Here is a 56944-nt window from a genome sequence, read left to right as displayed (position 1 = left end):
AGCTGTTCTTGCTTTAAATCTGCTTTCTGCAGCTTTTGCCTCTTTAAATCTGAACCTTTCTCTCTGCCCTCAGTCTTAACATTATCTTTTCCAGGTTCCTGTCCTTCCTTTGACTAGGAGGTCTTCCTGTTTTTCCCTTGGATTTTGGGGTCTTTTCTTTAGCTTGGGAGTGGCTATCTGTCCCCTTTGCTCCAGTCTCTGCAGGCATTTTCAAAACCAACTGAACTCAAACAACTTCCAAAATCAAACTGCTGTTTCTCTTCTTCTGTGTGTATGTCTGTGGGAGGGACCTGCCTCTCTGGACACCTGTTACTAGAAAACATCTCAATTCTTCTACTCTTGTTTACAGTCATACAAACCTCATTAGAAATGCAAGCACCTTTTAAAGTAAAACTAAAATTCAATTTGACCTTTCTTAACACAAATACAGAAATACAAATCAAACTTAATCTTTAAAGCTAAAATGCATTCCTAACACCTACAAATACCAATATAACTATCTCTATTTCCTAACACTGGTTTCTCGCCACATGTGGATTCTGCCTATATGCTATCCTTTAATGTATGCACGCTGACAGTGTCTGAGCTAGTGTGAGATTGAGTGATGGTGCTTCATGATCATCAGTCTCTTGTTCCTCTTGGACTTCAAGTTCCTGCAGACCTGCCTGGCCAGGTCACAGGTTTTGGTATTTGAAAGAAGAAAGGCACAAGGGTAGGGTTGTGGTGAGAGGAGGGGTGGGGGAGAGCAAGGCATGCACGTCCTGTAACTTGTGAATCAGAATTGTGCGATGAGGAGCAATGCGAGAAAGTGAATAAGATAGCTAGATAATTAGGTACATACTGTCATCTTTAATTTTATAAACATTTGTTCATTCATGAGATGTGAGCATCGCTGGCTAGGCCAGCATTTATTGTCCATCCTTTATTGACGTTGAGAAGGTGATGGTGAGCTGCCTTCTTGAACCTCTGCAGTCCATGTGGTTTAGTACACCTACAGTGCTGTTAGGGAGGGAGTTGCAGGAATTTGACCCAGCAACAATGAAGGGATGGTAACATAGTTCCAAGTCACGATGATGTGTGGCTTGGCAAGAACTTAGAGATAGTGGCTTTCCCATATATCTGCTGCCCTTGTCTTTTAGGTGGTAGAGGTTATAGGTTTGGGAGGTGTTGATTAGTTGCAGTGTATCTTGTAGATGGTACATACTGCTGCCACTGTGCATCTGTGGTGGTGGGAGTGAATGTTTAAGGTGATGGATGGGGTGCCAGTCAAGCGGATTGCTTTGTCCTGGTTGGTATCAGGCTTCTTGAGTGTCGTTGAAGCTGCACTCATCCAGGCAAGTGGGGAGTATTCCATCACGCTCCTGACTTTTGCCTTGTAAATGGTGGATAGACTTTGGGAGTCAGGAGGTGAGTTACTCACCGCAGAATTCCTAGCTCCTGACTGGCTCTTGTAGCCACAGTATTTATACTGTTGGTCCAATTCAGTTTCTGGTCAATGGTAACCTCCAGGGTGGCTGCCCCATAGATGGTAAGCTTGGTCTCCTCCATCAGGGTGAGAAATGAAACTCTGCTCCTGTCAACCAAATGTGCATCACTTTTTCTTGCAAGTGCGAGTGAAGTGTGACAATGTCAAAACAATCCCACAACCAACGGATCAGATCAAAGCTTTGCAGTCCTGCCACAGCCAGCCATAAATAGTGGTGGACAATTAAACAACTAATGGAAGGAGGATGCTCCACAAACATCTCCATCCTCAATTCTAGAGGAGCTCAGCACATCAGTGCAAAATACAAGACTGAAACATTTGCATCCATCTTCAGTCAGAAGTGCTGAGTGGATGATCCATCTCAGCCTCCTTCTGAGATCCCCAACATCACAGATGCCAGTCTTCAGCCAATTTGATTCACTCTACCTGGCATCGAGAAATGACTGAAGGCACTGGACACAGTTAAGGCTATGGCCCCAGACAACATCATTACTCAGGACTTACTCCAGAACAAACTGTGTCCTTAGCTAAGCTGTTCCAGTGCAGCTTTAGAATATTGTCCAGATATGACCTGTCCACAAAAGGCAGGACAAATACAATCCAATTACCAACCCTTCAGTTCACTCTCAATCATTAGCAAAATGATGGAAGATGTCGATCTTAGTACAGGCAAGCGGCACTCCTTCAGCAACAACCTGCTCAAGTACGCTCGGTTTGGGTTCCAAAAGGGTCACCTGACTCCAGGCATAATATGAACAAAAACTCCAGAGGTGAGATAAGGGTGACTGTCTTTGACATCAAGGCAGCATTTGACTATGTGTGGTATCAAGGATCCCTGGCAAATTTGAAGTCAGTGGGAATCAGGAGGAAAACTCTCCACTGGTTGGAGTCATCCAGAGCACAAAGGAAGATGGTTGTGGTTGTTGAAGGTCAATCACCTCAGTTCCTGGACATCACTGCGGAAGCTCCTCGGGGTAGTATCCTCGGCCCAACCATCTTCAGCTGCTTCATCAGTGACCTTCCCTCCATTATATGATTGGAAGTGGGGATGTTCGCTGATGATTGCACAATGTTCAGTACTATTTGCAACTCCCCAAATATTGAAGCAATCTGTTCCCGCACAGCAAGACCTGAACATTTAGACTTGGACTGATAAGTGACAAACAACATTTGCGCCACAGAAAGGCTGAGTAACAGCTATCTCCAAAAGGAAGAATCTAACCATCTTCCCTTGATGTTCATTGCATTACTATCAATGAATCCCCCATCATCAACATTCTGGGGGCTTTTCTTTGAGCAGAAACTTAACTGGAACAGCCACATAAATTCTGTGGCTATAAGAGATGGTCGGAGGCTGGGAATTCTGCAACAAGTAACTCACCTCCTAGGCCTGCCCACCACCTACAAGGCACAAGTCAGGAGTGTGATGGAATACTCTCCACTTCCCTGGGTTAGTGCAGCTCCAACAACAATCAAGAAGCTTGACATCATCCAGGATAAAGCTGCCTGCTTAATTGACACCTTATCCACCACCTTAAACATTCACTCCCTCCACCACCAGCACACAGTAGCAGCAGTGTGTACCATCTACTGCAGCAACTTGACAAGCCTCCTTTGATAGCACCTCCCAAACCCGTGACCTCTACCATCTTGAAGAACATGGGCAGCAGATACATTGGAACACCACCACCTACAAGTTTCCCTCCAAACCATACATTATCCTGGAGCTACATTGCTGTTCCTTAAGCCACTGGGTCAAAATCCTGGAACTCCCTTTTGAACAGTACTGTAGGTGCACTACACAAGTTGGACTGCAGTGGTTTAAGAAGGCACTTCACCACCATCTTCTCAAGGGTAGTTAGGGATGGGCAAGAAATGATGCTCACAGCCGAGAAATGGATAAGAAAAAAGCATGTGTGGCATAATCTACTTGGATGATATGCTATCATAATTGAATAGCTGGCAGTGTATGCAAATTGTAAGGCATGGGTGTGAGGCTTGCAACAGTGGTACGTGTGGTGTGATCAGATGAAGATACAATGTGAACTATGTGCTATGGTTGATAGAGAATGTCGGTCAATGAGTGAAGGGGCGTGGTGAATGGAGCAGTTTGTGAGCTAATGATTTATTTGTAAGGCAATGGCATTTGAAGATGTATTCACTGATCTTGACCACTCCTGTGAGCTCATTGAACTTCTTGCAGCATGGTATTCAGGTCCTTGGAGAGTTGACATTGACCGTAACAGCTATTTGTCTGTGAGGAAGGTCTCCTGACCCTCTGTAGATGAGGATCCCTTCCCTCCTATCCATCTCCTTCACCAAGGCCTCCAGTGCTGTGCCAAGGAACTTTGGTGCATGTTTTCTACCCTATTCACTTTTCTTGCAGGTGAGACACTCTTCCTTAGCCACTTCCAGCTCCTAATGCAGCCAGAATGCACCTCCCCTTTAAGAGGCACAGGTGGTGTTTCAGTAGAGCAGGCTTGCTTTAAGTGTTACTAACATCATACGAACTTGGGTCTCCTACTAAGGCAAGAGCAACTCAGCGGCATGTTTAGTGCTGGGATACTTGCTACTACTATTTTACTATAAAGGAAAAACGTCTTTCCTTTCCACAATATCCAGGCCCGTGACAAATTTGCACACCTCAATTAAATTTCTCCCCAGCCTCCTGTTTCGAAGAAAAACAACTCCAGCCTATCCAATCTTTCTCCTTAGCTAAAATATGACCAAAACTGTACACAGTACTCTAGCTATGACCTAATTAGTATTTTATACAGTTCTAGCATACCCCCCTTCTTTTATACTCTTATGATTTGGTAAAAATAAGTATCCCATATGCCTTTTTAACCACATTATCCATCTGTCCTGCCACCTTGAGGGATCTGTGGACATAATCTCCAAGGTTCTTGTTTGCTCATATGAATTCTTATGGATTTGACAACTTCTCTTGAGAAAGTTGTGGGAGCTTTATGTCAGATCTTGCAAGCAATAGGCATTAGCCTTGAGAAGCAAGCAACCCCATACCAGTGGATAGTGCTATCGTGCTGCTGCCTTGCTATGATGAGAAAGGTGATGGATTCTCTAGTTCGCTTGCATGATCATACCATACCCCAGCTGATATTATAGAGAAATAACCCTGTACCATAGAAGTTGGATTTGGTTGTCACTTTCAGTCACAGAGAAATGTAGCTAGGTGACCAAGCTGCAGGTCCCCTTGCAGTAGCTCCTCTATTGCTTTCTGATATCACACATTTCCCTTATATATACACCTCATCACTAATATCCTCAAAGGATGTGTTCCTTATATGTTCTATGAGGAGAGCATCACCCTCCAATGCTGTCTGCTTCTTTATTGCTCAATCACAAATTGCTGCTGCTCCTCTATGGTCTATATGGCAAAACCAAAAGGAATGCTAAACTTGTTCAGGAGGCTGCCCAAGGGTACAGGAGGAAGTCAAAATCTTTCAGTGGTATTACACTGACAGAAGCCCAGGTTCTTGTAGGTAATTGCTGAAGAAAATTCAGCAGTCATTCCCAGCTGCAGAAACTATTTGAAACTCCTCTCTTTTTGCCTAGAAGATAAGTGTAATAGCTCATACCTTAAGTTTCCCACTGTCAGGACAATTTGCTGCGTATTTCGTCTCCACATGAGCAATTCCTGGCCCAAGTTAGATTTGGGACTATAAAAAAAGATGCTATTACAAGCCTAGGAAGACCTGATCTCATTCTCATGCTTCAATTTTCCTAATTTCCAAGAAATCTCTCCTTTTTATGAGATTGTCTTTATAAGGGCATTGGCATAAAGTTAGACCATTGGTTATAAATAGTAAACAATGCAAAGATGTGAAGCAAGGTAACAGTGTCAGTACATCAGCTGTATTAGGTACAGCCTGTTTATTGTCTTACCCAGTTTGTGAAGCTAAAAAAGCTTAAGCAGGACCATTAAAAAGTTGAGACTAGAAATGTCCATATGAGCAGACTTGACAGCTGCCAGCATTGCAAATGGTGATGGAGATTCTACACGGAGAAACTTCAGGAACTAAGTTAAACTTTATTGGAGTTTTATGTCAGCAGTATGCAAAGAAGCCTGTGCTGTAACCAGATCTGCGACTACGCTACTGAAGGGGAACTGCACTGCTACAGGTTCTGTTTTTTGGATAAAATGTTAAATTGAAGCTCTATGTATTCAGACAGATGTAAATGATCTCATGGCAGTATTTGAAGAACAATGGAGTTTCTCCCAGTGTCCTGGCCAACAAAGGAAATATATTAGGATAAAAGCAAAAAACTGCAGATGCTGGAAATCCAAAACAAAAACAAAAATACCTGGAAAAACTCAGCAGGTCTGACAGCATCTGCGGAGAGGAACACAGTTAACGTTTCGAGTCCGTTTGACTCTTCAACAGAACTAAGGAAAAATAGAAAAGAGGTGAAATATAAGCTGGCTTAAGGGGGGTGGGTTGGACAAGTAGAGCTGGATAGAGGGCCAGTGATAGGTGGAGATAACCAAAAGATGTCATAGATAAAAGGACAAAGAGGTGTTGAAGCTGGTGATATTATCTAAGGAATGTGATAATAGAGATAGATAGCCCTAGTGGGGGTGGGGTGGGGTTGAGGGGGTATCGAAATAGGCTAAAAGGCAAGGATAAAACAATGGATGGAAATACATTTAAAAATAATGGAAATAGGTGGGAAAAGAAAAATCTATATAAATTATTGGAAAAAAGGGGGATCGGAAAGGGGGTGGGGATGGAGGAGAGAGTTCATGATCTAAAATTGTTGAACTCAATATTCAGTCTGGAAGGCTGTAAAGTGCCTAGTCGGAAGATGAGGTGCTGTCCCTCCAGTTTACGTTGAGCTTCACTGGAACAATGCAGCAGGTCAAAGATGGACATGTGGGCATGAGAGCAGGGTGGAGTGTTGATGGCAAGTGACAGGGAGGTCTGGGTCATGCTTGCGGACAGACCGAAGGTGTTCCGCAAAGCGGTCACCCAGTCTGCATTTGGTCTCTCCAATGTAGAGGAAACCGCATTGGGAGCAGCGAATGCAGTAGACTAAATTGAGGGAAGTGCAAGTGAAATGCTGCTTCACTTGAAAGGAGTGTTTGGGCCCTTGGACGGTGAGGAGAGGGGAAGGGGCAGGTGTTGCACCTTCTGCGGTTGCATGGGAAGATGCCGTGGGAGGGGGTTGAGGTGTAGGGGGTGATGGAGGAGTGGACCAGGGTGTCCCGGAGGGAACGATCCCTCCGGAATGCTGCCGGGGGGGGTGAAGGGAAGATGTGTTTGGTGGTGGCATCATGCTGGAGTTGGCTGAAATGGTGGAGGATGATCCTTTGAATGCGGAGGTTGGTGGGGTGATAAGTGAGGACAAGGGGGACACTATCATGGTTCTGGGAGGGAGAGGAAGGTGTGAGGGCGGTTGCGCGGGAGATGGGCTGGACACGGTTGAGGGCCCTGTCAACCATCGTGGGTGGAAAGCTTCGGTTAAGGAAGAAGGAAGACATGTCAGAAGAACTGTTTTTGAAAGTGGCATTATCAGAACAGATGCAACGGAGGCGAAGAAACTGAGAATGGGATGGACTCCTTACAGGAAGCGGGGTGTGAGGAGCTGTAGTTGAGGTAGCTGTGGGAGTCGGTAGGCTTGTAATGAATATTGGTGGACAGTCTATCACCAGAAATTGAGACAGAGAGGTCAAGGAAGGTAAGGGACACGTCAGAGATGGACCATGTGAAAATGATGGAGGGGTGGAAATTGGAAGCAAAATTAATAAATTTTTCCAGGTCCAGACGAGAGCACGAAGCAGCACTGAAGTAATCATCGATGTACCGGAGAAAGAGTTGTGGGAGGGGGCTGGAGTAGGACTGGAACAAGGAATGTTCCACATACTCCATAGAGACAGGCATAACTGGAGCCCATGCGGGTACCCATAGCCACACCAATGGAGGAAGTGAGGGGAGTTTAAGGAAAAATTGTTCAGTGTGAGAACAAGTTCAGCCAGACGGAGACTAGTGGTGGATGGGGATTGTTCGGGCCTCTGTTTGAGGAAGAAACGGAGCGATCAGACCATCCTGGTGGGGGATGGAGGTGTAGAGGGATTGGGCATCCATGAAGAGGCGGCGGTTGGGGCCAGGGAACTGGAAATTGTTGATATGATGTAGGGTGTCAGAGGAATCACGGACATAGGTGGAAAGAGACTGGACATGGGGAGAGGGAATGGAGTCAAGATAGCAAGAAATGAGTTCCGTGGGGCAGGAACAGGCTGACACGATCGGTCTGCCGGGACAGTCCTCTTTGTGGATTTTGGGTAGGAGGTAGAAGCGGGCCGTCCGAGGTTGGGAGACTATGAGGTTGGAAGCTGTGGAAGCAAGATTTGCAGAGGAGATGAGGTCAGTGACAGTCCTGGAAACAATGGTTTGATGTTCAGTGGTGGGGTCATGGTCCAGGGGGATGTAGGAGGAAGTGTCTGTGAGTTGACGCTCAGCCTCTGCGAGGCAGAGGTCAGTGTGCCAGACAACAGCACCAACAAGGAAGTATATTAACAGCCATTTATCTGCTGAGACATTTTGCAAATTGGCTTCCACATTTGTCAATATAACAATGACTTAAAATAATTGACTTTGAAGTGTTCTTGTATATTATGAAGTGGAGGTGCTATATAAATGCACATTTTTGGATTAACCAAGTTTCCTCTCTCATTCTTAATCTCTTATTTCTATCATCCAACTGCTCCTTCAGTCCTTTATATTTCTGCTTTAATTGATTTTACACAACTCTTATCATGCTTTAAGTTAAAAAAGCACTGACTCATTACTCCTAAACTTCTAATTTTCAACATGTTGGATTGTTGAGAGGGCCACATTTTCCTGCTGTGAAAGTTTGCAGCTGTAGAGAGATCATTAAGTTTACTAATACCATAAGTTTTGGTTCACTATATCTAGGCATTCAATACTAGTCTCAGTTTAAGTAGAGGACATTTTACATTATTTTGCTGGACCAAATTCACAATAGTAATTTGAGTTACCTCATAGAGAATAACTGTCAAATTTTAACTGCTTTAAATGGACTTAAAACATGAGCAATCAGATCCAAATTCCTCACTTCAAGCCTTTAAATGTCTGTACAATAGAAAAAATATTTCACCACCTCATAGGACCTGGTAGAAATTAGGATGTGGACAAGGCTGCCATCTAGGAATAGGAAATGTATATAGCAAGTGACAGGTATAGACATAACACTTCGGAAAGAATGTTGAAGCCTCTGCCATCACTACACCCCAGACTACAACATGCATGTAAAAAATAGTACATGTTGCCACAGCAAATTCACAACTCCGAGTGAACTATAATACACCATAGGTGGCATGAAGGAGGAAAACTTGCTCTTTATGAGATTTCCTTTTTAGGTATTTCATACACTTAAAATGAAGCAATTTTGGTTATCCCCACAATTTAAATCAGGATAATTATTTTGAATGGTTAGCTTTTACTAGTTTTCAAAGTTGGCACTTAAAACTAATAAGCACGCAAAAATTAATGGTTTCCTTTGACTTGATGTGTACTGAACATGTTCAGCAGCTGATAGAAGCAAACAGCCAGAGCAGCACAGGAGCACATTATTCACTTTACAGTGCAAGTGCTAGAGTCTGCAGCCTATCAAATTCTTTTCCTTGTCTTTTATTCAATAGTAAAGACATTTAGGACACTAAAATTACACTGCAGGACTTTAGCAAATAAAGTTTTGACACATTTGTGTGGAAGTTCTCTAAGCAATTTCAGTGAAAGCTGAACCCATATATTCTTAAATAATTCAAGAGACAGATTTCAACTTGTCATCAGGGCACACAATCAACATTGTAAGTGGCCATTTTATAGAAACCAGATTCACATTCATTGGTTAATCTGTAATGCTAGTTTTGTGTGTGGGGAACACAATGAAAATCTAGCCCAGTCCCCAACAGTAGAGTGTCATTTCAGATGATTATGATGAGCATTTATCCACTAGTATCTCATAATATACTTCCAAGTAAGTTTAACCAGAGCAGCTTTAATGCAATGAATTACGCTGTGGTGAGATCAGAAAATGAACTCACAAAAGAAAACATTAAAAGGAAACAGTACAGATTAGAGCAGATGGCTATAAATTAAAAGCCATCACCAGCAGGATTGGCCAAAATGTCCTTCTATGCTGGTTTCTATTATCCTATGGCAAAGTGATTGTCTTGTTTTAATGATAGCTGCTTAGCAACCGTTCAGCAGAGCAAAACAAGACTGGAATTTACTTTTATAAATATTTGAAAATTTATGAAATGAATTCCATTCCATCTGCCTAAACCATGCAGTCAGAAGTTATGATGTTAATGTAAGCTGGTAAAACCACTGGACAACATACTCACAACCAGAGTTTGGTTTAATAAGGTTAGGATGAATAAAATATTAGTGTTAGAAGCCACCATACTATAAGCAGCAATGTCTCTAATTTGAAGGCCTGGTGCTGGATTTTCCTTGGCTATACTCTCAAAATCAGGCAGAATAGGAAGTTGGGCAAGATGACCTCCTGCCACATTCTTGCTTTTACCAGCATTCCCATTTTCCACCCCAAGAGGCAAGGTGGCCGACTGCTTACCTGCCCCTTTGTATATAAATGATAACAGGGAGATGGAACCCAGGAAGACACAACTTCCAAGCCTGCAGCTGCTCTTGGGAACTGTGTGCAGAAGTGCTACAAGTGGTGATTCACTAGAGTGCCATTGCATTTTCCCAGGCAGCACTGGCAAAGATCTCACTATATATGTGCCCTGGCCTAGGAAAATTAATCTGGGCCACTGCTATAGTTTTAAAGTATGGGTAGAGGTCCTGTTCCACCCCTCCAGTAGTGCATGCCTTCCAAGGAAAATCCTTGGTCATCCTTGGAAAGTCTCAAGTATCACTTAGTCTGGTCAAGCACCTTAACCCTGATGTCCCATGAAAGAACCACCTTATCAAGGAATTATTTTCTTATGCATGGGCAAAAGCTAAACAGCTTTAATATAAAAAGAGGCAGCAAGTGACGAGTCTGCTTCACACCTAATTATTCAGTTAACATAGAGAAAATCACCAATCCTCCATACAATGTACCGTGGGCTGTCCTGAAAAAGAATGATCATTTCTGCAGAGATGAATCTGGATCAACAATAGAGATGACCTACTGCTGAAGTCTAGGGCAAATACTGTGTTTTCCTGTGCATACAAGAGTTCCTTTGGTGCGTGGGAGCCTTAGAACAGTATGGAGTATTTTAAGTTCCTGAATTTTTATTATTGGTTTTACTCCTATGCTGCCCTCAAACAAAACAAAAAGTATTTACATACATACAATCACCTTTTGGTTGTAAGTCAAGCTGGAAAACATAGTAGTACTAGATGCAAATCTTAGACACTTTTTCCACCAGGTGGTCAAGCACTAAAGACATATGTTACTGTATTGCATAGAACTGGAACCACATCCCCTTTCTTGCAGACTCGAAATGATGGCCCATTGAAGAGTGTCCCGAAACAAAGCACATAAGCCTTTTATGTGACTTAGCAGCAAGACAAAGCCTGTAGCAGTTATCAATGGTAAAAACTTGGGAATTGTAAAACTGAAATTCTAGAATTTACATCTATAGCTTTGTACATTTTTAATGAAGTAGGGTTCTTTGGGTTTGATTTTGAACAAAAAACACCATGGAATTTAAATCAATTAAATTTCAATGCTAGAAAAAAATCTCACCAAGAACAGTTTTACACTTAATGCGGGTAATTTTAGCTTGTGCAAAACAGGCAATAGTTCCATTCACTTTTACTCATTATATAATTTTGCTCTTTAAATTTTGTTGACATTAAGCCAGATTAAAGTTTTATTAAATAATTGTACAACCTAAGTAATACCGTCTTTAATTTTTGGATGGGCAATGTATAGAAATCAATTCTAGTGGTTTTGAGAGCACTGGCTTTGAATTAGATTGAGTGTGTGTTAAAACCATCAGTTATAAATAAGGAAAAGCTGAGATCCAAGGAAGTCAAAATAAATCAGAAGGCAACAGGACACTTAATTTCTATGGGATGTAAATAATTATTGTGTGGGTAATTTTTGGTGTACTAGGGATACTAGAGGAAATACTATGTTATAGTGTCAAAGCTTGGGAGGGAAATCAAATGAGTTGTGCAAATCTGGTTAGTAAATAGGAGTCTATGGGGGGAGGGAAAGGGAGTTTGATCACATAGCACCACTTTAAGCAAAATTACTCAGACCACGTCGATTCCCCAGGGACAGATGGCACTGCAAGGCGCTACCTATCAAGAAAAATTTGAACCAAAAAAAAACCTCATTTATAGACAGTGGTGTAAATCTGGTGACCATCATCGGGCTAGACTTTGTCAAAACATAAAATAGTTTAACTAATTAAACAATTTGGTAAGATTGACTCAAAGTGTCAAAGTGAGCAGAAATGGAGGGGGAGAAAAAACAAATCAGGATCAACCTCATGACAATCATAAATCATTTAAACCTTACTCTGAGCTAAACCCAGGGTGGATTAACCAAGGTGACCTAAGTGCACAATCGTTGGGGTAGATTAAGCCATATAAACTCATGAGGGATGTGGCATTGGTGTGAAGGCGGCCTGTGTCTAACTGGTCAGAATTTCTTGAATTAAATACTACTAAAGGGAGTCGGGAATTCTGAAAATATGTGTGGCAGATCTCTTCTCTCACCACATTATGGGGGAATTTGGGTGGAGCAAAGACTTGCTGAACATAATATACTTATGAAGTACATGGAGGCACTGCAGAAGGTGCAAGAAAGATTTACAAGAATGATACAAGGGTTATGTTTTGAGTAACAGGAAAGACACACAAATAGAGGCTCTCTTTTCTAGAAAAGGGTCATCTAGTAGACCGTTTTGGAATTATCAAGAGTTCCAAAGGGTAGACCGAGAGAGGATGTTTCTACTTACGGGTAATCCAAAACTGTGTTATATATCTAAGATAGAAACTAATAAATTCAATAAGGAACTTAAGTGGTTAGAGTGTGGAACTTAATACCACATAGAATTGCAGCATTTAGGGCGAAGCTAAATAAGAACATGAGGGAGAAGTGAATAGGAGGAGATGTTAATAGGCTTTGATCTAGTAGGTGGTTTTGGGGGGGGGTGCAGAGAGAGAGGCTCATGTGAAACAAACATTGGCATCGACCAGTTGGACCATTGAATGGCCTTTCAATGCTAGAAGTTTTAGACCATCTCTTTCCATATTTGTCAATTTGATGAAGGACACGCAATAATCGTCAATATGTAAAAACAAAAAGGTGCCATTCTGTGGAATACAGTAAGTCTACAATAAAGCTGCATTACCTGCTGATACTTATACATAAGTTACAAACAGCAAAACAAAGTTCTTCACTTTAAAATAAACACATCTCAGAAGGACAGCAGTAACAGTACCAACACATCTTTACCCAAGTTCCAGGAACACGTCACACAGATCTGTCAATTCTCAGGTACCTCCTATAAGCATATGAAATTTATCACAGTAGACCATTCATTATAAAAAAAGCAGTGTGTGTCTGTGTTGGGGCAAGAGGGAGGAAAGTGGAAGGATGCAGGAGGAGGGATACATTCCCTTGCAAGGGATTAAAAATAAATCACTTTTATTTCTTCAAGTTAGAATAATTCAGAGCTACCAGCTGCTCATTCCAGTTTCTATTTCCTACATGTTCTCAAAAGCGGGCTCATCTCAATTGTCATTTAACAATATCACAGCAGTGCCATAGGCAGGCCATAAAAACTGACTGCTGCCAATCCAGTGTGACTTAGAAACTCAGCAATTCCAGCATGTGTGGTCTTTTTTATTTAAATAGCTTGTGTGACTCAGGTGAGTAAGTACGTAAAACTCTTAACTGGTGCATTAATAATACACACGGGATACTGTACTATAACAAAGCTTTAAAAAAATAAATCAAACAAGTAATGCAGCTTCAAAATCCACATCACTCATGCTGTAGCATCCAATTCCTGAGACTTGTGAATGGTTTCCGTTTCCATGGGTTCTCCTTTGCCACCTTCATCTAGGTTCTCCTTATTCTCTTCTTCCTCTGTTATCACGACAGCAGCTTCCTTTTCAGATTTTGTTTTGAGAACCTCTTTCTGCTAAAATACAGTTATAAATTATTTTAAGAAAGAACTTTCACTGTAACTCCTGATACTGACCAGTGACCAGGAACAGTTGCACATGTGCTCGACCCACACTGCAGCTGTTGATGTCAACTGTAACATTTTAACAATTTTTTTTCTTCTAATTTATTGGGTATTCTGGTTGAAAATTAGTTCTCCCCACCTTAACAGCATAACTACATGATCATGTTAGCACTGAAGCTAACTAAGGAGTTAAAAGTTTGCTATATTGGTCCTGAGTTCTGGATTTGATATCAACAGTGAAAGAAAACCAATAGCTTTCATCACCTTCCAAACATTGAACTGGTACATAAAGATGTTTAAATAGCAAATAGTTGATTTGTGAAATGCACAAAGCTTTATAGAGTCGGTGACCAAGTTGGAAAGGCAGTGTGCCTATGCACCCCAGCAAGCTGAATTTGTGATAATGGGACTCTTAATCCCAGGGCCATGGGTTCGAGACAGATCTTTTCTTCAAAAAATTTTATTCAAAATAAATTTTCATTGTCTTTTTACTAATTTATTGGATGATGATAAATTGAAAGCCTGAGATCCCTCTTTCCCAGTACTAGCTCTAAGGTTGATAGGATTCATTCTAATATTCATTTGTTATTGTTATAGCTTTCATACATCATTATTTTAAAATGTAATTCCACCTCACTCTTATTTCTTCTACATTTACTTTTTATTTTATCTTTAAAGAATTAGAGAACCAATTCCCTAATCAAGCCAGGCAGGATATCGCTGACCATCATCACCGACTGCATCTGCATGTGTAGGAAGTGCTTCCTCCTAATGTAGCATCAATAGATGCAGCCAAAAACTTTACGTTAAGAATAGGAAAGCTAATAGGAAGTTTTGATGTTACTTGGTTTTTGAAAGGCTTAGCCCTTGGCCACGTCCTTCATTGCATACCTAGTGACAGACTGCTTCACAGAAAAAAAGGTTCAGCTTTATGGCTATACCTTATTGCTCCACTTTGATCCACTTTTTGCCTTCTTAAATATTCTCCCTCATTTATGACTTACACTGGGGTATAAATCCAAATATATATTCCGTATATTCAATGCTTCAATATCAAAATTATAATTTTTATATAAACCAAACGGGTGTTAAAAGTGTGGGGTGGGTATATTACAGCAGAGTCTAATTTTCACCTCACTGTGCATCAATATACATCCATTTTCTAGAAAAGATCGCCAAGTTGCACTCAGCTGTGGGAACTCAGGTTCATTTCCCCCAACCTCCCTAATTCAGGGACATGGATGCCAAGTGAGTATCAACCAGGGATTAAACATGCTGTCTAATTGATTCAATATTACATTAAAATGTTTATCTAGGGATGAACTGTACAAAACTAAGGAATCTCCAAAATTCAATTCCTACTCTGTGCTGAATTAGCAAGGGCAGCAGTAAGAGCCTAACAACTGTCTTCTGCACAGCTGGCGGCTAGGGGGACAAGAAAACTCAGTTAGAATTCCAGTCCTGTTCACAAGCCCTTGCTAAGAGTTTGCTTGAATGGACTTTCTGAGCTTGTCAAGTTCTCCACTTGTTTGAATAAACTGTTGACCCACCCTCTTGTTATGTGTTGAGTGACACTTGGATCAGTGCCGTATGATGGCAGTGACCATTAAACTATATACAAGCAAGGAGTTCATGGCTTCATGGGGGAGATGGAGAATAAGCTAATCAAGTGTCATTTTGCAGCGTGCGGTATAAAATGGGCTCAGGGAAGAGGAGGGGTGCAATTGTATATGCAACAAATAGAACAAAGTACAAACTCTCAAAGCTTGAATGACCTGATTTGTCAGGTCAGCAATTGCCCTATATATGCCTGAGAAAAAAATCTTCATCTGCATACCACTGGCTACATCCATTATTAACAAATGCCTTGCGCATAGAAGAATGAAATGAGAAGGTATGAAAGGAAGCCAAATAGATTGCTTATTGAGTTAAACGATCTTTTCTCATTCCAGAGTGCCTACAAATTAACATTCCCACCTTATTTCCTCTGTATTTTGTTACCTCCTTCCCTCAGTCTTCCCCCTCATTCCCATTGAGCAACAAGTCATTCCTTCTGAGCACGTGTTGTATACATAATTACTAAAAATGCCATACTATATTCCGTTACAGATGCGCCTCATAAACTAACACAACAATAGTCAAGAAGTAGCTTGACATCTGCAAGTTTATGATTTTAAGACATCTGGTGGCCAAAAACAAGGTCAGTTAGTGAACTCTGAGGAAAAGGTCATGTTTAGCTAGCCTGCTTGAATTTTTTTGAAGACATCATTAAACAGTGGGCAACAATCCACATCATCAATTATTGGCTAAAATGAGAAGTCACATTTGAGCAGGTAATATATGGTTAATGCTCCCAGTTTTCAGATTAAAGTAACGTTTCCGCTCCTCCAGGCAACATTTTGAAACTAGTGTTTCTACTGATAAACATTGTGTGAACTTAAATAATGTATGCAATGTTGGGTTGCTGATATATTCTTGTGAAGATCTTTATTTCTGGTATGAAGAATAAAAGCATATTCAGCAGAATTAAAATCTTAAAATATTCAACTGAGAGAGTAGAAGTTAACCCTCCATCTCAGACTCTGCTCCAAGGCCCGCCTGTTTTAATTACTCTCCAGGCTGTACAATGAGACATATTTTTCTCACTTTCACGTTTGGAAAAATATACAAAACTTAAAAGCAAGGTGCAAATGGCAAAATGCTCAAAACCACCTCCCTAAAATCCAAATATCAGCCACTTCAATTGGTAATCTCAAATATGGTGTTCACGTAAAAATTTGCTGGAAAATAGATGGCCATAAATGGGAAATTTTCAGGCTGGAAAAAAAGTTTTTAAATGGGATCAAGTGATCAAGCTTGGGATCTATATGTCATTTAATATATTTCTATTAATTACTTGGGAGTGGGAAAGCAAAATTTTAAATTTCACAAAATATGGACCAAAATAGAACGCAGAATAAATAAAGAGAAATACAACCAGATCAGAAAGATTTCTCAGCCAGCACGTAACAGATTCAGAACAACGTGGACAAGCACCAAACAACTTATTTTGGAACAAATAATTAAGAGATAGAAAAACATTCAAGAAACAGGAATGCAGATTGCCAATTGAGAAACAAAGTGAATAAATCTATAAAATAATAAGCATTTAATATCTGAAGTAGAAAAGGCAAATCACGATACAGATTGGATTCCCAGAGAGATACTAAAGAAAAATAAAATATTGCTGTGTAAGGCATTAGTCAGATCCTATCTGGAATATTGTGAGCAGTTCTAATCATCTAATCGTATGAAGAATATTACCTTCAAGGTGACCCACAGACAAGCAACAAAAGGTGATTCTTGATATTAGGAATTTATGTTATGAGAAAAAATTGGAGGTTGGGCTTCGTTTTATTTTTTAAAAATTGAAACGATCCTAATAATCTTTTAAGGTTACAAATACAACTCGTGTGATCCAAGCAAATTATTCACTATAATGAAGTGAAACAGGATATAAATTCACAAGTTTTAGAATTAATTGGATCTTCTTTCCATCCAAAAGGTAATATATTTGTGTGATGTTACCAGGTTGCCACTGAAGATACAGTGCAAATTAGTTCAAGAGGCATTTAGATGCATTCTTGGACATGGAAGGGGTTATGAGATCAATTAAGAGGAGGTGGTTTCTTGGCTTAGTTATGTTTTTAAAAGTTCCAATGCTTACAGTATAATTTTCCCCCTTTAAAGAATCAATGTTTGCTAACTCAACACTTACCTTGGCACTGGTATCTGCAAATTTTGGGAACATTTTAGCATAGATCTTTTTCTCCAGATCCAATTGCTCTCTTATTTTCTTCTGACAGATTCCAATCTGGACTTTGGCTGCTTTGTTGGGGTAAAGCTGCACAAGCTTTTGGAAGTTTTCTTTTGCCAGTTCATAATCGTTCATTGCGAGTCTTGCCTCACCCATTCTGAAAAGGGCCTTTTCATTGTTTGCATCTAGCTCTAATGCCTGAAATAAAAGCAGAAGCTTAAGCATTCATTTTAGAAGCATCATCACCTCTGTTTTCCTATCAAGCGATCTCAAATCAGATATGAAACACAGGAACAGGAGCAGGCCATTTAGCCCCTCAAGCCTGCTTCACCATTTACTGAAATCATGCTGATCTGTGACCTAATTCCATATACCCACCTTTGCCCCACCTCTGATTTAAAATTAAGTACTGACCTGGCATCAACAGCCATTTTGCAGAAGAGAGTTTCACTGCTACCAGCCTTTGCATGTAGAAGTGTTTCCTGACTTCACTTCTAAAAGGTGTGGCTCCAAACCTCAGGCCATATTCCAGAGTCCTGGAAACCCCAACCAGCTGAATGAGTTTCTCTCTATCTGCTCTACCAATTCCTCATAATATCTCAAAATCAATCGAATCACCCTTTATCATCTAAATTCCATGGAACACAACCCTAGTTTGTGTGATCTCTCCTTGTAATTTAACACTTGGGAGTCCAGATATTGTTCTGGTAAATCTACATGGCACTCCCACAAAGGCCATATATCCTTTCTAAGGTGTGGTGCTCAGAACTGCTCACAGTACTCAATGCGTGGTCTAATCAGGGCTTTGCATTGCTGAAGCAGGATTTCTAGCCCCCTGTATTCTGGTCCTCTAGGTATCAAGCTCAGCATTCATTTTGCTTTTCTAATTAATTTCTGTACCTGTTCATGCCATTTTAATGATCTATGTACATGGACCCCTAAAATACTTTAAACTTTCAATGCTTGTAGCCTTTCATATTTAGAAAGTACTCTTGACCTTTTTTTTTTAGGGCTAAAGTGGATTACCTGAAATTTGCCTATACTGATATTCATTTGCCACGGTTTTGCCCTCTCACTTAATCAAGCATTAGCTTTTTGAAATGTTATGCTTTCATCTCCACTGCTTATACATAATGCCACCTTAATGTCATTGTAAACTTGGATATGTGACTTTTTAATCCCATCATCTAAGTTTTTAATAAATATGGTGAATAACTCAGACTCCCAGCACAGGTTACTATGGGGCACCGCTAGGCACATACGTTACAAACTCCCACAACTCTGCACCAAAAATGACAATTCAATTTCTCAAAGGGAACTGACATTGTCAAGTTATGGGCAGCTTTATTATGGTTCAAGGACTATCCAACACTATCCTATGTAACAATATGCCTTATTGAACCCCCAAATATTTCTCCTCAGTTCTCATAAGGCAATAACAGATAGGGTGTTCACTGGGATCCTCAAGTACTGTGCCAAGGTGTCATATAGAAGTTAGAGAGTAACTGCAAGAAAGATACAAGCCAGATGTACATCTCACCTCAAAATCAAACAACCAATTTCTAGCAAGTGCCACTGACTAGCAATCAGGATCTGGAACTCCTTTACACACTAGGTCTGAGACATGAAGGCAAATGTGGTCCTTCTATATGTTTAGGTAACATAGCACAAATAATGGATTGTATACAAGGCCTTTCTAATTTGGAAACTTAGTTCCACATCAAAATTGATACAGTAACTGAGTTATTATGAGAACTCATATGCCATTCATCTTTACAATTGATGATTTGTATGTGAAGCTCCTTACCTTTTCACAATTCTCTACAGCTTGCAAATTCTCATCCATTTTGATGTAGCACATGGCAAGGTTGAGATGGGCTGCTAGCCTCAATGCATTGGATTGCTTTAGGTTTTCTTCAGTTAGTCCGCTCTCATGTTCCAGCCAAGAAACAATTTTCTTGTAGTGGATGGTGGCCTGCTTATACTTGCCCACCTGGCAACAATAACTAAGTTACATGAATCATGCAGTTACAAGAAGAACGAATAAAATAATTCTCAGTGACTAAGAACTGTAGGATGCAACTCCCCACGCTGCTTCAATCATCACTGCTTTGCCAATACTTACAGATAACTACCGACTTTCTATGATCACTCACAGGAAATCAGTACAAGCTAAATATTTTGATACACATTATAAATTATTAAAGTCCAGATGCAATTCTTAACAGATAACCATTATTAAATCACTTATCAAGTATCAAGATGTTATATTGCACATGGAAATGGATAAAGTTTGTGGCGAATGTTACTATATTTAAGTGAAATATGAATCCCCGAACTGACTTTCACAGTGAAGGTTTCCCTGGAGATTCCTTCCTCTAGCCAAATTTAGGTGAATCTTCCAGCCTGATTGAAATTGTCACGAAATTGGTTGGGCAAGCTCCCACCCACATTCTGCGTGGTGAATACTAGAGACTGTGTCTCTCTCTCTCTCTGTTTTTTCTGTACACACGTCCATATTTATAAATTCTGAAATCCTAGTTTCAAGTTTTATTTGGCAATCTGCCTACACTTACTGGAATGAATGTTCCCATGTTCACATCTGTAGACAATGGCACGAGCAACTGTGAAGTCTTGCAGGGTGGTGTTACGAATATCAGGTTTTATAATCGGTTATACTTTAAACTGTCAATTTAATTCCAAGGTAGAATAGAGTTTTTTTTGGGGGGGGTGGGGAAAGAGTGTAGAGGGCAGCTAATTGGTATTTCTAGCTGGATATAAGATCCATGTGATTCATATTGCCATGGAGATGGGCCTTGAGAGGAGATGGGGAAGATTTCATAGCAATACATTGAAGTATCAGCCTACAGGGTTTTCTGAGTGACAAGAGTGTGAGAGAGAGAAAAAGATAGACAGAGAGAGAGAGAGAGAGAGAGTCTTTAGTATTCACCATGTAGAATGTGGGTGGGAGCTTGCGCTTGGATTGAAGAGACCAATTTCGTGACGATTTAAATTAGGCTGGAAGATTCGCCAAAATTTGGCTAGAGGAAGGAATCTCCAGGGTAACCTTCACTGTGAAAGTCAGTTCGGAGATTCGAAGTTACCCAAAAAAGGTAAAGGGAATCAAGCCATGGGGAGCTGATTAGCTTTGGGCTGGCTCCTGGAGAATGAAGTATCTACTTAGGGACAGAGAAAAGTATAACCATGGAGGGAAGATTTTCAATTGTTTTAAAAGTTAAATGAGGAAACGTTTCTGTATTTTTAAGTATAAGCTGCTTACTGAAATAATATTTAGTCAATGTTGCTTTTAGCTTGTTACAGTAGAAGTCTTAAATCCTGAAATCTTGTGTGATCCTTCCAGCCAGTCACTAGAAATTCAAACATCTTTCTTAAAGTTAATGGTCTCTACGTGTGGATCACAACAAGGTCCTACATAATCATGTAAACATTGTCCTGTTCATAACTACTGTTATATCATCGGTAGAGACCAGTAATGTGTTTAGTCTTTTTTAAGAATCCGAAAACCCAGGTATTTACTAAAAGAACAAAGCCACTAGGTTTGCAGTTTAAAGCAAAATAATTTTTCTATACCAAAATCAAATAACCTAAATACCAATAACTACACTATCTTAAATAGTAATTTATCTTAATGATATTAAAAGTTCAATAAACAGTTACTTATAATTTAAAATGCACTTTTTAAATCAAATTTCTACACCCATTTGACTTACACCCCCAATAACTCAAGTCAGATAATTATCAGGCAGTTTAGCCACTTGGTCTAAGGGCTGTTTCAAAGACTTATAAAAGGGTTAAGATTTCTTCAACCTTCCACTTCTGGGAAGTCTGTCCATTCAAATCTCCTCCAATTGCTCCATGGTTGGAGACTCCCTGTTCAACACGGGCAAGGTTAGCATCTTAAGTGCATCCACCTTGAGTCAGAACTCTCCGGGTTCTATTATTCTAACTCTGGAGTCTTGCATCTGAAACCCTCTCTCGTCCTTGTCAGCTTGGCTACCCCAGAAATTAAACTCACGGTTAGGAGTTTCAGTTGATGAGAGTTTTAAACTCATTCAGCCAAAACGCAAGACTTCACTGAATCCTGCTTGAAAAGAGATGTTTCCTGCAGCAAGCTTGTTCTATACTCAAACCAAAACACAAAACTGCCTGAACACAGAACCACACCCACAATCTACTCATCCTTATAATTAACTTCTGGTTATCCGTGCTATTCTATTGTTTATCGCCCAGGCAACGTGGCCACATGATGGCCTGCTCTGGACGTTTCTAGCACCATAGATGCCAGTCTTCAGCCAATTCAATTCACTCCACGTGATATCAAGAAATGGCTGAAGGCACTGGATAGTGCAAAGGCTGGGGCCCTGACAATATTCCAGCAATAGTACTTAAGACTTGTGCTCCAGAACTTGCCGCGCCCCTAGCCAAACTGTTCCAGTACAGCTACTACACTGGCATCTACCTGGCTATGTGGAAAATTTCCCAGGTATGTCCTGTACACAAAATGCAAAACAAATCCAACCCTGCCAATTACCACCCCATCAGTCTACTCTCGGTCATCAGTAAAGTAATGGAAGGGTTCATCAATAGTGCCATCAAGCTTCACTTGCTTAAAATTACCTGCTCACTGATGCTTAGTTTGGATCTGCTAGGATGACTTAGCTCCTGACCTCATTACAGCCTTGGTTCAAACATGGACAAAAGAGCTGAACTCCAGAGGTGAGTTGAGAGTGACTGTCCTTGACAACAAAGCCGCATTTGATTGAGGATGGCATCAAGGAGCACTAGCAAAACTGGAGTCAATGGAAATCAGGGGGAAAACTCTCCACTGGTTGGAGTCATACCTAGAACAAAGGAAGATGGTTGTGGTTGTTGGAGGTCAGTCATCTCAACTCCAGGACATCACTGCAGGAGTTCCTTAGGGTAGTGTCCTCAGCCCAACCATCTTCAGCTGCTTTGTCAATGACTTTCCTTCCATCATAATGTCAGAAGTGGGGATGTTCAGAACCATTCGGCACTCCTCAGATACTGAAGAAGTCCATGTCCAAATGCAGCAAGGCCTGGACAATATCCAGGCTTGGGCTGACAAGTGGCAAGTAACATTCGTGCCAAACAAGTGTCAGGCAATGACCATCTCCAACAAGAGAGAATCTAACCATCGCCCCTTGATGTTCAATGGCATTACCATCACAGAATTCCCCATTATCAACATCCTGGGGGTTACCACTGACCAGAAACTGAACTGGACTAGTCATATAAATAGTGTGGCTACAAGAGCAGGTCAGAGGCTAGGAATCCTGAGACAAGTAACTCACCTCCTGACTCCCCGAAGTCTGTCCGCCATCTACAAGGCACAAGTCAGGAGTGTGATGGAATACTCCCTACTTGCCTAAATGAGTGCAGGTCCCACAACACTTAAGAAGTTTGACACCGTCCATGACAAAACAGCCTGCTTGATTGGCACCACATCCACAAACATTCACTCCTTCCACCACCGACACACAGTAGCAGCAGTGTGTACCGTCTACAAGATGCACTGCAGGAATTCACCAAGGCTCCTTAGACAGCATTTTCCAAACCCACAACCACTACCACCTGGAAGGACAAGGGCAGCAGATAGATAGGAACACCACCATCTGGAAGTTCCCTTTCAAGTCACTCACCACCCTGACTTGGAAATATATCACTGTTCCTTCACTGTTGCTGGGTCAAAATCCTGGAACTCTCTCCCTCACAGCACTGTGGGTGTACCTACACCACATGGAATGCAGCGGTTCAAGGCGGCAGCTCACCACCACCTTCTCAAAGGTAACTAGGGATGGGCAATAAATGCTGACCCAGCCAGCGAAGCCTACATCTTGTGAATGAATGAAAAACAATTTACTAGAAGCTAGATACTTTACCAGAAATCCCCTTTCACAGAAGCCTGGTTCTTAAAGGGACCATAACTCCAATATAAAATGTAGGTTTTTCCCTCCAAAAGCATACAGACCACCACACAATATATTTACACAACTCTCATCATTGGTGATGCTTTGAAGATTTTTTCTACCATCTCTCAGGTACTCACCCTCTGCCAGAAATACCTTAACAGCTCCTGCTTCACAAAGCAAGTCTGAAATATTACTGTTACCATAAAATTATTTAGTTGCTGTTATTCTGACTTAAAAATATTGGCATGAAAATTCTTGGGTCTATGATGCTGCGCAGCCTAAGTGCAGCACAGCAGGACCATATTTCTTGTTGTGTTTTAACAGACTTTCTTGAGTTTTTTGATGAGGTAACAGAGAAAGTTGATGTGGGTAATGGCGTTGATGTAGTGTACATGGACTTCCAGGAGCATTTGATAAAGTGCCACACAACACGGATACAAAATTGGCTGGGTGACAGCCAATAATATATTTTGCCCATAATATATTATAAATTTCCTTGGGATTTTCCTTTATCTTGCCCGCCAGCATTTTTTCATGCCCCCTCTTAGCTCTCCTAATTATTATTATTCGCCCTCCCATATACTTCTATGCTCCTCTAGGGCTTCCGTTGTTTTTAGTCTTCTGTATCTGCCATAAGCCTTTTTTCCTTATCCAATCCTCTATATCCCTTGATACCCAGGGTTCCCTGGACTTGTTGGTCCTACCCTTCACCTTTACGGGAACATGACCCTGAACTCTATTTCCTTTTTGAATGACTCCCACTAATCTGATGTAGACTTTCCTACAAGTAGCTACTCACAGTCCACTTGTGGCCAGATCCTCTCTTATCATATTGAAATCGTCCTTCCCCCAATTCAGGGCCTTTATTTCCGGTCTATCTTTGTCTTTTTCCATAACTACCGTAAATCTTACAGGGTTATGGTCACTATTTTTTTTCATTCATGGGATGTGGGCTTCGCTGACTGGGCCAGCATTTATTGCCCATCCCTAGTTGCCCTTGAGAAGGTGATGGTGAGCTGCCTTCTATCCCTGAAATGCTCCCCCACTGACACTTCTACCACTTACCAGGCTTCATTCCCTAAGATTAGGTTCAGTACTGCCCCTTCTCTTGTAGGACTTTCTATGTACTGGCTCAAAAAGCTCTCCTGGATGCACTTTTAAGAATTCTGCCCCCTCTAAGCCTTTCACACTAAGACTATCCCAGTTAATATTGGGGAAGTTGAAATCCCCTGCTATTATTTTTACACTCCTGAGATTTGCCTACATATCTGCTACTCTTATCTCCCCGACTGTTTGGAGGCCTGTAGTACACTCCCAGTAAAGTGATTGCCCTCTTTTTGTTTTTAAGTTCTACCCATATGGCCTCATTTGAGGAACCTTCTAAGATACAATCCCTCCTTACTGCAGTAATTGACTCCTTGATCAATAGTGCAATGCCACCTCCTTTTTCTTTTTTACACCATCCCCCTGAAGATTCTATACCCTGGAATATTAAGCTGCCAGTCCTGCCCTTCCCTCAAGGGAAGTTCTGTAAAATTATCCCAGAGACAGCACTCCAGGTTTTCCTGCACAGATCTTAATCATGGTGGCATAGATAGGCAGGGGGCAGAGGCTGTATTTTCCGACTGCAAAAGATATTGGCTGAAATATTGCTCCAAATTATGAGTGAGTGACTGTATCCACAGTGGAACCAGCCAAGGCCTGCAGGTCACAAGTACTCTGTTGACAACTCACACAGATCAACAGCTATGGGAGGTTGCAGTGTGCAAACCTGCACACCATCAACCAGAGAAAAGAAAATCTATTGAACATTAAGTAATGCTTCCATCTCCTTCTCTTTGTTAACCACAGTACATTGGCCTTTTATGTTGAACAAGACACAGGAAAAACTTGTTTAGCTGTGATCGTATTACCTTGAAATACAATGTTCCCTTCTCTTTGACAATGGCAGACTGTTCCAGTTTTTCATCTATGTTCATCTCCCAAGACTCTTTTGCCTGATAAAATGTTTAAAAAAAAAAATATACATAGTTTAGAAATTACTACAGGGCAACCAGTCATAGGTCTACTCCAATAGGAATGAACTATGGAAAGAAAAAAAATATATACCCCCGAGTTTCTATTTCTGGTAATTATTCAGCAACCTGTGCCGCAAAGTGCACAGAAATCAACATTAGGCAAGAAGAGGATTGGCTGTGACATCCTCCTGACAAATAGTTTACCACAAATGATTGAACCTTGACCACCAACCAACCCATCCAGCTTTCTCACATTAGAAGTTGAAACCTTTCAAAAATTGTTGGCCCCAACTTTCCTATAATATACATTAGAGCATCTAATGATAATCATTTGCTTGGCCTCTTCTCCTCAGAAGAACCATGTTGTATACAGTCTGGAATGAAATTAATCTAGTCAACACTTATGTCAGTTACAGTGATAGAATTGTGTTTCAAAGCTGAAGATGCTTTGGGGCTGTAGCAGACTATCTGCACAACACAAGCATTAATCTGACTGTTCCTTACCTTTTCAAAGTTTTTCAACACAATTTCATACACTAGGTTTGCACTTGGTGGGATGTTCAATTTTGAGTTTCCAGATTCACCGAATCCATACCTATATGAACAACACTAGGTCAATGAAATATTCAAAGTAATCACCAAATGCCTATAATTTGTTGTTCTATTTATAAATAATCCTTACTCTTTATGCCTCACCCGATCACTCATTCCGGGATTTTTTTTTGACGTAAATCATTGATGACTTATTACAACTTACAACCCTCAGGCTCCTACATTCTTCTATACATTAGGGCTAATAATTCCAGTTTCAAACTAAACACCATCAAGGCATGCAACTTCCATTCTTTATGCAGTGCAATGGCTTTATTACTTGATCTTCTTGATTCCATTTGATGAACAGCGTACATTTGCTTCTTTCAATTCTTTAAAGTCAGAGTTTCGTGCAGATCCAACAAGTGCCACTTTTATCAGCTATGGAGTTTCTGGGCAAGATGACACCTCATTAACAGCACCTTTAGGACATACTGAACGTTGACTTCCCATTTTGCTACCTACGTAATGCAGTGTGCACGTATCAGATTTGCTGAACTTTTGTTTATCCCGCAGTTTCAGCTTTATTTTCTCCACTGTTGGGAATTGCAAAAAATTCGCTTCTCAGCCGCCCTGCTGCTTTTATAAAAGTAGCTTTGCCATCACCACCCATTAAGTGACAATGTTAACATTAAAAACATTACGTGAATGCGTGCACCCTGGGCCCTTTTGAATCAAGTTCAATTATCAAACATGACTCCCAAGGTTTTGACCATTGTGAATGCTACATTTTGTTTTGTGAACCAGATGTTCAGTTTGGGTTCTGCCAGGGCACCTCAGCTCCTGACTTCATTACAGCATTTGTCCAAATGGACAAAAGAGCTGAACTCAAGAAGGGAGGGGAGAGCGACTGTCCTCGAGATCTGCATTTGATCGAGTATGGCACCAACGAACCCTAGAAAAAAACAGAAGTCAATGGGAATCAAGGGGAAAACTCTCCACTGGTTGGAGTCATACCTTGCACAAAGGAAGGTGATCATGATTCTTTGAGGTCATCATCTCAGTCCCAGGATATCACTTCAGAGTAGTCTCCTCAACCCAACCATCTACAGCTGCTTCATCAATAACATTCTCTCAAATATAAGGACAGAAGTGAGGATTGTTTTCTGATCATTGTGCAATGTTCAGTACCATTCTTGACTCCTCAGGTACAGAAACAGTCTGTGCCCATATATAGCAAGAATTGGACATTCAGGCTTGGGCTGATAAATAGCAAGTAACATGCACAGGCAATGACCATCTCCAATAAGAGATAATCTAACCATCGCCCCTTAACATTCAATACCATCGCTGAATCCCCACTATCAATATTCTGGGGCTTACTATTGACTAGAAGCTGCATTGGGCCAGCCATATAAATACTATTGCCACAAGAAGTCAGAGGCTGGGAATTTTATGGTGAATAACTCACCTCCTGACTCCCTGAAGCATGCCACCATCTACAAGGCACAAGAAAGGAGTGTGATGGAATATGCTCCACTTGCTTGGATGAATGAAGCTCCAACAACACAAGCAGTCTGCTTGATTGGTATCTTGTCTAGCATCTTAAAACATTCAATCTCGCTACCCCTGACGCAGAGTGGCAGCAGCATCACCTGCCAAATCTGCTATCTTTTCCAGCTAGAAGGACAAGGGCAACAGGTGCTTGGGTGAGGTGATGGCATAGTGGTATTGTCGCTGGACCAGTAAACCAGAGATCCAGGGTAGTGCTCTGGGAACCCGGGTTCGAATTTGTAAAAACCCATCTGGTTCACTAATGTCCTTTAGGGAAGGAAATCTGCTGTCCTTACCTGGTCTGGCCTACATGTGACTCCAGACCCTCAGCAATGTGGTTGACTCTTAAATGCCCTCTGAACTAGGGCAACTAGGAATGGGTAATAAATACTGGCCTGACCAGCGATGCTCACATTAATGAATAAAAAAAAACACCACCACCTCTAAGTTCCCTTCCCTACACTCCCTCCTGTCTTGGACCTATATTACTGTTCCTTCACAGTCGCTGGGTCAAAATCCAGACCTACACCACATGGACTGCAGCGGTTCAAGAAGGTTGCTCACCACCACCTTCTCTAAGGCAATGAGGAAGGGCAGCAAGTGCTGGCCTAGCCAATGACGTACACATGCTGTGAAAGAATAAAAACTTTCCATTCCTCCTCAAAATGTCCTAACTTTGAATGAATTCCTGTTTAACTGCTAGCCTCCATCTTCTTTGTCCATAATGTCGCTATTATTATTTTAAAATTTGTTCATGTGATGTGGCCACCACTGGCCAATCTTAATTACTTAAGAAGGGGACTGGTGAGCTGCATTCTTGAACCGCTGTGGTCCGTGGTGTATGTATACCCACAGTGCTATTAGGAAGAGAGCTCCAGGATTTTGAACAAGCGATATATTTCCAGGTTAGGATGATGTATGACTTGAAGAGGAACTTGCAGGTGATGTTTTCCTTATGTGTCTGCTGCCCTTGTTCTTCTAGATAGTAAAGGTCACCAGTTTAGATGGTGACGTCGAAGATGTATGGCAAGTTGATGCAGTGCACCATGTAGAATGGTACTGTGTGTTGGTGGTCCAGGGAGTGAATGTTTCAGGTGGCGGATGGAGCGCGAATCCAGCAGGCTGCTTTGTCTCGGATGGTGTGATGCATTCAAGCTGTATTCATCCAAACAAGTGGAGAATATTTAATCATGTTCCCGAATTGGCTTTGTAAATAATGGCAAGGCTTTGGGGCATCAGGAAGCAAGTTACTTGCTGCAGAATAGCCAGCCTCTGCCCTGCTCTTGCCACCACAGTATTTATATGGTTGGTCCAGTTAAGTTTCTGGTCAATGGTAACCTCTAGGATGTTGATGGTGGGGGAATTCAGCAATGGTAAATGCCTTTGGATGTCATGGGGAGATGGTGAGAGTCTCTTGTTGGAGATGGTCATTGCTTGGCACTTGTGTGACATGGATGTTACTTGCCACTTAACAGCCCAAGCCTGAATATTGTCCAGGTCTGGCTGCATATGTACAGACTGTTTCAGTATCTGAAGGGTTGCGGTACTGAACACTTCAATCCTCAGCGACAATCTCCACTTCTGATCATTTAATAGAGGGAAGGTCATTGATGCAGCTGTAGATGGTCAGCCCTGAGGAACACCTGTAGCAATGTCCTGAGGTTGAGATTATTTTCCTCCGACAATCACAACTACCTTTCCTTTCTACTAGGTAAGACTCCAGTCACTGAAGTTTTTTCCTGATGCCCACTGACTTCACTTTTACTAGGTTTCCTTGATGCCATACTCAGTCAAATGGTGCCTTTTATGTCAAGGCTAGTCATTTGTGCCTCACCTACAGTTAGGTGGCATACTGTTTGTAATACTGAACTAGCAATGCAGAGGCCTGGACTAATGACCCAGAGACAGGAGCTCAAATCCCACCATGGGAATTTAAATTTGGTTCATTAAGTAAATCTGGAATTAAACATTTTAATATTTAAATGGCGATCATGAAATTACTGAGGTTGATGCCGCTTGGTTTACTAACATCTTTTAGGGAAGGATATCTGTTATCCTTACCCAGTCTGGCTTCTATGTGACTTCGGACCCACTGTGGTTGACTCTTATCTGCTCTCTAAAATGGTCTAGCAAGCCAGTTAGCTGTATAAAACCACTATGGAAAAAATGTAACAAGAATAAAACCGATGGATCACCTGGTTTTGACAGAGACACTAGACATGACGCCCAGTTCAGTCAACCCTTCAAAGTCCTCTTCAGTTACATCTGGGGACGTGCCAAAATTAGGAGAATTGTCCTACAATAGCCTGACAGTCATACTCCTGAATCATAACTTACAGCCAATGTTCCAGACTCCTCAATCACCATCCCTGGGTATGTTCTTTTCCACTGGCAAACCCACGAGAGGTGGTGGCACAGCAGGAAGGAGTGTCCCTAGGATTCCTGAATATTGCCTTGGACCCCGTGAAGTTTAACGACATTGGGTCAAGCATAGACATCCTGTTGATTACGCCTATCACCCTCCTTCAGTTGATGAATCAGTACACCTCCACATTGAACACTACTTGAAAGAAATAACTAAGGTAGCAAGGGCACAGAATATATTCTGGGTAGTTTATATCCATCAGCAAAAGTTGCTCAACAGTACTACTACTGACTGAGCTAGCTGAATCCCAGAGGACACAGTTGTCAGATGGGGTCTGCAGCAGGTAGTGAGAACAAACACAAGGGAAAAAAACCAACTAGACCTCGTCCTCAACAATCTAACTGTTGCAGAAGCATCGGTCAATGTCAGTACAGGTGGGAGTGACCATCCTTAAGGCAAAGTCTTGGCTTCACACTGAGGCCACTCTCCACTATGATGCATGGGACTTACCATTGTGCTAAATGGGATCGTTTCAGAACAGGTCTAGCAGCTCAAAACTGAATGTCCATGAGGTGCTGTGAATCACCAGCAGCAGAATTTTTTGCACCATAATCTGTAAGCTCATGGCCTGACATATCCCTCAGTCAACCATCACCATCAAACCAAGGGATTAACCCTGCTTCAATAAGCAGTGTAAAATAGTATGCCAGGAAAAGCATGAAGTGCCAACCTATTAAGCTACAAGACTACATACACGCTAAACAGGGGAAGCAGCATGTTATAGACAGAGTTAAGAAATCCCACAACCAACAGAACAAATCAAAGCTCTACTGTCCTGCCACATCCAGTCATGAATGGTGAGGAACAATTAAGCTTCTAACGGGAGGAGGAGCCTCCATGAACATCCTCAACGATGGCAGAGTCCAGCATGAGTGCAAAAGGCTGATGTGTTTCTCAGCCTCCTCCCGAGACTCCCACCATCACAGACGCCAATCTTCAGCCGATTTGATTCTGTTCACATGATATCAAGAAATGGGTGGGCACGATGAATACAGCAAAGGCCATAGGGTCCAATAACAGCCTAGGTGCAATGCTCAAGGCTCGTGCCCCAGAATTAGCCTCTAGCCAAGCTGTTCTAAAACAGCTACAGAACTGGCTTTTACCCAACAAAGTAGAAAATTGCCTAGGCATAAGCTGTCTGCAAAAAAGCCAGACAAATCCAATCTGCCTAATTACCGCTCCAGTCTACCCTCAATCATCAGCAAAATAATGGAAGGAAGGTGTCGTCAATACTGCTATCAAGCAGCACTTACTCACCAGTGATCAATTTGTGTTCCATTCAGGACAACTCCGCACCAGACATCTTATCTCTATTTTAGGGATACTAATTGTAGACCCGTGGACTCGCTCATTCCTCATAGGCAGCAAATATGCCATTCTGCACGTCTTTCCACCTTCCTATATCTTTAGCATATTAAAAATCACTCATCAAGCTATCTCCGAACTCAGATATAGTCTTGCCAGGAAACAATTCCCTTCAGTCTTCCATTCTACATTCATTCAACAGGTTTTTAAAAATACACACCAGCGATCACTAATTATTTATTAATTTACCTCGTCTTCTCTCCTATCCTTTTCAACCTTGAAAGGCCAACAATGTTGGTCCTTCATCTAGGTTGCCCAATAAAAATGCTCAGCTATTGTTTTAGACAGGACAGTGAATAAGTAGTCTCTAAGGGTGCTATATTTAAACTTACTTTGGTTTTAGCGATATAATAGCCTCTTCTCCTTTTTCCATTTCTTGCAATGCCTTCTCAATTCCTGGAGGAACATTGTGTTCTTCACCATCACCAATGATAAATGACACATCTCGACTGTCAAAGATTGTACCCTGATATTTTCCTTCCAAATGGACTGAAATAAAGAATAGAAAAGGGAACAGCTGAGTATATGTACACTCTCTATTTTGTGCAGCAATGGAACTGCCTTGATTCAAGATCTCTCACATTCCATTTCATTCATGTGGTCTGTACTCAAATGGGGAAAGTGAATGGCTGTACTTTGGTTTGAAGAGCACTTCCATCAAATTGGAGTTCTGATTGAACTAGCAAATGAATAAAACATTTTAAAAAAAATCTACTGACATCTACTGGAAAATGTTGGTATTTCTTGATACACCATCCAATAAAAATGTTGCATGAATACAAAGGCCCAGATATTACGCAAAGCGGTAATCATCATTGGATTGCCACTCTGCTCAAACTTTTCCACTCCTTGACGTTGCTCCGCATTTCTTGCTGGGCCTTCCAAGTCTGGCTTCTCTAGAAATGCAGAGTGCAGCGTCCATTGGAGAGCTTGTAGCAGAGAGGGGGGGGGGGGGGGGGGAGAGAACGCCCCTTTTTCACTGCACTAGCTGCCGCCTGGTAAGTTTAAATGTTCAGTGTGAATGATTGCGAATGGGTAAATGGGTGGATGAATGAGTGAAGGGGTAGGCAGGTGAGATAGTGGTTAGGATGGATGTGGTAAGCAGGTAGGGTGGCAGGTGGGTCTGGTCAGGAGGGGCAGTCAGATCAGAGGCTTGTCAGGTTGGGGGTGGTGCAGTCAGGTCTGGTCAAGGGATGGGGGAGATTGTCAGGTCAAGCCCGGTTGGCAGTGGGAGTGATTGGAGGCAGGGGGAGCAATCCAGTTCTGTAGTTACCCAGCAGCTAGACTAGGATCTTTCTATCTAAAATTTCCTGGATAACTACCCCGTTAAGTACCACAGAACTGTCCGAAGTCTTGGACTCTAGCTCAGGGTGACAAGACATTCATGCAGGGCCTTGTGGAGTAGGGGAATTGCCCATCAGAAGTTCAAACTTCCTGGGTAATTGCCACGGAGGTCAGCACATCAGGACTTCTGCAGGATCCCGATGTGCATCTTGGGTTCTACGTCACAGACTGGAAGATCCGGGCCAGTGTTCTGAAAGTATTATATTTGTAGGTGGCACTGTCAGCAAAATATTATATGACCAAATGTTACATTGACTAGGGTGAAAATAAGCAACCAATCTTTGGGCCTGCTGAGTTTTTTTTTAGCATTTTCTGTTTTTATAACCAATCCTTGGAATTGCACGAGGAAAAAATAATTGTGAAGCAGTTGAGTAGTGATTTTATTTGCATTTCAAAGATATTTTTACAAACTATTCGGATGAAATTGAGCTGCATGACAAGTAATAAGAGCTGCAAAAAGGAAATAGGAAAATAAACTTGCAAAGGATAACAAAGTTTTTATAAATATAAAAGAAAGAGAATGCTAAAGGGAAATGTGGGCACATTATAGTTTTGCCAGCAGTTGACTGTAATGAATAATAAGGAAATGGTGGTCTCGTTAAATGAGTACTTTGCAGTTTAGAGAAAGAGGACAAAATATCAGTGGTAACTGGAAACCTAAAATAACTTGGCAATACAAAAGACTGACACCAAGTCAAATGAGACATATGGGTAGATGAACAAAACTTCAGTCAAAGAGGTAGGTTTTACAGTATATCTTAAAAGGGAGAAAGTGAGATAGAGAAGTGGAGAGGCGTAGAAAGGGAATTCCAGAGTTGAGGGCCAAAGCAGCTGAAGGCATGGCCATCAACAGTAGAACAATTAAAATCAGGGATACTCAAAGGGCAAGAATTAGAAGAACACAAAATCTCTGAAGGTTATGGAGCTGAAGGAGATTACAGCAATAGGGAAGGAAGATGCCATGGAGGAATCTGAAACCACGGATGAGAATTTTAAAATTGAGGAGTTGATTATCAGCAGAACGGTGATGCTAGGTGAATGGGGCTTGATGTAATTTAAGACATGAGTAGCAGAGTTTATTGAGGATAGAATGTGGAAGGCCAGTCAGGTTGTTAGAATAGTCAAGTCCAGAGGTAACAAAGGCATGGATGAAGATTTCAACAACAGGTGAGCTGAAGTAGAGGGGCAGTTGGACGCTTTTCTGAGATCGAAATAGGTGGTCTTATTGATGGCACGGATGTAGTTTGGAGCTCTTCTTGGTGTCAAATATGATGCCAAAGATTTTGAACTGTCTGGTTCAGCCTCAGACAGTTGCCAAGGAGAAGGATGGAGTCAGTAGCTAGGGAGCAGAGTTTGTGATGATGATTCAAGACAATGGCTTCAGTCTTTCCAACATTTAATTTCTGCTCATCCAGTGCTGGATATCAGACAAGTAGTCTGACAATTTAGACAATAGGGGGGTTAAAATAGATCTTTAAAATAAGTTAATGGAAGGAATGGCGCAGATTTTTTAAAAGTACAAGAAGGTAATGGAGAAAGTAGTGGGACAAAAAAAAGACACTTCCAGAACCTGATGGTTCCTGCTTTAAATTATTGAAAGAAATGGGTGCAGAAATTGCATTTGTATTAGTCAAAATTTTTAGAAGTTTTTTGGATTTAAGAATTATACCTTTGGATTGAAAAATTGCAAATCTCATGCCATTATTTAAGAAGAGAGGGAGAAATCAGGTAACCGATTTAACTGTTGTTGTTTAACATCAGCTATGGAGAAACTACTGGAATCTATCAGAGATACAAAGTGACCGAGCATGCGGTCAAGTGAATGAAAGACAGCCAGCATGAGTTTGTAAAGAATAGGTGAAGTCTAACTTATCCTATTGAATTTTCTTTTCCCCCAAGAGGTCTCCAGGGTATCCTAGCATGTTGGTCTTTATCTGAAAGGCGTTGGGAGTACAAATGTAAAGAGATGCTTTACTTATACAGAGATTTGGTCAGATCCCATCTGAACAACGATGTTCATATTCTTTGCCCCGATCCTCAGGTTGGCATTGAAAGGGGCTCAGATTCACAAGAATTATATAGTTTAATTAAGAGGCCAAATTGCAGAAACATGGTTTATATTTTCTTCAGTTTAGAAGAGTGAGGAGCAACTTATTCAATACCTTTAAAACGATAAAGGGATTCAAATAGAGTAGACACCGAGAAACTATTTCCTTAGGTGGGGGAATTCACAACGAGGAGGCATAATCTTCAAATTAGAGTTAGACCATTCAGAAATGGAACTAGAAAGCACCTTTTCACAGAAGTTGTGGAGGAAATCTGAAAAGCTCTCTTAAAAGGATGCTTAATTGAAATTTCCAATACTGAGATCAATCAACTTTTGAGGTAAGCATTTCAAGGCACATGGAGAAAAGATGGGTAAATGGAGTCGAGCTACAGATCAGCCATAATCTAATCGAATATCCTACTCCTATTCCTACATGACATCAGGAATAAGTGTGCTTGTATTCAATTTATTTACAGCATTAATCCAAAACATGGCTTAACAGTTTGCTACAAAGTAGTCACATAAAATGAAGCAACACTTCTGCCGAAGGGTCGTGAGGACTCGAAACGTCAACTGATTTCTTCTCCACCAATGCTGCCAGACCTGCTGAGTTTTTCCAGGTAATTCTGTTTTTGTTTTGGATTTCCAGCATCCGCAGTGGCTTTTAGCTTTTTGTTTTTATCTTTACTGATAATGCCCAGCAAAATTTTACATCTGAAAAATTGCTGCAAATTGAAAAATTCACTTGGGCGGTTAATCAGTTTTTGTAAGACCATGATAATGCTGACATTACCCATCATCACCCAGTACAATTTCATCTCATTGGCTCAGTTACCAGACCTCAGACTCACTAAGACTTGGTAAGTAGACCTCCAAGAACAGCAATCAAGTATCTATGCTGTATGCTCTCAGAGACTAAAGAATTAAGACTACAGAGGTTAATCAATCAATAAATATGAATTGGCCACCATGAGCTGCTCTTTTGCATTCTCTACAGTGTATGTCAAGTACAGCATGGGCAGAGGCCTAAGAGCAGGTTTCCTGCAGCACGCTTGAATTGGAATTGGTTTAAAGACAAGAACTGATTTAAAGACAAGGCAAAAGCAATAATATGGGTGCTATGTTTCAGGGTTTTTCACTTTGTCACAGGTGGCAGCCTTCTGTCGTGATATGATGGTTTGCACTCTGGTGGTCAACTCCATGTTAAACATCTCTAGGTGTGACTCAGGAACCACACTCTGGCATAGCAGTCTTTGTCACATTTGCTGCAGAGGAAGACAGTGGGCTGTGAAGGTGCACGATTCACCGGCCTCTATTTTCTCTGGGCCCTCTTCTCAGCAAGGTGATTTTTGTTTCCGCATGCCTCTTCCAATGCCCTTCCAAAGGTCAAGGCTGACAGCAACAGTTTCCTATTTGTCAGTGTCAATGCCCACCATCTTCATATGTCATTTGCAGGTGTCCTTGTAGCGGATGATATGAACTCCCAGGAGGCCATGACCCAGTGATTAGTTCACTGTACAGAGGGTCTTTGGGTATAAGGTCGTCAATGATCTGATGAACATGATCGAGCCAGCGCAGACATCGTTAATTTAGCAATGAGTATATGCTTGAAATAGCACACTCCAGGGTCGTTAACTGGTGACCCAGTCTTGCCAAGGGATGCCGAGGATGCGACAGGGACAGTGACGGTGGAAACTGTTCAGCCTTTTCTCCTACCTAGCCTATGTTGTCCAGGTTTAACCAGGTTGTCGAGGAGTCCACGGAGGATGCAGGCTTGGTAGACTTGCAGCTTGGTGTTGTCAAGTCAGGCTGCTGTTGTTCTTAATCAGCTTGGACATAACACGTGCAGCTTTTGTGATGTGGGTTTTGATTTCGGCATCAAGTGAGGTTGTTTGCAATTGTGGAGCCCAGATATGTGAAGCTATCAACAATCTTTATCATCACATTGTTAATGCTGATAGATGGCGATATGGCAATGTCGTAGACCATATTTGTCTTCCTGTTGCTGATGGTCAAACCAAACTCTACAGGCATGAGAGAATCTGCCCATGTGCTGCTGAGGTGCTTCTTGGTACGCAATGCTCATGTGCCATCGTCAGCATAGACCACTCTCTGATGAGGACTTGGTACACCTTTGTCTCAGATCTTAGGTAAGCAATGCTGAAAAGCTTTCAGTCAGTTCTGGTATGTAAGTAGAGATCCTTTGTAGATGGCCTGAAGGCACATGACAGCAGCAAAGAGAAGATTATGCCAAAGTGCGTCATTGCCAGAATGCAAGCTTGTTTGACCCACTGCAGATCTCCAAACCGGGTTCCAATATTGTATCGTCATTCTAACCTTACCCATCATGTTGTCATGGAATGAGGTGATCACACTAAGGAGCTTCGGCAGGAGGCCAATTTTCTCCAACTTAAATAGAAGGCCTCTGATTACATGGTTGAACGCTTTGGTGAGAAGACAATGTACAACGGTCTCCTTTGCTCATGGCATTTCTCTTGCAGTTGCTGGGCTAAGATGATCTTGTCAATTGTGGATCTTCCAGTTGTGAAGCCACACCTGGGTTTGGGGTAGATGCATTCAACCAGGATCCACAGTCTGACAAGGGCAACATTGGCAAATACTATTCCCACAATGCTAAACAGGGAGATGCCTCAATAGTTGTTGCAATCATTGCAGTAACCCTTGTTCCTGTGCAGGATCACAGTCTTTGCATCATGCATATCCTGGGGTACTGCCCCCTCCTCTAGCTGAGGCAGAGAAGTTTGTGCAGATGCTGCAGGACTGCCAGATTTCTGTGCTTGATGAATTCAGGCTGTTTAGACTCAGCACCCAGAAAGCAAGGCAATAACTTTGCAAAGTCCCTCCACTGTCAATTTGACAGGCAGGTGTTCTATAGTATCTAAAGCTTCTTTGCTGACAGTGATCTCTCTAGTGTACGCCTAAGATAGTATTCCACCATCTCACCAGCTGTTTATTACAGTCAGAGATGCCCTCCCCTGACTTTCTTTTCAATGGAACCATTTTCTTTGCTGATGGACATGCTGCCTTTTTGATGCCTTCATTCATGCCCCTAGTATTCACTGTGTCAAAATGATAACTGTATATATGGGCAAAATTGTAACCAGTAGTCAGTGGCGCACTGCCTAGCAGTCTGTTGGACTTTACTCCCAATGGCTCTTTGTGCATCGAGTCTCCTCACTCAGATTTCTCTTGTAATTAATGAGCGGACCACTTGGCTTAAATGACAGTTCCACCACAGTGATGTTAGCCTTGAACCAGTCAGCACTTTCCTGCTTGTTCCCCATAGGTTGAGAGTGCGGGTATTGTCTCAAAATATGTTCCATCTCATTTTTGCACTCTGTGGGAATGCTGGAGAGGGCCTGTTCAATCAAGTTAGGAACGTTTTAAAAAAAATCTGGTTAGGCAGTATGATATGAGAATGACATTACTGCTTTGAATGAACACTTCAAGGTTGGCAACCTCATCCTAGTGTACACCAGGAGTGATTAGAGTCAGTCAGCACTGTGGTAGTTGTGAGTGTTTTTTAAAAATCCGTTCATGGGGTGTGGATGGTGCTAGCTAGGCCAGCATTTATTACCCATCCCTAATTGCCCTTGAGAAGGTGTTGGTGATGAGCTGCCTTTTGAACTGCTGCAGTCCCTGTGATGTAGGTATACCAACACTGCTGTTAGTGAAGCAGTTCCAGCAACAGTGAAGTAATGGCAATATATTTCCAAGTCAGGATGGTGTGTGGCTTGGAGGGGAAGTTCCAGGTGCTGGTGTTCCCATGCAACTGCTGCCTTTGTCCTTCTAGATGGTAGCTGTCGTGGATATGGAAGGTGCTATCTAAGAAGGCTTGGTGAGTTCCTGCAGTGCATCTTGTAGATGGTACACATGCTGCCACCATGCATCGGTGGTGGAGGGAGTGTATGTTTCTGGATGGGGTGCTAATCAAATGGGCTGCTTTGTCCTTGATGGATTCAAGATTCTTGTGTGTTGTTGAGTTGCACTCATCCAGGCAAGTGGACAGGCTGTGGGGAGTCAGGAGATGAGTTACTTGTCATAGGATTCCTAGCCTCTGACCTGCTCTTGTAGCCAGTATTTATGTGGCTGGTCCAGTTCAGTTTCCGGTCAATGGTAACATTCAGGATGTTGATAGTGGGGGTTTCAGCGCCAGTAATACCATTGAATGTCAAGAGGCGATGGTTAGATTCTCTCTAATTGGAGATGGCCTTTGCCTGGCTCTTCTGTAGCACGAATGTTACTTGCCACTTGCCAGCCCAAGCCTGGATATTGTGCAGGTTTTGCTGCATTCGGACATGGAATGCTTCAGTACCTGAAGAGCTGCGGATGGTGCACATTGTGCAAACATCCACACTTCTAACCTGATGATCAAGGTCATTGATAAAGCAGCTGAAGATGGTTGGGCCTCCCCTGAGGAACTCCTGCAGCGATGCCCTGGAACTGAGATGACTGACCTCCAACAACCACAACCATCTTCAAGTCTGCTAGGTATGACTCCAACTAACAGAGAGTTTCCCCAGATTCCCAGTGACTCCAGTTTTGCTAGGGTTCCTTAACACTCGGTCAAATGCTGCCTTGATGTCAAGGGCAGTCACTCTCACCTCACTTCTGGAATTCAGCTCTTTTGTCCATGTTTGAACCAATGCTGTAATGAGGTCAGGAGCTGAGTGGCCCTGGCAGAACACAAACTGAGCTTCAGTGAGCAGGTTATTGCTACACAAGAGCCACTTGGTAGCACTGTTGATGACCCATTCCATCACTTTACTGATCATCAATGTAGACTGATGGGGCAGGAATTGGCCAGGTTGGATTTGTCCTGCTTTGTGTGTACAGGGCATACCCGGGCAATTTTTCACTTTGCTGGGTAGATGCCAGTGTTGCAGCTGCACTGGAACAGCTGGGCTACAGGTGTGGCAAGTTCTGGAGGAGAGGTCTTCAGTACTATTGCCAGAATTATCAGGGCCCATAGCCTTTGCAGTATCCAGTGCCTTCAGCTGTTACTTGATATCATGTGGAGTGAAATGAATTGGCTAAAGACTGGCATCTGTAATGCTGGGGACTTCTGGTGGAGGCTGAGATGGATCATCCACTTGGCACTTCTGGCTGACGATTGCTGCAAATGCTTTAGCCTTATCTTTTGCACTGATGTGCTGGGCTCCCCCATCATTGATTTGGGGATATTTGTGGAGCCACCTCCTCCAGTGAGTTGTTTAACTGTCCACCACCATTCATGACTGTATGTATGTATGTATGCTGCAGAGCTTAGATCTGATCTGTTGGTTGTGGAATCACTTATTTCTGTCTATCACTTGCTGCTTACGCTGTTTAGCACACAAGTAGTCGTGTTGTAGCTTCACCAGGTTGACGGCTCAATTTTAGGTATGCCTGGTGCTGCTCCCGCCCTCCTGCACTTTGAACCAGGGTTGATCCCCTGGCTTGGTTTTAATGGTAGAGTGGGGGATATGCCAGGCCATGAGGTTACAGATTGTGGTTGAGATAAATCTGCTGCCGCTGATGGCCCACAGTGCTTCATGGTTGCCCAGTCTCAAGTTGCTAGATCCGTCCGAAATCCATCCCGTTTAGCTTGGCAGTAGTGCCACACAACACAATGGAAGGTATCCTCAATGTGAAGTTGAGATTTTGTCTCAACAAGGACCGTGTGGTGGTCATTCCTACTGATACTTTCACAGATGGATGCATTTGTGGCAGGCAGGTTCCCATAACACCTGCCGCAGGCCCAGTCTAGCAGCTATGTCCTAACGACTCGGCCCGTAGTGGTGTTACCAAGCCACCCTTGGTGATGAACACTGAAATCATTATTAATATTGAAGTCATTATTTATATTATTATTATTAACCCAGAGTACATTCTGTGCCCATACCACCCTCAGTGCTTTTTCCAAGTGGTGCTCAACATGGAGGAGTACAGATTCATCAGCAGGAGGTTTCCTTGTCCACGTTTGACCTGATGCTATGAGACTTCATGGGGACCGGAGTCGATGTTTAGGACTCCCAGGGCAACTCCCTCCCAAATATATACCACTGTGCTGCCACCTTTGTCCTGCAATGGGACAGGACATACCCAAGGATGGTGATGGTGGTGTCTGGGACCATTGTCTGTAAGCTATAATTCCATGAGAATAACTATGTCAGGCAACTGCCTGACACAATCATACTCACGGAATAATATATTACAGACAATGTAAGGCAAATTGAGAATCATGATCAGGGAGTCACGCCTGGTGATGATCAGATCCAGCTAGTACCAATACCTTGATCTGGGATGTCTCCAGGACACCTTGTGGCATGTCTCCAGGACACCTTGTGTCAATGCTTTGTTCTGAAAGATGTTGGTTACCCAATGTTCATGGGTAGCAGCAAATCTCAAGTAATCTCTGTCCATTCTCATTTGTCTTTCCCAGGCCATGATGTCCGAGGCAGAGGCCGTGTCACATGGTCTGTGCCCACTCTTGTTTGAAATCTCCCAGTAGGTAAAGATGTTCTGACTTAGGGATTCTTCTGATGGCAGTGTCAAGCACCTCCTGGAACTGGTCTTTCGCCTCTGTTTTGGAGCACAGCGTAGGGTGGCTGGTCCTGTTCGAGTTGAGAGGCAGATGGAGAGAACATCTCTTGAACCTTCTGTGGGTTCTGTTACCATCTAGTAATGGTAACCGTCTGTTACTCTCTAATCTCGAGAGTAGTGAGTTCCTTACAGTGAAGTCTACACCTTGCTCACGCTTCCTCTGAACTCATCCCCTGCCAGATGAACGTGTAATGTTTTTCTTTCAGTGATCCACTCTTGGCAAGCCTGGTCCGTTGTGGGAAAGCTATGTCAAACATTCATCCTATTAAGTTGCATGACACAGGTGTCTTGCATGCATTCCAGCTTGCCAATCAAAAGGTTGGCATTTTTTTTCTTTTTGTTTGTTTGCCTGGTGTGATGGATTTCATCCACTTGTTGATGGGTGACTTTAAGCTCCAAGCAACTATTGAAGCATTTTCGAGTTGGGCGGGGTCTGCCCGACTTGAGGTGGGCAGCTGTCCAGTGGGACACAATGGTACCTCCCACTGTTGGAGACAGACGTATCACCTGTTCTGTAAGCCAATCAAATTGGGATTATCATTTGTAACTGCTGTCTCCCAGGATGTGTTAATGCTCTGAAGTGAAACTGGAGTGTCCTCTCTAGGGCGCAAGCCTGGGAAAAACTTATGGAGACCCAGGACTGCCCATAAGTCAGGGTCCTGTTCTCGACCTCCCCAATCAAGTCCAGAGGAATACAAAGCACTATCAGCACTGGCTTGGTTCCAAGAGTTCCCAGAAAGATGACATATCTGGACATCAACCTGCCTTTGGGCTCCACGTCAGATATTTTGTCAGGGTTTACACCCCTGGCCTTCAGCTCTCCCAAGGTATCTGTAAGGCAGTGGAACTATTTGCCCATAGCTGGGAGTTTGGTTCATGAGTGCCAGGGCATGTCCACATGCCAGTGGGCCTTCACATTGCATGCCTAGGGGGGGGCCAAACCCCCTCCGAGTTCCTCTGAAGCTTTAATCTGTGTCCAACAAGTCAATTGGATGCATCTGGTGTGGGTGAAGGCAGTTAATATGTTTTCTGCTTGTATACTAGTTTGCTTCTGATTTTCAGCCTATACTGTTGTAAGTCTCCCCCTGTCAGTACACAGCCTCTCTACTGGCAAGTCCTCAGTTAGTGGTGACACACAGAAATTGGGTCCCTCACAGCCTCGGGCTAAAGTTTTTGTCATAGAAAAGGAATAAGTTAGAATTATGAATCTTTATATAAGTGTATTTTCACAGGTTTAAAATGCCACAAGGCTGCAGCCACTTAGATGGGAGAAGGGGAGTTGAAGTGTTAATAAGCTAACCATCTTTATGTTGTCCACACCAGCAGGAATATTAATCAATTTAGCCAAACAAGAGAACTACAACCATTATGGTGGAAATAATTCTATTCATATAAACCCAACATGAAATTCCTGCTGAAAACGTGCTAGGTTAAGTGTCAGGATCTGTGAACAGGGAAGGAGTTTAAGACATTTTCTGGAAGAGGAATAAATTTTACATAGGCAGTCATCTTTAAAATAAGCAGCTAAAGTCCAGGCTTGGGCCTAGAGCTGGGAGCTAAGTTGCAGGTCAGTTTTCAGTTTGGAGCTGCCTAGAAGGAAAGATAATGCCAAAAATAATGAAGTCAGCCCATGAATAGGACTAGGAACATGGTTACTTCTACATTTATTTGAGGACACAGGCGAAAATTAAGTGAAGCTCGTCAAAGTTGATTCTAACTATTATTCTGTATGTTCATTTGCTGTCTGCAAAATAAAGCAGTTTATCAACTCATAACTAGCCTTGTCTTGCTATACCATCAGAACCACTGGAGAACTGCATATGCAGAAGGCACAACACCCAGTTCAGATCAGATATCAAGACATACAGATACACCACTGAACACAAGAAGCTTACTGGAATATACAGTACTGCATTCACTCAGAGAATATCCCTAGCAAACCTGAAACTTAAAAAGGGTTACAGAGCTGAGTTGAGTCACTCTAAACCTCATAGTAAATGTTATTAAAAAGGTTAATTTGAAATACTACTTTAAACTAAACTGGGAATAAGACAGAGACAAAAAGGTTTAAAGTAATAAAAGGCAACTTTAGGACTGATCAGGAAGGTCTTCTTCACCCAAAAAGACACATGAAAATTAGTCAGAAAAGATCAGCTGGGCCATCAATTCTTTTATATATTGTCCTGGTGCAACCTAAGTAAACAATGGTCACACCCACCCAACTAACTCTTCCAACCATGCAACTGTCTAGCAGGGGTGAAGAGACTCTACATTAAATTTAGTACGGAAAAATTCTGGAAAATTCATCTGACCCTTGAAGTTGATCAAACAAGTTGCAGGAGACCTGTGAATGGGAGACACCGCCCCCATAGTACTCCACCTGAATCTTGAATGTTGTGATGTTACTCAGTTAGGAACTTGTCAAGTTCACTTTTCAATGTTTGCAGCAAATCTGTATACACTGCAAGAGACGGCATCTTGTTTCAACGGGTGTTGATACTCCACAAAAAATCCTCTTGATAACTAACCTAGATCTCTGCTTTTGTAACTTGTACTCATGCCCTTTGGTCTTCCCTAATCTAACTAAAACAGTCTATCCATATAGGCTAAATCTAAGATAAAAGCAAAATACTGCGGATGCTGGAAATCTGAAACAAAAACAGAAAATGCTGGAAAAACTCAGCAGGTCTAACAGCATCTGTGGAGAGAAAGACAGAGTTTATGTTTCGAGTCCTTATGACTCTTCTGCTGAGTTTTTCCAGTATTTTGTTTTTGTTGTAGGCCAAATCTAATCCATTTTTTTTCAAGACCCCAAGTGAATTCCCTCAGTCTGTTTTTTTTTTCCCAGAGAAATATAGACCCAGCTCTAAGCCTATCATCATAGCTAAGGGCTTCTAAACTAGGCAATCACATAACACTCCTTTGAACTTTAGAGGGTCTCTCTATCCACATCGTGTGGAGGGACCAAAACTGGGCAGGATATTGCAGATCAGGCCTAACGAAGGTCTTGTGCAATAACAGGATAGTTTTTCTTTGTTCTGTCCTAGTACACTCATCTGTTTTTGCTATAGCCTTGTGGCATTAATCAACATGGAATGGACTTTGAGCAGTGGTGGAAGGGAAATCCTGATGAATTAAAATAGACCAAATCAAATTTCCACTCATAAGGATATTGTTAAGTAGAAAGAATCATTTTATTTGTGACTCTCCAGATATCCTCATTGGAGAAATGAACACTAGGCTTTCCACTACAGATCAGCATTTTATCTTCATTACCCAAGGAGTTGTCCTTCCTCTCTCACTAATTTTTCCACAGTGTTCAAATGAAACACAGAGAAAGGGAGCATTTATTTGCACTATAAATGGATTGGGCCAGGATCTCAAACCCGAGGCCAAGATCATGGTTTGTTGGGCAGTGATCTCCACATTCCTATATGCTGCTGAAATTTGGATGATCTACAGCAGGCACCTCAAAGCACTGAAAAAGTACCACCAGCAGTGCCTCCGCAAGATCTTCCAAATCTAATGGCAAGAAAGGTGGCCCAACAGAAGCATCCTCTTCCAAGCCATCATGTCCAGCATCAAGGCACTAATCACTCAAAACTAGCTCCGCTGGACAGGACATATCATTTGTATGCCTGACACCAGATTCCTGAAGCAACCACTTTACTCGGAACTCGATCGTGGTAAGAGACTCCCAGGAGGACAATGGAAACACTTCAGGGATGTCCTCAAAGCATCCCTGAAGATGTCAAACACCACACGCCACCCACCCCCACCTCATGGTAGTTCCTGGCTTGTGACCAACCAAAATGGAAAAGGTTCATTTGGGATTGCATGTTCTCAACAAAGTCTCTCAGAGGCAAAGCTGAGGCGCCAGAGAGTGCACAAACTTAACAACTCACTTATCCAACCCTGCCCAAGCATCACCTGCCCTGAAAAGAGTCAGCAGATCATATATTGGATACATGAGCCATCTCAGAACACATTGAACAGGAGTGGAAGCAAGTCACCCTCAACCCCAAGGGACTTCCTGAGGAAAGAAGGGGAGGGGTTGGACTAGATTTCTGATAGGTGTGCCTGGTCTTCCGAGGAAACTGAAGAGTTTGTCTGGAACGTGTAATTTAGTCCTGCCTGTTGTAGAATAATTCAATGCGTAATTTGATCAGGTCATTGTCAGGCAGTCTATAAAACACACAGTGCTACCACTACTTTCAGAGGAAAGCACTGGGTCAGGAACACTCCTGGTTCAGATAGGAAGGAGTGAGGAATGGAGAAATTTCAACATGAGGAGGACTTTAAATTTGAGGCCTTGCTCATTGGCCTTGGCCAATGTAAGTTAGTCAGCACAGGGGTGATGAGTGAACAGGGTTTACTACAAGTTAAGATACTTGCAGCAGAGTTTTAGATGAGCTTAAGTTCATTGAAGGTGGAAGATGGGGGGCTGACCAGGGGAACACTGGAATAGTCACTTCCTGCAATAAAACATAAATCTAACGTATAGTGGTAAGAAGAGAGAATACACTTACACTTTTTGAGAACAACCCGTTTCTCAAGTATGTCCATGTAACAGCTTTTTAACCATTCTAGTAAATTTGCCCTGCACCCTTTCCAAGGCCTTGACAGCCTTCCTAAAGTGTGATGCCCAGAATTGGCCACCGCGCCCCCCAACTGAAGTTTAAACAGCATTTATAAAGGTTTAGTTAAATTTCATTTCTTGTGTACATTATGCTTCTATCAATAAAGCAAGGATCCTGTAAGCTTTTTAAACAGCCCTTTCTATATGTCTTGCCACCCCAAGAAATTTATACATGTACACCTGCAGGTTTCCCTGTCCTTTTAAAATTGTACCATTTAGTTTATATTGTCTCTCCTCATTCTCCCTAGTTCCGTAACAACCTCCAAGTTCCTTACCATATTCTTCCCAGCCCACTGAGGTCAAGAATTCTGGGCCAGAATTTCCCTAGCTCCATGCCTTCACTTTTCCCCTGCTCTGCCCTCCCAGGCCTTTCCCCTCTCCCACAACTTCCCTGCACCGCAAGTTCCTAACCTTTCACCCACCCACCCCACAATTCTACGATTTCTCTTGGCAAAAAGTGGATGACTAGAAACATAGGTCAGGCCGCTGACTCTGGCTTGGTGCATGCACAGCAGCAAACGAGATCAACATGGGAGTGTGACACTGTCTTCAGGATTGGCCCCCTCTACCAGGTGCACATGTGTTGACATGTCTTGCAAATAATCACTCTGGAAGAATAGACAGTAGCAAGAAATTATGAGGGTAAAAATTAGTTTCTCACTCTCAACAGATGCTCCCTCATTAGGTTTAGAGTAACTTTCTCCCTTCTTTCGGATTCGGCGAATAATTCCACCATCTTCATCCTCTGTCAGATCTTCTGCTTTGATTTCAAAAAGCTCGATCTTAAAAGTGTGAAGAATAATGGAAATGGTGTCAAATATTATCACATACCATGTCATCTTCATGGAGAATTTACAACAATTCAGGATGTATTCTTTACCTTAGACACTCTTGATCCTCTCTACCATGTCAGTTTCTTGATTTGAGTGTATGGGACATTGAGCTATACACACAATAAAATTCCCATCTCTAAATATTTTATAGGAGCAGAAGGCCATTCAGCTCGTCGAGCCTGCTCCGCCATTCAGTACGATCATGGCTGATCGAACACTTCAATGCCTTTTACCTACACTATCTCCATAACCCTTTACGTTATCGTTAATTAGAAATGGCATTTAAGGTAGTAACAAACCTTGTACAGTAGACAATCAAGTAGCAACGATGCCAAAGCTTGTTTGAGAGTCAAAATGGCATGCAGCAATTGTTCTTCTCTGAGATTAGATTTCCCTCAGCTAATCACATAATAATGATGCTGTTATATGATTCGAGATAGTTAACAACTTCTAAAATTAAATTACAAATTCAAACAGGAGAACAGTCAATTTTTCAACAATTAGCAAAAAGCATTCAGGGTGCAAATATTTAGATATAGTCATATAGTCCTGTTGAAAAGAAGAGAAAGTAACTTTTTAAAAAGTGGGTACCTCAAACACGAGAGTGGCATTGGGTGGAATTTTTGGCGGGCTACCTGCAGAGCCATAGGCATATTCTGGCTTACAGATGATCTGGCAGACTTCATTGATCTTCATGGTGGCCACAGCAACGTCCCATGCTTTAATAACTTGCCCTGTTCAAAGTGAGGAAAGTTGATACCTCAGTCCCTTCGTCAATGTGCAATTCCCTCAACAGAAACAATGAAGCACCTTCAGTCCAAGTAAGAGACTTTTGCTCGGGGGGTGGGGAAGTAATTTTATGTCACATGAAAATCAATATAAATGCAAGCTGGCTCCCACCTTCAAACAATAGAATATCACATATGTAAAAATAAACCTTCACGGGGAAATGGGTCAGTCAGTGGATTCTAACGCTATCTGCATTTCAATAAGAACACTGTATCGTTATCATATCAGCTTTACAATGTCTCTGATGCTTTAAGGATTCAATCTGAAATGATCAATCTAGCTCCCAGTATTTTGAACCCACAGTACAATATTGCTGACAATTCTTGGATAATACAAAAATAATTATTAAATATTTCTGAGGAAAGAGTAATGGACATTACTGGAGTAAGATTGGAACATGATTTTCCACATGTACAGCTTGTGCTATGCCTTGCGAACAGGGCAATATGCAGGAATTTAATGCAGTGGTACTTGGGAGTGCTTAATGGGAAAGCTGAGAGGCAGACATTGAACCTGCTTCTAACTCATGCTATGAAACTCTGCGATCACAAAGGGTTTATTCTGCAGAATCAACATCCCTTCCCTCGAAGAATTCAAAGCTCCATCAAACCCTGCACTGCTAGGATTCTATTACCCCATCAAGAACTTCTAGCTCAACTACAGTAAAGGTTAAATAAAGGATATTACAACAATATTGCAAACAGCCAATACCTAGTCTGCAACACACATTCTTCTAAATTGCTGGCAAAAAGCCATGAAGAATACTCAGAGACTCTCCTGTCCAATTCTTCCCCACCCATTTGGAGATTTCATAGCTTCTACATGACATTCTTCTGCTTGGTGTGAACCAGATTTAAGTTGCAACCAAAAACAGTAATCTTAATTTAAACTAAGATCAGGGTTTATATATATAACCCAATGTACACAATATAGTACCTCTGAAGCCTCAATAACCACTATACAAGCATTCTCCCCTAAACAAAAACTGAAAAGATGTTCATGAAACAAAACCAGTTATCCACCTGTCTCTGGTGTTCGTTTTGAACTGACATGTGTAAATGGGCTTTCCAGTGCATTTCTGGTAGTTACAGCGATGGAACAGAAGAAGCTGAGCAAATTCCTGCCCTTGCTGTTCTAGAGGCAGGAAAATTCAAGGAACACAAGGAATCACAAGTACCTTACCTTTGCCAAGGTCAAATGTGAAATAGTCATCTCGGTCTCTGCTAGAGTCAAATTTAGTTCCATCTAACAGCACTCCAGTATAGTGGACAGAGACCTTATCTCCTGTCATTGGAGTGTCATCACCAGTGCCATCCTTTTTTATCAGCTGTAAGAGGAAAGGGAGGGAAAGATTAGCGGTTAAACATATTTTTAGGGTTAATCATACAAGTCGCCTGAAGTTATAAATAACTAAGTTAAAGGGCGCTAAGGGATTTTAACTATATCTTATGAAAATCACTTTAAGAGTATGTCTGATTACTGTTTATTTTTCTAATTCTATTATTCTCCATCATATCCTGTATATCGCATAGGAAGTAGCTTTTAAGACAATAATTCTGATTAATTTGAGCTTGTCGAAGTAAGATGTGGATCTTCAGGAATCGAACACTAAAAAAATTAACTACACAGAGCCAGTGTCCGGCACTTCTACATGCCCTAATCAGAACTCTGTACCATTTCCATTGCTCTCGCAATTAACAATGGCTTATATTTAATTGTATGCAGGTGGTGAACATTAAATGTTCATTGTGCCCCCGAAACTAGACAGACCAAAACTGTGGTTATTGGGCTAGGTGGTGTATGCTTATAATGTGTAACCTGTAAAAAATAGTTTAAAAAGGCTGGCTCTAGTTCAATCCTTCACCAACTGGCTTTCTGGATCAGAACAGCTATCCTTATAGATTTACCAAATCTTGCTGAACTACAGCCAGTTTTGCACAGTGGAATTTGCTCCGAACTTGGTTCAGAGTGCCAAAACTCATTTTACACAGGATCCAGGCAGTGGGAAAAATTAAGCTCTTAATTTTCAAATTATGAAGTAGGGAGATCACAATGCAAAGATGTCAGGCCTGTGACAGCTAGTACAACTCTAGTCTGTGGTAGAATGGTTCCAGGGATGAGTAACTTCAGTTATGAGGATCGATTAGAGGGGTTGGGATTGTTCTCCTTGGACAGAAGGCAGCTAAGAGGAGATTTGATAGAGACGTTCAAAATCATGAGGGGGCTGGACAGAGTAGATAAGGAGAAGCTGTTCCCGCATGCAAAAGGATCAGGAACAAGAGGGCACAGATTTAAAGTGATTTGCAAAAGGAGCAAATGTGACGTGAGAAAAAACTTTTTTACAGGAGTGGTTAGGGTCTGGAATGTACTGCCTGCAAGTGTGGTGGAGGCAGTTTCAATCGAGGCATTCAAGAGGGCATTAGATGATTATTTGAATAGAAAATGTGCAGAGGTATGGGGAAAAGGGAAGGCAATGGCACTAGGTCATAATGCTCATTTGGAGAGCTGATGCAGACACGTTGGGCTGAATGGCCTCCTGTGCCGTTAAAATTCTGTGAACTCACGAGGTCCTCTCTCCCTCTCAACTGTCGTTAACTTAACGTCACCTTATGTATCAAGTTAACATTGATTACCTGGTGTAATCCAGGCTAACTGGGTTTCACCGTCTGTTTGTTCGTTTCAAAATCCACCACTGTTCTAAAATGTGTTAAGTTTCATTATGATGTTTAGTAAAATCCTTTCACAGCCTGAGGTAAAGTATAGCGAGCGGAGGGAAAACCTATTTAAACTAGAATCCAGGGATTCAAATAGGAAAACTGAAGGAGAATCGTAAGGCGCTAGGACCTATATTCGGTGCTGGTTGTTTTCTGGGAGATTGTGGAGAGGTGCCGGTGTCTGCCGTGTGCCTACAGGAAGGGGCCTGGCTGGAGTGGGGCCATTCGCACTGAACCCACAGTAATCGGCTCGGGCACAACCCGCTTGAGGCTCTGCGGTGGCGCCTTGTAGAATAGAAACCCGAGGGAAATGGAGCGCAAGGCGGGGTATAATTAATCACTGACCAACATCTGAATGTGAGGCAACCAATTCCATACGATTGAATCAACCATTTTACAAACAGTGGCAAAGTGGCCTCAAATACATGGTTCAGTTGAAAATACTTAAGGCACCTCGTGTACATGGTGACCTAGAGACAGCCTCCTGTTGTACGCTGCTTTCAAAGATAACCATATCTAGATATTTACTCTGGCCAAAGCTGGTAAGGATTTATGAGTTAACACTGATTTCACCCCATTTTTTTTTTGGAGCAGTAGGATTGCTGGCTGCTAATTCCGGCTCTTTCTTACCTTTAGAACTCCTCCATCTTTCTTGGGGCTGATATCTTCCCCCTCGATAGGGATTTGCTGCTCGCTTTTCTCTTCTCCTGCAGTCATCGTTCTGCTCAAAACAGTTTGTTTCACACAAAGATTTTTATTTAGACGCAGGGACGGATATAACACGCCCGACTTCTACAGTCAGTCTGAACGTGCCAAAACTCTCGACCGTTTGGGAGTGTGATAATGGGAGGCGGGTCACAGAACTTTCCAGAGAGAAAAAAAAAGCTGCAAAAGATCCGCCTACCTGCCCGCCTCCAGCACATGGCTCTCTCTAGCTCTAGAAAATTCTCTATTGCGGATTCTACTGCCATTATTTTTCATCGCTGCCTGAGAACTTGACTCGTTTATTTTTAAACTCAGTCCAGTCGGCCTCAAAATACAAAACCAACCCATGGTTACACTGCTCAATAAAAACAGAAAATGCTGGAAATATTCACCAAGTTGTTATCAGGCCGCATTTCTCCGATTATAACCTCAGCGCTGATGAGCTCTCTCCACCTCTTATGAGGTGCTTTTAGTAGTATATGTGGTAAAGGATGGGACCACGTTCTGCAATGGTCACTTTGACACACAGTTTTGAGCTTTGAACCTAGATTTTCAGTCTTTCCATTAACCACTGATTCCCCCGTCCCCATTATTAAGGAAAAAAGCAAAAAATTGTGGATGCTGGAAATCTAGAACAAAAACAAAAATACCTGGAAAAACTCAGCAGGTCCAACAGCATCTGCGGAGTGGGATACAGTTGACGTTTCGAGTCCACATGACCCTTCGTCAGAACTAAGACATACAGATGCTTTCCGGAGGGATCGTTCCCTCCCGAACACCCTGGCCCACTCCTCCATCACCCCCTACACCTCGACCCCCTCCCACGGCACCTTCCCATGCAACCGCAGAAGGTGCAACACCTGCCCCTTTACTTCCCCCCTCCTCACCGTCCAAGGGCCCAAACACTCCTTTCAAGTGAAGCAGCACTTCACTTGCACTTCCCTCAATTTAATCTACTGCATTCGCTGCTCCCAATGCGGTCTCCTCTACATTGGAGAGACAAAACGCAGACTGGGTGACCGCTTTGCAGAACACCTTCGGTCTGTCCGCAAGCATGACCCAGACCTCCCTGTCGCTTGCCATTTCAACATACCACCCTAATCTCATGCCCACATGTCCGTCCTTGGCCTGCTGCAATGTTCCAGTGAAGTTCAATGCAAACTGGAGGAACAGCTCTTCATTTTCCGACTAGGCACTTTACAGCCTTCCAGACTGAATATTGAGTTCAACAATTTCAGATCATGAACTCTCTCCTCCATCCCCACCTCCTTTCCGATCCCCCTTTTTCCAATAATTTGTAATTTTTTTACAACTATATTTTTTTCTTTTCCCTCCTATTTTTAAATTTATTTAAATCTATTGTTTCATCTCCACCTTTTAGCCCATTTCGAACCCTTCCCCCCAACCCACCCGCACTAGGGCCATCTGCCACTAGTTTGCTTCCCTTAATGTCCCCATTAGCACATCCTTTAGATAATATCACCACCGTCAATACCCCTTTGTCCTTTTATCTATGACATCTTTGGCAGTCTCTTCTTGGCCTCCACCTATCACTGGCCCCCTATCGAGCTCTCCTGTCCCACCCCTTTCTACCAGCTTATATCTCATTTCATTTCTATATGTCTCAGTTCTGATGAAGGGTCATATGGACTCGAAACGTCAACTGTATCCCTCTCCGCAGATGCTGTCAGACCTGCTGAATTTTTCCAGGTATTTTTGTTTTTGTTCCCATTATTAAGGACTTCAGTTATGTAAATTGGAGAAGCTGGGATTGTTTTCTTTGGAGAAGAGGCTGAGAGCAGATGTGATAGAGGTATTCATACTCAAGATAATTAGGAGTCTAGACAGAGTAGATAGGAAAAAAACTTCTTAATTGGAGGAAGGATGGAGAACTAGAGGGCACGGATTTAAGGTAAGCAATGCCGTCCCTTGTTTCAGGTTGCAAGTTTCTGCCACAGTTCTTCATGTGACTGAACAGATTGATTCTCAATCCACAGATCTTTGGGCACATGAAGCAGGATGTCCCAGGAGGTAGTGGGTTCCAGAATGCAGGATTTGCTTCCTTTTCTGTCACTGCTCTGCCTCATCATTAATGTCTGTAATATCCACATGTGCGTCCTTGGCCTGCTACAATGTTCCAGTGAAGCTCAACGCAAACTGGAGGAAAAGCACCTCATCTTCTGATTAGGCACTTTACAGCCTTCCGGACTTAACATTGAGTTCAACAGCTTCAGACCATGAACTCTCTCCTCCATCCTCACCCCTTTTTGATCCCCTTTTTTCAAATACTTATTTTTAAATTTTTATATATATTTTTTTCCCCACCTATTTTTATTGTTTTTTTAAATTTATTTCCATTTTTATTCATTGTTTTATCCCCACCTTTTAGCCCATTTCGATCTTTTTTCCCCACACTGTCCCATTCCCCCACCTCACCCCACCCCCACTAGGGCCATTTGTCACTTGTTCATTCTGCTTTCTATTCTAATGTCACCATCAGGACCTCCTTTAGCCAGTATCACCACCATCAACACCTCTTCAACCTTTTATTTATGATGTCTTTTGCAATCTGTCCTTTGCCTCCACCTATCACTGACCTTCTATCCAACTTCACTGTCCCATCCCCCCCCCCACCCCACCCCCCAGCCCCCAGCCTTAAACAGTATATATTTCACATTTTTACTTCTCTTTAGTTCTGAAGAAGAGTCATACAGACTTGAAACGTTAACTCTGTTTTTCTCTCCACAGATGCTGGCAGACCTGCTGAGTTTTTCCAGCACTTTTTGTTTTTGTTTCAGATTTCCAGCATCTGCAGTATTTTGCCTTTATCTCATTAAGTTGTTGTGACTCAAAGTGTGATGCAGCTTGATGGACAAGTTTTTGCCATTTTGAACAATTGCTAGCAAGCTCCTCCCAGACGTTAAGGTCAATGCTGCCGTGCTTCAAGGAGAGCTCCAGCACGTCTGAAACATTTTCTTTGTTCCCCCCTGAAATAGTGGTCATTTGAGAAAACAGAACCTGGTGGGGGAGACAGTGTCCAGTCCACTGAAGTTGATTTAGCAGGACTTTTGTCTGAATGCTCGTGGCGCTGGTTTTAAGAAGGACACTAGCATTTGTTCAACAGTTCTCCCATTGAACCCGGAGGATGCGGCGGAGGTATTGCTGATAGATTTCTCTAGCGCTCTGTGTCGCAGATACAAAGCCCAGGTCTCGCTGCAGTACAGGAAATGACAACTGCTTTGGATTTTGTTGACTTGGAGGTATTTGATGTCGAACACCCATTGTAGAAAGTTGAACTGGTGCAGCTGATCCAGTGTTGGATCTCTTCATCAATGGTTTGAGAGAGGGAGCTGCCAAGGTATGGGATGTGCTCAACATATTCCAGAGTCTCTCCTTCAACATATATGGGAGTTGGAATATTTGGCTGACCAGGTGGGGTTGATAGGAATTTTGTTTTGGCAACATTGAAGGACAGACAGGGCAGGCAGAATTGAAATGATCAAGAGTGACTTGCAAATCTGGTGCAGATTGGGCAATGACACTGCAGTCATCTTCAAACTGTAGGTCATGTATACCTAAGATGGTCAGTTTAGTTTTGGCACAGAGGTGACGGAGGTTAGTTTTCCATTCAAGCGGTATTTAATACTGACCCCAGAGGGCCGTAGATTTTTGATGTGAATAATCACATAACATCCTGTAGTTCTGCCACAATTTGGTTCTGGCCTAGTGATCTCATACAAAAACAGAAACAGAAATATCTGGAAAAACTCAGCAGGTCTGGCAGCATCGGCGGAGAAGAGCACAGTTGATGTTTCGAGTCCTTGTGACTCTTCAACAGAACGTTCTGTTGCTTTGGATTTCCAGCATCCGCAGTTCTTTGCTGTTATCTAGTGATCTCATAGTTGTCCCAAGCCTCTTTATTGTTACACTATCCCCATCTTTGTCAAAGGGTGAAAAGGCCACTTTGAATTTAGCAATTTGTTCTTCTGTTAGTTGATCAGCCTTTTCTGTACATAGTAGATTGTAAATAATCAGGGGTCTTTTACACAGCCTTGCTTGAGAAGCAATGGCGACATGAGGAAGAACATTTTTATGCAGCAAGCGGTTAGGATCCGAAATGCACTGCCTGAGAGTGTGTGGAGGCAGGTTCAGTAGCGCATTCAAAAGGGATTTGAATAATTATCTGAAAAGGAAATGCGTGCAGGGCCACAGGGAAAAGGCAGGGGAGTGGCACTGGGTGAATTGCTTCTTCAGAGGGCAAGCATGGGCCAAATGGCCTCCTTCTGTGCTGTAACCATTCCATGACTATATGTTGTTTTGTTAGCCAGAAACTGCAGATGCTGACAATCTGAAACAAAGATTTCCTCAGTATACCTATCTGCAATTTGCAAAACAGCACCTTTCTATACTTTGTCAGGTCATGATCAAGTGTAAACATTTTTCAAAACTGGATTATAATCAAAAGTAACAGAAGCCTTGTGCAGAATTAATTACAATGTAGTGTTTTAGTTTACAGATTCTCTGTCCTCAGTCCTCCAGAGAGATGGCCTTTCTTCGTGTCCTCATTGTCTCAACTCATGAATGATCATAATTATCATAATCGGGCAACTATAGGCGATAAAATCATTAAAAAGGTCAGTAAAGTTTGGGATATTATAAATAGAATGAAAATTTCAAGTGTAAAGAGGCAATTATAAAGGTGGTTCAGTCCACAGTTAAAGTAACAAATGCAGATTTTGAAGGATAGTACACAACGTAGGCCAGGATTTTCCAGCCCTGTTGTGGGTGAGACCCACCGCGGGCACAGCGGCTCCCCAGCTAGAAGTCCATTGAATTGCAGCGGGACCGGAAGATCGCTGCGGCGGGTGGGTGCGTAAAATCCCGCCCGTAGATTTACTAGTACTGAAAGGGTGCTGCATTACCAGAAGTGCTGTCTTTTGGATGAGATCTTAAATGGTGGCCCCAGCTGCCCTCTCAGGTAGATGTAAAAAATTCTGTGGTATTATTTCAAAGAAGGGCCAGCAAGTTCTCTAGTATCTTTGTCAGCATTTACTCCTCAATCAACATCACAAAAATCAAATAATATCTGATCACTTGTTTTATCTGCCTATTTGTTGTGGTAGTTATGCACAAATTGGCTGCTGAATTTCCTTACATAAAAACAGTGTCTTCAAAGTGTTTTGGGTCCTGGAGTCATGAAAAGTGATGCATAAATGCAAGTTCTTGTTACACACTTTGCCACCACAGAAACATCGCTTTTTCATTACTTAAGTATGGATGACTCTGTCCTTCTGAATGATACCCAATATTCTCCTTATAAAGTACGTTCTGAAAGCATCTAGGCTCTGCTTCCATGTCCTTGTTAGGGTCCAGTTCTCTGCACTGTACTCAAGTATTGACAGAACAATAAACTTTTACACTTGCCTTTTTCACATCACATGTTTTGTCTCTCCCTCAGAAAAAGATTTCATAATACATCAGAAACACTTCCAAATCATCATTGTTGGCCATCCCTTGACTCAAGGATGACTTCTACTCAGGGTCGTGAGTTTCTGCCACGGGTCTTCATGTGACTGAACAGGCTGATTCTCAGATCTTTGAGCACATGAGGCAGGTTGTCCCAAAAAGGAATGAGATCTGGAGTGCAGAATTTGCTTCCTTTTCTTTCCTTCTCGGCTATCACTAGGCCTCAGCATTAAGATGTTTGGACTGAACGATGATGCAGCTTGATGAACGAGTTATCACCAATTTGAACGATTGATAGTAAGCTCCTCTGAGTCATTTATGTCAATGCTGCTGTGCTTCAAGGAGAGCTTCAGAATGTCTTTGAAGCGTTTTCTTTGTTCTCCCCGAAACACTGGCTATTTGAGAAAACAGGACCTGGAAGGGAGACGCTTTTTGGTTACCCAGACACAATTTCTAGTCCAATGTAA

The 56944-nt window shown here is 42.1% G+C and overlaps 1 protein-coding gene across 2 annotated transcripts; it reads right to left on the bottom strand.

Moving 5' to 3' along the window:
- Window positions 1–13326: 13326 nt before the first annotated feature.
- Window positions 13327–51133, bottom strand: fkbp4 (FKBP prolyl isomerase 4). Of its 2 annotated transcripts, none has more exons than XM_078568206.1 (10): window positions 50937–51133; window positions 48775–48919; window positions 47395–47537; window positions 46632–46752; window positions 31667–31823; window positions 25964–26054; window positions 25355–25438; window positions 19298–19483; window positions 17452–17688; window positions 13327–13646 (listed from the first exon to the last, which is right to left on the bottom strand). In XM_078568206.1, the coding sequence occupies exons 1-10, from the start codon at window positions 51021–51023 to the stop codon at window positions 13491–13493; spliced, it is 1407 nt and encodes a 468-aa protein (XP_078424332.1). In that variant the 5' UTR covers window positions 51024–51133; the 3' UTR covers window positions 13327–13490. The 2 variants fall into 2 exon arrangements, with proteins under 2 accessions (XP_078424332.1, XP_078424333.1); XM_078568207.1 differs by having other exon boundaries at window positions 13344–13643.
- Between the last annotated feature and the right edge of the window lie 5811 nt (window positions 51134–56944).

This window comes from Cetorhinus maximus, chromosome 22, assembly GCF_964194155.1.
Source record: "Cetorhinus maximus chromosome 22, sCetMax3.hap1.1, whole genome shotgun sequence".
Lineage (NCBI taxonomy): Eukaryota > Metazoa > Chordata > Chondrichthyes > Lamniformes > Cetorhinidae > Cetorhinus > Cetorhinus maximus.
Note: the sequence above shows the minus strand (reverse complement) of the source record. Positions and strands in the feature narration are given on the sequence as shown.

Bases quoted from the DNA above. Each gene is read 5' to 3' on its own strand.
- fkbp4 (XM_078568206.1), bottom strand. From the start codon at position 51,023: ATGACTGCAGGAGAAGAGAAAAGCGAGCAGCAAATCCCTATCGAGGGG. The intron at 46,753-47,394 runs GTACCCACTTTT...CACACTTTTAAG, and splicing joins ATGCCACTCTCGTGTTTGAG to ATCGAGCTTTTTGAAATCAA. The intron at 17,689-19,297 runs GTAAGGAGCTTC...CTTTTATTTCAG, and splicing joins CTGTAGAGAATTGTGAAAAG to GCATTAGAGCTAGATGCAAA.